Source organism: Nipponia nippon, unplaced genomic scaffold, assembly GCF_047370975.1.
Source record: "Nipponia nippon isolate SJK-2023a ecotype South Korea unplaced genomic scaffold, ASM4737097v1 scaffold_16, whole genome shotgun sequence".
In the NCBI taxonomy this organism is placed as follows: domain Eukaryota; kingdom Metazoa; phylum Chordata; class Aves; order Pelecaniformes; family Threskiornithidae; genus Nipponia; species Nipponia nippon.
The window spans coordinates 9,458,387-9,519,334 of NW_028262332.1; the positions used below are offsets into that span (position 1 = coordinate 9,458,387).

A 60,948-nucleotide genomic window follows, 5' to 3' on the forward strand; every position below is an offset into this window, starting at 1 on the left:
CTGATGGAGAAGAAGATTTGGGCCAGGGCTCTGGATACAAAAACCTTTCTTCCTCTCCAGGGCACCTTCGAGTCTGGACAGGGGCTCGGGAGCCGGAGCCTCAGCTGTACAGACCAGCCGAGGCTCCCAGCGGCAGGTATCAGCCGGCATGCTTGGCCCCGGCTCCCCTGCCGCCAGGCACGGCTCGGCGCAGAGCCGGGCTCTGCCTTGGCAGGCAGTGATGCGGCATGTTCCTCGGCTGGCTGCCTGGGGAGTGCTGGGGAGCCGGGCTGGTGACACCTCTTGGCTGTCGCAAGAGGCTGGGATGTCCTGGATGAATTTTTAAAATGTGGGGGAGGAAATCAAACAGCTACTGTTGGCTCAGGTCCTCTTCAGTGCCTGCACACCACTGAAGCCCTGGGGACATTCAGCCAAGGCTTGCACTGTCATCGTCACCGAAGTCACCAACCAGGGGCACACGCAGCCACCGGCACCCGGTGCCATGGATGCCAACGCTTGCGGGCTGGTGCATCCCCAGCACCCAGCCCACATCCGTGGGTCTGATGAAACATGACAGCAAATGTAAAATTAGTCTTTGGGGAACCAAATGGGGGTTTTGAAGCAAAGAGCCATGAATCAGCCTCCTTGTTCGGAGCTATCAGTGTCTCACTTGCCCTACCTTCAGATACCCCGTGCTGCATTTCACGGCAGGAAACACGTCGTATGTGCATTACTAAACCAAAGGGGCCACAAGCACATTAATAAATAAGCAGCTATCCAGTCCCCCCACCTGGCTTATGTCTCAAAAAGGAGTTGGGTTTGCAGGGCTGGGATGTGTAATAGAAATCAGTTCACCACGTCCTTCGCCCAGGAGGAGGGGACAGACCCGGGCAGCTGCGACAGGGGGAGAGGCAGCAGCTTCCCGGTCCCCGCTGCCGGGGCGGGGGTCCTGCAGCACCGTCCCAGCTGTCCCACCCGCCTGCACACTGCCACCGCTGCCGGTGACACATTCCTGCAAATGCACCACCATTTATTAGATAAGTGCATTGGGGCAGCAGCAAAGCAATAGCGCATCTGAGGCGCTGCTGAAGCTAATCACCTGATTCTTTCCAATTTCTCAACGAGAGGAGTCTTGGCCCTGCTGGGGACAGTGCTGTGGCTCTGTCCTCCTGCCGCACAGCCCGGGGTGGGCACTGAGGCCACGGTGATGGGCGCAGCGCTGCAGGGAAAGGGGAGAGGTCTCCTGTGCCGGGGAGGATGGAGAGGCCGTTTCTGGGTAGCGCAGGTTGGGGCATCCCATGCTCCACATTTGGTAAGAGGTTAATTTATCTGAAATGCAGGAAAAATGTAAGATGCTCTCTTCTTTTTAGCAAACAAATTTCAAAGGGGAAATGTTTTACTGTAAGATAAAAAACACCCCCATTGCCTTGCCAGCACGGTGCCCGGGGACCGCCGGCTGCCCACACCTCCAAGGACCGTCCTTCGCCGCAGCAGCATCTGATGCGCGGGGGGGACAAATCCCAGCTTCGCCAAGCAGCTGGCTCTGCTCAATGCTGATATTAAAAAGAGAATGAGAAGGGAAATGAAGAGAGCCCTGAGAAGCCTGAAAGGTAATTAAGGTAAAACTCGTTAATATTTCAAGCCAGTCTTGTGCCTATTACAGCAAAAGGCCTGGCTGAAGCCCGGGAAGTGACGGGAAAGAGCTTGTCTTGTTGCATAACGGCACATTACGGGATCAAAGCAATAAAACTTAAGAAACCTGCTGAAAGCCCTTGCAGGGCGAGGGGGGACGGCGCCTCTGGAAAAGCCTGGGAGAGCAGAAAATAAAAAAGCTGCCAGTTCTTGTTAGACATGAATAATCACGGAGAAAAATTCCCCGCGATCCTCTTAGCACTTTGTTAAGTCTCCTCCAGCTGAGAGGAGCCGGTATGGGGAAGAAGGCTGCTGCTCCTGGGCTGCCACGGTTTTGGGGGCCGTCAGGAAGGAGCTTGGCCCTGGCTGGTGCAGGGGGAGCCCCGGGGGTGGGCAGAGCCAGGGAAATTGGCCAGCGGCTCCCCGGGACCCTCTGTGCCCCCCAGCATCCCCCCCAGACAAGGAGCTGCTGGGGCAGCCCAGCCCTGAGCAGGGTTGGAGGGGCTCAGCTATACACCAAGGTTGGAGGGGCCCAGCTAATTATTGGGGTTGAAAGGGCTCAGTTAATTATTGGGGTTGGAGGGGCTCTGTTAATTATTGGGGTTGAAGGGGTTCAATTCATTATCAGGGTTGGAGGAGCTCAACTAATTATCTCTCGCAGTCATTGCTATTCCAGCAGCGGTGGTGAGGTCAGCTCAGCTCCCCGGAGCAGCTCAATCTCCATTTTAATCTCCACAAGAAGGGGAGGGGAAACGTGGCTTTTCCTCTGCTTTAAAATTTTCCAGCAATCTCCTGGTCACTGCTGTCAGCGCAGGCTGCTCGGCTCCTCTGCCATCCCCGGGAGGGGAGATGGCAGCAGGTCCCGGGGGTCCCCAGCCCCTGGTCAGTGCCTGTTCCCAGGACTGAGCCCACCCCGTCCCTCCCCAGGGAAAGCCCCCTCCTTTGCAGAGAAGCAGAAAAGCCCACAAAGGCCCAGTGCCCTGCGCTTCCCGGAGCCACTGCAGAAGGTCCCGTTGAAGGGTTGGGGCTGGCAGCGGAGCCCAGCATCTCCTGGGACAGGGCCACCCCACAGGCTGTCCCGAAACTCAGTCTCAGCCTCCTCTGCGATGCTTTCATTGTGGGCTGTCTTCCAAATATTGGATTAGCAGATATGAGAACGGGGACTTGCCGAGGTGTGGAGTGGATTACAGGCACTCCAGTGCTCTGGTACCCAGTAATTAATGTCCTAGACTTGCCAAGAATACATCAGCAAACATTTGCCTCTTAAGTAAACAAACTAAATAAATATTAATTCCCCATTTCACATGTCTCTGTGCAAGGGTCCCACCACGGATGGGCCGGGGGTGAGGGATGCCCGCATCCATCCCGTGCCACACAATGTGCTATGCAGAGCTGTGAAATTCCCAACTTGTCATGATTTACTGATGCCAGAGATTTCCACTCTCCTCCTCTGCAGTTTCCCTGATTCCCAAATCAAATTGCAGCATTTTCTACAGCACCCGCTCCTCTGAATACACAAGGCGCGCGGGTTAGGCGAGGAAAATAACACAATCACGGCAGAGAAATTACAGGATGGGTTCTTTATTTGTGCTTCAAAACAAGGAGCTGGTCTCTCCCAGCTCGTGAAAGCTGCACGGTGCTACGCAGATCAGCGCTGCCAGCCACGGGGAAAGAAATTCAGGAAGAAACCAGGCAGGCTTGGAAGGGGCTGCGGATGGGGGATTTTCTTTAGTCTTTAGGAATGAAGAGAAATTTAAAATACATTGAAAACATAGAATATAAGCTTTAAGGGCTGGCAAAACGTTGTGAAGGGATTAAGTGACGGCTGGGAGCCAGCAGCTGGCCAGGAGGAGAAGCCCCCGTATTAGGGGTCTCCTCCCAACCCCAGCCGGGCCAAACAGGGTGAAGGATCCGGCCTCGCTGGCCCTCCCCATGTTAGGCGAGGAAAGCAGGGAGCTCATTTTCCTGCTGTGCCGGAGATGATACCCAGAATATTCTACTTGGATCCTTCCAGCCTCTGTGAAAACCAATTTCCCTTGCACCAGCAAAAGCGGGTTTTATTAACAGCAATTTGAGCTCTCCGATAAATCTCAGCAAGGCATAATTTCTCCGCAAATGGCATGTCCACATTGTTACTACCTCTGCTGCTCCTCACTCTGAACCATTTAGGACAATACTTGCTTGATGGAGTCTATTAAGTGAGATATTTTGGGATGTGCAACAATTGCTGTCATTAAGACTTCTCAGGGCTGCTCATTTACCGGGCAATGGCCCCGCGCTCCAGTAGCCGGCAGAGAGGATGCTCACCCATCCACCTCGGGTGAAACCACCTCGTTTGCAGGCCAGATGCTGCTACCACCGTGTCCTCATGTCCTGATCTCAGGAAAACGTAGTAAAACAGGAGCTGAGTTTAGTGGCGAGCAGCTGGGGTGGAAGCCAGCGAGGCGGGCGTTGCGGTGAGCATCACCGGGACCTCGCGGCACCATGAGCATCAGGTGGGCAGGAGGATGTGGAAAAAGCTCCTGGGTGATCTGGGACCCACCACCAAGGGTGCTGCAAACAGAGGAGAACCTAGGCTGCTGCAAAAGTGAAGATTTCCACCTGTTCATTTGCAAGCCAGAGGTTTAGGGCAGGGGTTGACTGCACAGACAGCACGGCAGGAGAGCCGCTGCCTTGTGAAAGGGGGGAATGCAACCAGGGCAGGATCCTGCAAACCTCCGCTCTGCAGCCGGACGGTTCCCCCTTCCCTTCCCTGGGCAGGCGTGCAGCCCCCCGGATCAGCCCAAGCTCATGGGAGGCGACTGCTGCTGCTCAGCCTTTCCCCAGCAAAGCCAGGGCTTTCAGGAAAACATGCGGGCTGCTCCAGCAGCACCCATATATCTTTTTTTAATTTGAAGAACGAACAGTTTCCAGGAACTGCTCTGAAGTTAGAAACAATATGATGCTGCTGGTGAATAAGTCATGAGGGCTGGAGCCTGAATCTACATATTTATGTGCGCACTCCCTCATCCAGGGGGATGATTTATATAATTTATACAAGTGAGAATACTCTGATGCCAAACTGCAGTCGTCAGAGCTGCTCTGCCAGGGGTCCCGCTCGCCTCCAGGCTGGGCTGCGCCCCACGAAAGCCAAGCTGCCACCCCGGGGTCCCGCTGCAAGGCTGGCACCGACCCCCTGCCTTCGACCTGCCGCCCGGGTGGCTCCCTGCGAGCTCTGCCCTCCGGTCGGCGGTTTCCACCTCCCAGTGCTGCCAAAGCCACCAACTGGAGCTCTCTTATTAGAGAAATTTAGAATATTGCCAGCTGATGATATGTCTGAGCGGGGAAGTCAGCAGAGATCTATTTTCATATACTTTCCATATCAACAGTTATTATTTTTCCTTTTTCTTTTTTTAATTATTGAAACTTTCTGCTCCAAGAAGCTCTCCCGTTCTCAAGGAAAAAAAAAAATTAAAAGGGCCTTTTGCTAATCTCTGCCTTTTAATGTGTGGCAGTTGTGCAGTTATCCTTGGGAAAGCTGACTGCAGAGCACGCTGCCACCTCCCCCCTGTTTTCAGCAGCATCAGAAAGTCCTGTGCCTTCGGGGTTTGCCTGCCACGCTCCCCGCTATGAGAGAAAGCGAACCTAATTAAATCGCAAAATTGCAACTGGCACTTTTCCTTTATTTTCCCTTTTTTCACTCAGCGCTCGGCTGTGCCTTTAATTACCACCTTCAATTATTTGTCACTTCAAGGCCCAAGTCCCACTTTTGAAAACCCTTTCACTTCAGTCAAGGGAAAAAACTGTGGAAAGCATCAGAGGGCGGGGGGAGGCCGGCTCGGGTGCGGACCCCCCGGGCACCAGCTTAACTTAAGCACGTGCGCAAGGGCTGTGCAGCGTGGGGATGTGACGGCTCATCCCGGAGGGCTTTGCGAGGCTCAGAGCATCTCCGTGCCTCCATTTCTCCCAACCATCCAGAGCAGGCTCTGCCCTTTCCTCTAGGACTGGAGCCACTAGCATCATCACTGCCCTGCGAGGCCACGGGCATCCCCTCTCACTGCCTTGGGAGGCACAAGCACCTGGGACCCGGGCTGGGGGGCACACAGAGCCCCCCAGCCCCTCCTGCCCTCCCGGCAGAGCTGGAGCCGGTGGCAGCCGCCTCTGCCCTCACACCCTGGTGCCAGCAGCAGAAATGCCCCCACGGACTTTTTCCCCCTCCAAGTGCTCCCCAGGACCCTGCTGCGAAGGGCAGCCTGCAAGAGGGAAGTTTAAAGCCAGCAGTGAAGGGTTGCTCCTGGAGAAGGTTTTCCCGAGTGGGCGGCTTCACAAGCGCCCCAGGCAGGAGAGGTCTCTCCGTGATCACAAAAACATCGAGGACTTGGTTGGAGATCAAACGCCTTCCCAGTCTGCTTTCAAAGACCGCTGGGGTAGCGCTAAGAGCCTGGGCTTTCTCTCCCAGCAAGCGTCCTCCTCTCCTCTGTCCTTCTGAAGTGCCTCCACGCTTTCATGTACCCATCAGTGCCCCTTCCCTGCGCTAGCGGGACTGGCCAGAAAAATCCAAAACCAGAACTAAAACCTCTCTGAGACACTTGCGCACTCTCGAGCCAAGCCCTGGCAGCTGCCAGACCTGCCCGCAGGCTGCCTGCCCCTGCACGGCAGAGGGAGGGATGGGGAAGAGCAGCCCGGTGGCACATTTGGGGTAGCCCTTGCTGCTACTGCGTGAGGAGCAGCCGGTGCCGATCCCCTTGCTGGCCTGTGCTGGGGAGCGGGGCTGAGCACAGCCGGTGCCCACAGGGAAGCATCTGCCCCTGATGCCCCCGATGTGGGTGCTTGATGTGCTGAGCCCCGAGGGGTGCCAGCACAGCCCACCCGCTCAGCAGCGAGCGGTGCCTCCGGGCTCGGCTCCAGCCTCTGCCGCAGTGGGAGACGGGCTCTCCATCCCGACCGCCTTCCTGTGCTTCCTCCAGAAAGCCAAACCCCCCTGACCTAACTCCCTGCCTTTGGGCCCTGCGGGTGGGCAGCTACCTGCTCTGTCTCTTTCTGTAAGGTCTGGGGGAAAAAAGAAGGAAAAAAAAGCTTGTGCAAGGAGCGGAGAGGAGGATGCATTTCCTGGTAATGAGTCCTTTGCATCAAGTGAGGAAGGGGAACTATGAAGGATTAGCACAGACATGAAAATTAAGAGTCAGAAGTAATTAGAAGAGCCTGGATCACCGCTTAGCCCCAGAGGAACCCCTGATAACGGTGTGGGTGCTCATTAAAGAGATATAATTAGGAATCTGAAGACACTGATGAGCCACTCTGCATCCCCAGCACTGCAGTCTCCGCGCAGGCAGCTCCCACTCCCCCCTCTCCTCTCGCAGGACTCTTCACTCCGCGGAGCTGGGGCACACGGCAAATCCCTCCACAGCTGGAATCCTGTGAAAGCCTCATCAGAAGTGATTGGAAATGAGGAGCAAACCTGAAACATCAGCATGGCGGGCCATCTCCCTGCCTGCTCTGCCCCACACGGCTGCAGGCAGCCAGCACCGAGGGGGCACTGCCTCCATTTCCATTTTGCTTTTTGCAATGAGATGCCAACAGCCACGCGAGGGGATTTTTGCCTGGGGTAGGCACAGTGAGTTGTGAATTATTCCTCAGCGTATTTGCTGCCAAATTGCACTCAGCTGCAGCAGAGCAGGGCCCAGCTCATCTGCTCAGGCAGGATGCGACCCCAGCTTGCATCGGGTAAGGGACCGCTGGAGCCAGCCTCCATGATGCCAACAGGGCACTGTGTGGGTCATAAATCCCATAAAGCTGAAATATGGAAAAGTGGAGCTATTTTGGTACTTGCCAAGAGGTTCGGGTGAGGCTGCGTGGCCTCGTGGGGCTGCTGTGCCGTGGGTTCAGCTCGTGCAGCTTTGAGATGCTTTCTGATGAAGCTCTAAGGACAGAGCATTAACCCTGAGGGCAGCCCGAGCCCTGGCAGGAGCAGGCAACATGTGGCAGAAATAATTGAACGGGCCCCACTCACACCCCAGCTGGACGCGACCCTTGGGCTGCCGAAAACCAGCGACGCAAAGATGCGATGAATTGTTTGAACACATGATGAAAACCCTTGAGTGAGCTTGAACTCAACAGGGTGTTGTGAGGCTTAATTAATTTATGTCCAAAAGCACTTTGAGGGTGTCAGATGAAAGAGGTTATTATAGGAGTGCAAAGAGATCCTTTATCCCGCAAGATGGAAGCAGGAACAGCCCCGGCCACGCTCCCTCTTTAAAGAGCATGGGCTATTAGCACAAAGGCCAGTGGTGAATAGGAGCTATTTTATTTTTCTATCTTCTGGAAATGATCCCGCAGCTTCTCGTGATGACACATCATCCTGGCACAAGAGGGCATGGAAGGGGGAGAAGCTCCTGGTGAAAAACAGAGCGCTAATTATTTCTTCCTAAAAGCCTCCAATGAGCAAATGTTAGAGTTTGGACCAAAATTCCCCTTCTCCACAATGCCCCCAGGAGCGCTCACCTCTGCTCTGGCATCCCGCTGAGCCGAGTTAGGGCATCCCGGGGGTCCCCCACCACCGCCAGCACTTTGAAGGTGGAGAAAAGGATCCCTGGGAAGGCGATGGGGAGGTTGGTGGGGCTCTGCCTCGCCACCACCAGGCAGCCCAAGGGAGCCAGGCTCGTGTCTCGCCCTGCGGCATCCCGGGGTCCCCTGAGCTCCCGCAGTCCCTCACTGCCACATGATCCGCTGAGACCCCCCCATCCCCATCTCCTCCTTTGTGGTTTCGAGGCAGAGAGCCATTTTGGGTACCCTGGGCTGGGGACAGTGGGTGCCACCGCTCCGGAGGTGCCAGTAGGCATTTGCTGGGAGACTGTGAACAGTCAGAAATTGGGGCTTTCCTGCTGGGATGGGCAAAATAGGTTAGAAATCAGCCCTGGTCCCGCGTGCAGGGTTGTTCTTCCTCTATCTCCTCCCTCAAGCTGGTGGCTCTCTGGTTGCCGGGGCAGGATCAGGCCCTTTTACATCTTATTTTTCATGGCTGTAGATCCAGGGAATTGCAACCTGCAGGACAGATTCCTTCCCAGTCGCTCTCAGAAAACCCCCTGGGGAATTAAAAACTACCCCCCACAGCAGCCCGAAGCACGCACAGCCCCCTGTGCAAGCCCTTGCACGGCTCGGAGGGGTCAGCAGCACCTGTCCTGCCCCGGGCGAGGAGGAGCGGGAGCTCGGGGTACAGGGGAGCTGGCACAGGGACAAGGACGGGGACAGGAGGCATGGCAGGGCAGGAGCTGCACAGGTTTCTGGTTACACTGCTGTTGCAGCGGAGGCATGTTTAATTGCAGCTCCACAGCAGATAATTTGTAGGTATGAATGTTGTTCTCATGGGTGTTAATTTTCGTCGGCTGTTTATGTGAACGGGGTGAGCTTCCGCTCCCAGGTTGATGCTTCCCAGCTGCCGAGACGCCGTGGCGAAGGCCCACGTCCAGCTGGGAACACCTCGCCTTCACCTGGGGGAGACCACCCCAGCCACCCCTGCGCCGCGGAGCCCACCGAGGCAGCAGTACCTGGCATCTCAGGGGTGGATCCTCCTGCTTCTGCTACATCGGTGCGAAAAGTTCCCCCAAGGGCAGGTCTTTCTGATGCTCCGACCACTTATATTTGTAGGGCAGGCACTTGGCAGGGAGCGGGTCCTGCTCGGAGCTGAGCTGGGCGCAGTGTGGCCCTCCAGCACCCCTGCACAGCATGCATCCATGGGTAGGGAGGTCTCATGGATGCAGTTGCCATGGAAAAATAAAACCCCTCATCAAGATTCAGAGGAAACTAATGAAGTAATTAACAAGTAGCAAAAATGAAAGAGGAGGATCGTTGCAGTGCTTCTGCTCTGTTGCCCAGGGTGGCCAGCTGTGGAGGGGAATTGACCCTGAAAGCAAAGCAATAGAAAAAGCAGGGAAATAAATCCCACCTAAAACTGAGCTGGACCATCTTCTCACTGGGATTGAGGTTTTCTGAATTTTGTTTCGCTTTCTGCCCAAAAAACAGAAGTGATAACTCCAGGAGAAACTGTCTCCACACAACAGAGAAAGCAACAGCCCAGCCCTCCTCTGACCCAGGCTTGCAGTCGGGTGGTGAGGGATGCTGGCCTGGGATGGGCAGCCCTCACTCCCCCACCAGGCCCATGGGACAGAGGATCCACGTGGCTCTGTGGGACCTTCAGCCACGGCTGGGACAGGGCATCTGCGAGGGTCCGTGCAGCTGAGAGCCGGGGGGGACACTGGGAGGACCCCCCAGTTGCATTTGTCTGAGGAGACTGGGCACTGTCTCGGAAGGACCACTTTTTAGAAATTATGAACATCCTGATGGCAAAAGGCATCAATGGGAACACAAATGCTCTGCCTCTCTGAGGGCTCAGTGCCAGCCTCGAGCAGGGCGCTGGCTGGACACACCTCCTCCTCCGTTAGCCGAAGGCTTCTTTCCGTCCCGCTATGAAATACGGCATCAGATATATCTCCGCTCCAATTTATGCAGCATTGCAATGTGCTCCTTCCATCTCCTCTAGACACCATTTGGCAGATCTGTGCTGTGAATGTCACAGCAGTCTTTCATAATAACTTCTCCCACCATCCCGTCAAGTGCGATGAGACGGGTATACCATCTGCTGGGAGCCGTGCCGCCATGTGCAGAGCCGCATCCCTCCCGCACTAGAGAAACCCTGAAACCCTTTCCTGGGCCCACTCAGCCTGTCTCGGGGTGAAACAGGTCTGCACTTAGGCAGTCCTTGTATTTCTCCTTGGGGGGACAAGCGGCTCCTTTTTGTCCCCCCTGTAGATGCCCTTCATGCCTGCAGTGATGGCCCCGTGGGTGACCAGGTCTGTGGCTAAAGCTGTGTCTTTAGCACTCAGCTCTAACATCATCTTCCAGGGTAAAACATCAATAGGATCGTCTCCATCTACAAGACTCCTTCCCTAAAACAAGTAAGTGGCAGCACTTTAAGCCATCATGGATAAAAGACACTGTAATCTGATTTTCTCGGGCAGCAGCATGTCAGTCACTAGGGAGAAAGATTTGATCAACTTTGCTGAGACGGGCGCTCTGCACAGAGTGAGGAACCTCCGCAAAAGGGGAGCTACAAACCTGGCAGTGCCAGGGAGAGGGCGGCTCGCCTGGAGACAAGCTCAGCCCCGAGCCCATCGCCGCTCCAGGCTGCTCCTGGGGCCAGCCGCGGCCGCCTCTGCCAGCCCCCGTCACCACCGAGGCCGACATCCCCAGGGACCAGCGGCGGGAAGAGGAAGGGTTTGAACCATCAGTGGCTGAGGGTTTATCCCAGCTTTGAAAGGCAGGGAGCAGTGAGAGGACCCGGGCATCTGCAGCTGTTGATACAAAGGAAACCAGGTTCCCAAATGCTTTTCAAAGCTGATTAAAAAGTGGTCCTCGAAGAAAGCACCTAAACAAGAGAGCAGCTCCTTGCAGGAGTGCTGGGCATCACCGGGGCAGCCTCCTTTTGCTTGGGCAACAGCAGCAAGGTGATTTATACCTGTGTTTGCACTGGAGGTGGGAAGAGTCTGGGCTGGAAAGGCAATTAGTGCAGGAGAGAAAAATCTCAGGGCAGTTTAATACAATTTTGTTGTTGATGTTGTTGCGCTCAGCGAGAGCTGGGAAAGGCCAGCGTGGTCCTTGCCCCTGAGGAGCACATGGTTTCAGCAGCTTGGATAAAGAGAAAAAGTGTTTTCTGAGAGAAAAGAAATGAAATGCTTTTTTCTTGTGAAGCACTCGCTTTCTTTAAGCTGCCTGCAACATTTTTCATAATTAAAATACATCTATAACATCATCCAGTGCTTTTTGATACTTGCTCTCTCTAGCAGTATGATTTGGATCAATGAAAATGTCCTAGGAGCTTGTGGTAACAACCTTGCTCAGCATTTTTTTCACTTGAAAGAAACCCGAGAGGAAGAAAGGTTCGTGGTTGTGCAAGAAGAAGGATTTTCCAAAAGGGCTATTCCCCACCCTGGAAAAAAGAGCCATAATACCCTCACTCTGCGGTTTCCCATCAAGGCCGATTCGCATAATTAACACCAAAATTAGTCTTTATTCTGTTGTAACGATTAGGACAGCCTGCAAAGGGAGCCTGGCGAGAGCAGAGCATCGTGCGAGGCAAACCGGGTCCCCACAGGGGACGTCCCCAGGCCCCCGCCGCGGAGCCACGGGTCCCTGGCAGAGCCAGGACCGACTTCAGGCCTTGCGTTCACCATCCCCAAGCGCAGCCAAAGCCTGGTGTGCCCAGGCACTAGCGCAGCGCCAAGAGCAACGATAACAGCAGTTAGATTTGATTTTGCCTTGAAAATACACTTTAATCAAATCTTATTGGATTAGCATTGAAATCTGAGCATTGCTGGAACGAAGAGCTGCTGCTTCTCCATCGCAAAGTCCTCCTGGCTTTTAGCTGGGTTCTGTTTTAAACATGCCTCCCACCCGCAGCAATTGTGCTTGGAGCTGAATAATTATGAAAAGGGACTTTGGTGCCAAAGCAAGAAAAAAAAAATACAACTCAGCCCCAGCCCCCAAACCTGCGAAAACTTAGCCACACTCGCGCTCCAGCGCGCTTGGCATCACGAGGATTTTATTTTTTTTCCCCCCTCTCAACAAAATGTCAAAAATGTACTTAATGAGAAGTTCTCCTCTTACAAATGAAGCAGTAATCTGTCAGAAGGGAAAATCTGCTGTAAACTTAGTCAGAGCTCATCCCCTGACTCCTTGCCAGCACGCATTCCAGCTCGCCGGCAGCTGGGCAGGCGGCGGGGCCGGAGTGCCATCTACAGCGGCCGGGGGGAACTAAGAAATCCCAAATCCCGCTGCAGCTCCAGGCCCTTCCTTCCCTCTGCTCATCCTTCCCGCTGGAAGCATGCTCCCTGACCTCGCTGGGGACAGAAAAGGCCTGGATGGGTTTTGGGGTGCTTCCGAAAAAACAGGGTGAGGCTGCAGGTGGCAGAGCTGTGGGAATCGTGGCAGGGATGTGGGGCAGGTGCCCAGCAAGTTCCTCAGCTCTCCGGCAGAAACACCCTCACCCTTAATAAAAGTTTATTTTGCAACCCATGCTCACAGCAGAGACTGCAAGAAACACGCCAGTGCCGATGCCGTGGGGCACGGGGAGTCCCGCACGCGGCTTCACCAGTGCGAGGAGGAGTCGTGGCACAGGGCTCTGCTCCGGCTGCGGCACCGTGGGCGGCACGGCAAAACACACCCAGGCGAGCTGACGGCGCGGGGAGGAGATCCAGTCGAGAGCCACGCTATAGCAGCTACCAGAAAGATCCGCGGGAGAACATATGGTGTGTTTTTCAATGCACCCATAACATTTATTTAAAATACAGGCTCTAAAGCTTGCCAGCAAAGCTTAATAGGAGGAAACCTTTCTTTATGCTGGAATCTCTCCTATTGTTTCACTCAAATCATTAAGCTTGTATTTATTTGTTTTTAGCCTAAACAAATGGGGAGTATTGCAGGGAGAACTGCCTAGGATTCCCCTTGCACCTGCAGGGTCCCGGGTCCAATCTGCTCGGCTCGGCGGTGCCTGGCCTCACCTGCTCACGGGGGCTGGCAGACCCAGCTGAGCTCACTCTGCCCTGATGCAAGCCCTAAGCCATAAATGCCCTGCTGCTGCAAGGAGCTGACTTTCCTACAGTGGTGGCCTTGGAGGAGAAGAGCATCTGTGTGTGTGTCCTTCTTGCTGCCATTCGATGGGTGGAGAGGCTGAATCTCCAGGTGGGACGGTGTGGTTCAGCGTGTACCAGCCTCAAGCTGCCCGTTGCAGGGGCCTTTCTCCTGCCCAGCCCTGCAGGTTTGGCAGCAGCATCTCTTCTCGCCTGGAGATGAGTCAGGGTATGGCAGGCGAGCAGGGTGTCTAACAAAAGACTATGATGGCATCACAGCTCCTCCGGCCGGCCCGCTCCGCACCCGGCGTGAACGGAAACAGCCTGACTGCCGCAAGGCACGGGGTCACCCCAGGATCTGTCTCCTCTCCTCCGCCTTCCGCTGTGCTCTGTCAGCATCTCCCCCAGGCACTGCCAGGACATGCTCTGCCAAGGACAGAGAAGCCAGGAATAGCAGGAGATGAATTTCTCATCCCCTCGGTTCCACGCAGCCCCGTGCCCGTGGTCGGCAGAGTGACGATGCTCCACAGGTACCTGGCGCAGGCCCTTGGGTGGGTGATGCGTGCGGGGCAATGCCCCCCAACACCCGTCCTGCCAGCGGGAGAGACCTGGAAGGGGTCGTGGGGAGCTGGGGGCAGACCCCAGGGCTGGCTGCACCCCACATTCTGCTGCAGGGGCTGGGGTCTGGCTGCATCTCAGTGCCTCGTTGGTGTTTAATGGCAGTTGCACCATCTAGAGGATAAACGGGTACCGGTCCCAGAGCAGAGGCCGAATCTAGGCAGGCAGAGGAGTATATAAGAAAAGGATGAGCAGAGCAGTCTGGCCATGAGTGAGATGCAAATCCTTCGGCGAGGCACGGTGTGAGCGATTTCAGGGTCCCGTGGATGAGCCCAGATAGCCCATCTTTCCCAGAGAATGGGAACAGGGGGAATAGGATTCAAAGATGCCGGCAGTGCTTGCTTAACATGTGACTGATCTCTGCTGGCTGCAAGGAACAGGGCAAGGGAGAGGGGAAAAATAATAAATTAAAAATCCCAGCCTGCAGTCAAGCTGACTGCGCACCCCCGAGCTGGGAATCAACAGCTCTGAAAGCAATTTCGTCGCTCAGCTGGACCTGTATTACTTCTCTCTCTGAACAGATGTGCCAGTGGCACTCGTATGAATTACCACAGTGGAGATGTGAGGGGGTGAGGATAAGCCCCATCCTCATGCCCTGGCAGCAGCGCTGCTCCTCTCTGCACTCCCGGCTCCCCTTTCTGCAGGGTGCTGAGGCCAGGCCGCTGCGCAGCGCTCCAAACAAGCAGAGGTTTCTGCCGACAGCAGCTTTTCCCTCGTGCTGATGATCTTCCCCGGAGAGAGATTTGGGGACCGAACCATCAGGGCCATACCCGCAGGTATCCAGAGGAAAAGGAGGCTGCACACCACGGGTTGGCTGTGCTGGCAGCACCCGCCAGCTGTGCACACACCAGCTCCCAGGACCGGGGGGCTGCCCGCTGCCACCCACCAGCTCGCCCACCTCCTGCCCAGTGGCAGCCAGATGAGCCCATGCTCTGACTGCCATTGCCCTTGCACGGGGTGTGAGGGCTTCACCCTCCTTCGCAGCCTCCTGCAGCATAAGGAGATGTAGGAGCTCCATTCCCACTGATTTTTATTTTTTTTGGTACCACTCAGGCCCCTGCAGATTGTGCAAGTCACAAGGAAACGTTGATCATATCCCAAATACAACCACTAACACATCTCAGCTCTCAATCTGCCTCATTTGCTGACACCCAGTTTTCTCCTTCTCCTCCCACGAGCTCCTCGCAGCCGGTTCCTTCCTCCTGGTTTGCGGCACGTACGTCTGCAAGCTGCTCCGGCTTTCCCGTCCCACGCACGGCTGCGTGCACAGCTTGCCCGAGGCGGTGCCGGGAGCCCGGGGCGCTGCCTCCGCTCCTTCCCTTCCATGCTCGTGGGTTTTCTGAGCCTCAGCCAAGCTGGGTGGCGAGGAGAGAAGCTTGCCCAAGGGTCAAATCCAGCCCTTACCCTGCGCTGTGTAGGGTTCAGTAAGGAGCAAGAAAAACACAAAGCACACCAGGTAACTGGCGCTTTATTTTTTTCTCTGATTCTCCCAGGCCAGTCAGGGCAGCGCCAGGTATCGGTGCATCATTGGACCTTCTCCATGAGACACATTTTGGGTGAAGGTCTGTAGCCCCATGCTGTCATCTCAGCTCGGCAGCCTCCAGGTGCCGTGGAGCCAGGGGTGCTGGACGGATCGGAGATGGTTTGGGTCATTCTCCAAGGGGCTCAGACCATTGCCAGGGGATTCAAGACCAGGATGAGGGAAGACTTCCAAAGGACTGTCCATTAATGCCAGCAGCACAAGCCCCATCCAGGAGAAAGTGCCTCTCTAAATACCATGTTTTTCTTAACGCTTACCAGAAGGACAGGATTTGATCTCCTCCTCTGTTTCCAAAGCTGTTATGGATCTGTTGCACTGAAGGCATTTGCGGTGCCCAGTCAATACTCCTCCATCCCTGACAGCTCTGCAGAATGGGAGGGTGAATCTGACACAGCACTTAGTCCAAAATTACCATCCCTGGATGGATGCCACAGCCCTAAAAGCCCTGTGTAAATCAGGAGTGCACGTGGGTGTGGATGCGGAGTGTGTGCAGCTGCAGCTAGCACAAAGCAAGGGTGGTCAGGGCCCCTGCCCTCTGCCTCTCTTGGCTGGAGCACTGGGAGGTGACTTTGGCCCACAGGGAGAGCAGAATGAGGACTGGGGAAAAATAAATACTTAAAATAACTATTAGCATGTTTGCCAAATGCTGCTTCAACCAGCCTGAAACTGCTCCTGGGAGGTCCCTTCACCCTGCAGAGTGGCAGGCAGGCTTTCACTCCGTATGGCTGCTCTGCTGAGAGTGATTTGCTCTGTGCTGGTTTGCTGGAGAAGAACCCAAGTCAAAGGATTGCACAAACTCTCTGGCCCAGCATGTTTTTTCGGTTTGATGAAAATTCAAAACAGTGGTGATCTTTGGTTTGATCCAAAACTCGCTTAAGGAAGCATTTTAACCACTGAACCAAACAGCAGTTGTTTGCAAATCCTTAATCAAAGCCTGCTCGTGCAAAGTGCGTTTTGCAAATTCAAAGGCATCGGTGAATGAGACCCAGTGTGCACCGCAGCCCTGGCCCCTGCCCGCCCCAGCATCACCGGGTAGGCAGCATCCCGTGGTGGCAGCATGGGCTCAACCTGCTCCACGGGGACCTCGGGGACAAGTCGCTCCCTTTGTGCCACGCTTCAGTCGGAGACTTTGAACACCTGCCAGTTGCCCTGTTGTGAATTCACCGCAGAGAGGTTTCGCTTGTTTGCAGCCAAAAGAGTCCACGGATGCTAAAAATAGAGTACTCCTTGAAGGTGATCTGAAAAGCTTTCCTACATGTGAGGATGCCTTTTAAAAACACAGGCTCAGAGCTAATGGGGGCTGGGATGATGCTCAGGATGGCTCTGCCGGGAATCAGGAGTTGCTCCACAGAAGCCGCCCGGCAGCCCCCTGCCTCACGGGTGGCTGCAGGGGTGCTCTGGAGCAAGCAGCGGTCAGCAAAGGTGCTCTCTAAATGCAAGACATGATAATTGCAGGCAGACAAGTCCACGGCTGTGCTGGGACTTCTCAGCAGAAGAGTCAGAGAAGCAGTAATGAGGGGACCTGGAGTGCAGTGTTTTCTTTTCCTCCCCCAGCCCCCTTAAAGCTCTCAGCAATTGCAGCACAAAGTCAAAGCAGAACAGTTTCCTTTTGAAATATATAGCGAGCGCAGCATCTCAGTTTCATCCTGGCTTTTCTTCGTGCAGTGGGGAAGGGATCTATCCCACTGTGCATCTTTGATCTTGCCCTTTGAATAGGCCATTTTGAAGCTCACAGACCCCTTTTCATCACCTTCTGCCTTGGTTGCCATAAGGCACCTTTCTGTCTCTGAATGACGAATGTGTCCGTCAGCGCTCCCAAGCCGTGAGATGCAGGAAACATCCGAGCTGTCCCAACACCTTGAACTCACTCTGCTGGCATGGCTTGGCACCAACCTTCAACGTTTAACTTCAACTGCTCATCCCCAACGGGACGATGGACGAGGCGGAAAGAGACCCATCACCACTCTGGCAGCGCCTCAGTGGCCCTCAGAGCACAGCAGAGCTGAGAGCAGAAGGAAGGAGCTATTGCAATATGAAGAGCTGACCTGAGGAATGCAATTACGCGTGATCTAAAATATAAACGCACTGCAAAACCCATGCAGTACTGGGGCAGGAGTTGCTGCCTGTGAATGCTCAGCCTGCAGCCCCAGGATCAGCTGGCAGTGGCTCTGGAGGAAACACAGCCAGTAAAGCGTGGGCCAAGGCCAGCAGAAAGTCCCTATTTGGTGGCCCAGTGAGCACCACACCACCCAGTCTGCCCTTTCTGGGTAGGACCCATAGGTGAGCGTGCAGCCAGCACCCTCAACAAGCTGTGACAGCTCCTGGCTTCTCATGCTCTTCTCTGCGAAGCCCAGAAATTGGAGGAGACTGCGCCGATAACAGTCTGACACCTAATGGGCACGAGCAGAATTGTGACAAGAACAGGAGCCGGCTGGAAATGTCCTCATGGAATACAGACAGCGTTGCCTCAGAGCAAAGCCCATGGAGCTGGACGGGAAGAGTCCAGAAAGAAGAAAACTCTTAAGAGCCCCTACAGCACATTTCCATGATTGTAAACATTAAAAATTTATAATTTAACCTAGATAGGAATGAGTTGTATGAAAACTATTAAAAGGTTCTAGGTACAGAATGTGAGAGAGGTGCCATGATTGCCTTTGAAATTTTAGAGGTCTCTGCCATATGATAGCAAGGAAAGGTCAGGGTTGCAATCAAACCTCTTGGCACTAAATTGTATTTCTCAGGTTGTATTCTTATGCCAGATACGCTGGGAGTTACTGCTGAAAAGGGACATCTTCAAAAGCCATCAGTTGTGCCCCACAGGGACCTTCAGCTACGTTTTCTATAATGGTCAGTAATGAATGGGAAGTTCATCAGATTTGACTCAAAAACATTAAATGTATTCTGTAACCATGCCTCTGTGCTATACTTTCCACCTGATGTGTTTCATGGAGCCGGTGGGTCTCTTTTCTTAAAAAAATCTGGCATCCAAAGGCAATTTACAGCAATGGTGTCTTCTAAGGCAAGACAGGGCACAGCTTTCTGAGACCGAGCTCCACCAAGAACTGCTCGCGGACCTCCTCCTGCCCCAGATGCTGCTTCCCCAGGCAGCATCCAGCCCTGCTGTACGGAAGCTCCCACCACCTCTGCTCCATTCAGTGGGTAAATAGAAATGTTCAATATCCAGCGCTGTTTGCTGGCAGCTTTCACAGGCATCTCTGTTCCTTTTTTTTCTAAATTAGATCTTTCTATTATAACTTGAAGGCCTCATGAGTCTCCTTGGCGTTTATTAAATAACAACTAAAGCCTTCAATTTACCATGTTACTACATGATCCAGTTGTACTCCATCTAATACGCCATCCGCGATCAGACTGGAGATGCTGAACGGGGCAGGAGGACGGAGGAGCAGGGCCACCACCACGACCAGCTGCTCCAAGAGAGCTGCTCCAAGGAGCTGCTGCCGCCCGGGATGGGCCCAGCCCTCGCTGCAGCTCGTAGCACCAGCAAATTCCTGCAAGAGGGAAACAAGTGCTCAAGCTACATCTGCACCCCGTTTTGAACCAGAGGTAAGAAGCCTGCTTGATTGATTTTAAAGCCAATGCTGGCACTACTTTTTCCAGAACAGTTTTGAGCCTCCCGAAGCTCAGTGGAGCCCCATGATACACAGACCTCGAATACTGACTGAGCTCAAGGTTCAGACTGGATTCCATCCACCTCCCTTCCCCGCTGCTTCTTCCATCAAAAACTCAATAGCCACAGTGGGATTTCACTTTTGTGGATTGGTTTTGCCCCCAAACCCAAAGACGTGCTTGGGGAATGCAAAACCACCGTGTTTGCAGAACCTGAGGCTCTCGACGTCCCTCGTGTCCTAGACACGCTGTGCCCTCAGCCGGGTATGACTCACATTCCCAATGAAACAGCAGCACGGCAGAAATGCCTGGTGTTTTAACTCAGCTCCATGTGAGAACCGTAATTGGCCACGAAGCCACAGGTTACCTGACAACAGGAAGATCTGCGAGGTGAGTCCTTTTATTCTTACTATTTTGTTTTTAATCTTGTCCTTTTTCTTGCTGGAAAAAATAAAAGCCATCACCTGAGCTCTGGTTTCAGCCTCTGATAACCCACAGCAGCTTTTGCCTCTAATGTATCCAGAGCCACCTATAATGAGCGCCTGTTCCTACCCCCTGCAATAAGCTGCAAATGGGATGAGCAGATCCTGAGGTCGGGGAAGGTGTTTCATTTTGAAAACATGAATGTTTCCCTGCCACTCCAGCCATCCTAACAAGGGGTCCAATTAGTGCTCGTGACTTTGTCATCCATCCAGCGGGGACGCAGGGACAGGGACCGCTGCTCTCATTTCCGCAAAGATCATGGATCAGGAAGACAAATCATCCCTAATGGGACCTCGGGGAGAGGCTCTGCTCTTCTTTCAAGTCAAAGGCTGCGCATGGAGGCAACCTGCTCTGCGGAGCCATAAAATGCCACCTCCGCTGGTAGCAGCAGTGCTCTCCAGCAGCAGCCAGCCTCCCCCTTCCAAGCAACTGCATGTGCACAAGGACATTTATAACTCTTCTGGCCATGGCTTTGACTTTCATTTTATTTTTAAAGTGCATTCACATGTAAATTGACTTGGCCCAAGAGGATACATGAATACAAGAGCCCTTTCTTTCCTCTGGAGTAGCATTAGGAGGAATATGGTGAAAGGAGCAAAGTTTCCTCACCTCCGGGCTGCAATTCTGCAGCTAAGGAAAAGCAAGTTCATTGTTTCCTTCTGCACACAGATGCTGGCTGTGCTGTTTTCAGCAGTCTTGTTCAAGCGAGCCATTTCTGAATATAAAAGCATATTACATATCCCAGGGACAAGAACACAGAGGCAAATGTCTTATCGGCTCTGTTTTACCTATTGTAAGAGCAGGAGATGAATTAATATGAGTCTATAACTGTGTCTGATGGTTTGAAGCATGCTCCTGCCCCAAATCCCTGGGGTCAGACCTGGTTTGGTACGTAGCGGACTCCTAGGAAAAGAAAAAATTAGAACATGAGGTTGGAGTCCAGGAAAGGGCACAATTCCTCAGGGCAGGAAAACACACGTGCTCTCCAAAACAAGCACCTTTGGGGTGAAAGATGGAAATCCGTTCCACAGCACTCAGCACACATCAGCCCCACGTCTTGCAATGCATTGCCACAGGGTGAGCACAAAAACGTCTGAAGAGCCTTGCAGCTCAGAGCCGCAGCATCCGGCACCCACCCTGCACCAACACCAGCGACAGGGCAACTTCAGTCTAGCTGCGTTGCCAGCTCCAGCAGCGTCTTCTCTTTCTGCAAGGACAGAATGAATTCACCTTGGAGCCTGGCTCTGGTGTTCAACACTGCTTTGGGAAACTGCCCTCTGAGTTAAACTTCTTCCGAGCTGTGCTGTGGTGCTGCGACGTCCTGTCAAAGCTGTGGCAGAAATGGCAGCACCAGTCAAGCAAAGTGTCTGGAACGTTGAATGAAGAGTGACACAGAAAATGATTAATTGTATGCGATATACTTATTAAGGATAATGGGCCTGATTCCGACATCCACCACATTCTTGTGCACTGGGAATAATTCCCCTTATGGCAGAGGAGCCCAGTGGGGTGTAAGCACGGTGCCTCATCTGCACTGCCACGAGCTGTCACCCCGTTTTCAGCCTGGCACCCTTCCTACCTGCTGTTCCCTGCTGCTGTTCACTTGGTGTTCCCTGACCTGAGCATTTTCCCTGTGATTTTGGCAACACCCAGCCAAAAGACGCTGGTTTCCTCTGTAGCATCACAGGTGTTCGAGCACCATGGGAAAAAAAAAATACACTGGCAAAGTGAAAATAGGCAGCACTTTATGTTAAGGCACCAGGTTTTCATTTGCCAGAAACTAGGAATGGAAATGCTTGTGAAGATTTACAAACCGAGAGTTATGACTCACTCGGTGTTTTTTAGTGAATGAGCAGGTTGAAACGGGTGTCCCGAAAGGAAGGATCCTGCAGCTTGGCTCTGCTCCGGGAGCACGGGGCCGGTAGGACGCGGCTGGCAGCGCATCCCCGCGGAAAGCCTCCCTGCCAGCGAAACAAAGAAGAAAGTGCGCACTAAAACTTTGCTGTTTCTTTACGTGAAAGCAACAACACCCTGATAACTCCAGGAGCCAAAGCACCGACTGCTTCATTTTCTGAAAAAAAAAAATGGTCCTCAGCTCTCTTAACCCCAGTTCTAGTTTTGCATCCCCAAACTTAGGGTTTGGGACGGCCACTGGTGTGTTTTGTGGATGTTTTGAGTTTTCCCCACCTTTGGCAGCCCCCATCGCACCCCAAAGGGAGCACGACGAATTATTCTCCTCCTCTGCGCTGTACTCGACTCTCGTCTCAAAAGTAAATGGTGCAAACGCCCGGTACGCCTGTTGGCAAAGTCCCCGCCGGGCCAGAGCCGGTCAGCATTCGCAGGACCGGGGGTCTGGGGCCCAAATCTTGCCCTGGGTCTGCAGGAGGCCCCAGCTCCGCAGGGCCGGCGGGATCCTCGCCTTCCTCCCCGCCGGACCTTCTACTCTCAACCCTTAACCGGGCTCCAGCCTCGCTCCGCGCCGGGCCCCGGGGCGGCCGCGCCTGCCTTTGTGCCCCGGCGCCGGGGCCGCCCGGCCCGGCCCGGCCCGGCCCGGCCCGGCCCCTCCCCGCCCCGCCGCTCCCGCGGGCAGAGCCGGCGGCCGCCGAGGGCCGGGCGGTCGCCCCCGCCTCCCCGGCGGAGCCCTGCGGCGCATGCCTCCCGCTCCCCGGGGGCAGGGAAGGAAGCGCCGCCCGCCCCTGCACCAGCGCGGCGGGCAGCGGCCGCGGCGGAGCGGAGCCCGGCGGAGCGGAGCGGTGCGGAGCGGGGAGCGCGGGCCGGGCGCCGCCACCACCGCCACCCCTCTCGGCCTCCCCCCGCGGCGGCGGCAGGTGAGCGGCGGGCGGGAGGCGCGGCGGGGCCCCGCCGAGGCCGAGGCTGAGGCCGAGGCCCGGCTCCGGGCCCGGCGCGGCCGGCCGAGGGCGGCGGAAGGCGGGAAGGGGGAGCCATGGCGGCGCGGGCAGGGCCCGGCCGGCCGCGGGCAGCGGGCGGGGCGCCCCGCGGCGGTGGCCCCGCGTACGCCGCCTCCGGGCGTCCCTCCCGGGCGGGCGTCCCCTCACAGCCCCTCGGCGGGTGCCCCCCGGGCGGGCGTCCCCTCCTGTCCCCTCACACCCTCTGTACGTGTCCCCTGGGTGCGTTGTCCCCTCAGGCAGCCCCTGTGGATGCTCCCCTGGCGAGTCTCCCTTCGCGTCCCCTCACGCGGCCCCCGTGGGTGCCCCCTCACGTCCCCTCACACCCTCCGTGGGTGCCCCCTGGTTCGTGTCCCCTCACACAGCCTCCAGGTGCCCCTGGGCCCTCCGTGGGTGCCGCCGGGTGGGTGCCCCCTCGCAGCCCCGCACCCCTGGGTGGGTGCCCCGGCCTGAAGCGGCGCTGGGGCAGGAGAGTTCATCCCGGTCCTGTGCAATTCTTGCTGTGCGACCGCAGTCCCCGCGCGGGGTAACGAAGGCACCTGCCCCTTCCCTGGAACCTGTGGAAATAGGTTAATAGGAAGTAAGTTTTGTTTTTTTTTTTTTAATGAACCGGGGAGCTTAAGTGTGTTAATTGCATTTCTTCAAGATAATTAGGTATTCTGATTTCTGTCTTTTTGATCCTTAGCTGCTTATTACAAGGAAAAACGTTTCTGATTTCTGTTGGCCCTCGTGAATGTGTTGGAGGCGACTTCAGAAATTGTGCGTTCATTCGCGTGTTTCTGCCCCGCGGCGCGGCAGGCTGCTTGCGAGATCCTTCCCCCGTTAGTTCGCAGCCGAATACACGAACGGTCGGGAGCGCCGGGCTCTATCGGCACGCGTAGAGCAGAAGTCGGTCTAAACTATCGTCATTCGGCTAAAAGGTGGAAGTTAAAACAGCGCGTGTTGGGTTGCCCCAGGTTCCATCCCAGGAGGGATGTTCTCGATCGCTACACTTAAAACTTTAATTCTGCAGGAACGGTGTTTTGAAAGTAATTACCACTGAGGATAAGAAAATCAGAAATGGATGTCCAGAGCTTGGGTTAAAATGTATTTTGCTAAGACGTTCTGCAGCAGAGAACTAGCAAAAGAAGCGGCAAAAGCAGGATTAGTGGTGTGTTCAGAGCTAACCGCTCTGCAGACATCGTGTAAGGCGTGTGCAGGGGGACTCTGCCTTGGTCAGTAAGATTTCCTAGTCTGCTAACGAGATGGCAATAAAACTGCTCCCTGAGCACAGGTCCCAGAATAATTTTGACAAAAGCATTTGTCACGTTAAGTAGAACATTCTTCGTTGGAGCACTGTGCTCTTTTTAAAAGTGATGAAGAATTGTCTTCCCTACTTGTCTGTTACCTTACTCTCAGTAGCAAATAAATATACTTAGAAGTTTTCAAGAGTTTAGAATCATTAATTCCTTAGAATATCTATTGCCACTGATTAATTTGAAACCAGAACTAGAGAAAAATTGACAAGAGCAAGGTTGGAGAGGATTCAGAGGCAGAAGCACGTCTCTGTAGGCCGGTAGGGTCCAGTGCCGCGCTGCAGCTGGGGCTCGCTGGGTTTGTGTCAGAGACTGCGAATTGGGCTTGAAGACCCGCTCTGCTGCTGTGGCTTTTTGTTGGGGTTGCTCCGTGCCTTGTGCCGACCAGGTACTGTTTCGGTCCCACCAAGTGATGCTGCACCTTCGGCCCTCATGGGATCGCGTGGAAGTTGTGAACTCTTTGGGGTGTTATCTGGTGTTTTCCGGATGGCTTTTTTCCCTTTTCAATGAAACAGGCCTTCATTCTCTTTGGGGTTTCTACTAAAATAGGAAGAATAGTTCTTAATCTTCATCCTGCTTTTGCAAACTCCCAAAGATTTGTGTTTACCAAGAGCTTTTAGCCTGCAGTGAGGCCGGAATGACTGATGTCTCTGGGTTATTGCTGCATACTATGTTTCAGGAAGAAATAAGCTCTCTTTCCTTCTCTTTGAGCTGCCCCAAGTCCCTCAGTTGTGTGTGCTTAATGCCAAGCCAGAACAAGCAAAAGCTGTCTCAGGCCAGCGTGTGAGTTCAGGCATCACGCTAACATAGTTACTCTGCTCTTTGAATAAGAGTTGGTTTGTGTTCCACCGTCTCAGATCATGGGCAAGCTTGCTTCACATCCGCCCGTTATGTGCCATGGGGACATAACCAACATTGTTTTTGTTGTAAAACTGGAAAGCTGAGCTATGTATGGCGGGAGTTCTTTAAAAAGGGCAGTTGTGCCAAAGGAAACACGGGGAGCAGCATATTTTGCAGGGTTCTCCGCTCCCACCAATTCTACTTTTTTATGAAAGACTCCCTTAAAATTGTTCTTTCTCTCTTGCCACAAAGTTCATGGCAAAAATATTAAGCCAACGTTAGCGCAGAAGGGGGTCGCACACGCCTGCGCACTGAAGTATCATCAGAGTGGTTCTTCATGAGTCTTGACAATACGTGGTTATTTAGGAGAGTGCGCGAAAGAGAGTGCAACCTTCGTTGAAAAGTGCAGGAAGAGTTTCGGAAGTGAAGATAATTAGCTGAATTGGATTATGGTTGGGCCGGAAAATACTGAAAACCACAAATGATGAGTGCTCTGTCTTATCCTTAATGGCAGTAGTGACTGATTTACCCTTTAAAGTGATGTTGAGGAGTAACTCTTGTGATTATCTGGCACAATAAGTCTGAGCGTTGGTAATTTACAATTTATGTTACCAGTATTATTATTACATGGAACTTCTGGAGGGTAGATGCATAATAAAAAATATTTTTCTTTTTCTTTATTGTAGGATGGAAGAGAGACCAGTCTGAAAAACTGTTCCGTTGTGGACTTTGCTGTTGTCTGCTAGAATGTTCCTTATGAATGCTTCTCCTTTGGTAGCTCTTCAGACAAAATGGGAGTCCTTTGGACCAGCAAGGAATTGTAGGTATCCCGTTTGCTTCTCTGAATCCGAAGGGGACATCACTAGAACCTCTGTAAGTGCAAAAGTTCAGATGATCATAAACAACCTGCAAAGTCAAGAGTCTCCCCTGGGTATGAACAATGAGTATGATTGTATTATGCAGAAGAAACAAAAGGGAGAAAAGGGCACTAGTAACAGAGTCGCATCTAGCACCACGCTGCTACGGAAGCATCCTCAGTATACCAAGCACGGTTGCCCTGCTGATTCAGACGACACTGAAGTGGAAGAGAACGTGGGGTTTGGGGCTTCCTTGCTCGATTCTGACAGCGATGATTCTGTTGACCGAGGTATAGAGGAAGCCATTCAAGAGTACCTGAAAGCAAAAAGCAAAAGTGACCAGTTGTTGCAAAGGAATGCAGAGTGTTCTGAGAATATAAGCAGAGACAAAAGGTTTAAGAGAGAATTCTCCCAGAACAAAATGGCTAGTAACCTTCTCCCTGTGACATTTAAAGCCGAGATGCTCTCCGAAGAGTACCTGTCTGACCACCTGGGAATTGGTAAAAGGCTACAGCCTGCTTCCCCTCAGAGCAACAGTAGCGATGACTCTTTTGAACAGAGCATACAAGCTGAAATTGTGCAGTTCTTGAATGAGAAGAAGCAGCAAGAAATTAGTAAGTGTGTAATCGGGGAGGATAAAAAAGATTCCCGTGTGAGATCTGTCCTAAAATGCAACAAAGAAACGACTAACAAAACAAACTGTGGTGCTATGAAGCGAGGTTGTAATGCGCTCCTCTTGAGGCACCATCCCAAGCTACAGAAAACCAGCACGCAGTCCAAGTGTTTGCAGTCTAAAATGCAAGAAGAGCCTAGTGATTTCAGCCAAGTGAACCAAGCCTATCTAGAAATGGCCACTGCCAGCCAGCCCTGGTTAGTGGAGCAAAATGAAGAAAGTGGAGCCAATTACTGGGAGACGAGGGGAGCACTTATCAACGAGAGCATGCACACGTCTGACTCCAGTAGTGATGATGGCATTGAAGAAGCCATTCAGCTTTATCAGCTGGAGAAAATCAGGAAAGAGGCAGGTCATGCAACAGACTGTGTCCCTTTGCAGAGGGAACAATTTGATACAAAGGGTATGGCGGACATTTCTGCAAGCCTGACGATTAGCTCAACAAAAAGTGCCTCACCAGAAATCCATAAAAGCCCTATAAGCAACAAGAGAAAAGAAATTAATTCAAAGTCAACAGAATTAGAAAGCACCAGCAAAGAATTTAACAAGCTGTTTAAACCACTGAAAAAAGCCAGACATTTTGCACCTCCGGAAAACAAGATTGCTGCTTGTGAGCTCACATTGCAGGCCTCTTGCAGAGCAGACACATCTGCAGAACTCATGTGTGCGGAAGCTATCCTTGATATTTCCAAAACAATCATGCCATCCCAAATGGGAAGTGACAACAAATCACTCACTGCAGACTCCTTCTTTTCTCCCCAGCTTCTTTCGTCCTCCCATTGTGAAAGTGACAGCAGCCTTGTGGACAGCGATGATAGTATAGAGCAGGAAATCAGGGCTTTTTTGGCTCTGAAAGCACAGTCAGAAAGCCTTGGAACAAAGCCTCCCAGCCTGTCACACTCCATCCAGATGCCTTTGCCTTCTGATCAAAACAGCCTCACCGGTACCCTTGAGCCTTCTCTTCCCAAAACACTGAAGCTATCACTGAGTCGTAAAAGGAGACTTAAAAGGGAAGGCAGAATAGCGAAACAGGGTGCATCAAAAGCACCTGAACAGCTGGAGACAGGACTTTTCCAGCCAGGTAACTATTCAAAATTTCCTGTACTCCAAGAGGGGTGTGCCCTGAGCAGCCCCGCAGAACTCTGTGATGCTCAAAGGCTCGGCAGCAAAGAGACTAGGCAGCAGCAGCTGATGTCTTCCGAATTATCCGGATCTCTTGGCAGATGTGTGGCCTTGGACTCTGTAAACCCTTTTATGCAGGTTCAGAGTAGCGCAAGAAAGCTTATGAAAAATACCATCCAAACTCAAGAGAGGGATGGTTCGGACGATGAGAGCAGTTCTCTCGATAGTGATGAGGACCTTGATAGTGCTATCAAGGACCTTTTACGGTCTAAAAGAAAATTAAAGAAGAAGTCCAAGGACCAGAAATCTCAGTGCAAGAAGAGAGTCAGATTTAGCGAGACAGAAACTCAGCTGCTCGATGAATTTAGTAGCCTCCAACAAAATGAGTGGAAATGTAAAAATCCTGTGCTACTGAAAAGCTGCCTCTCAAAATCCAGAAAGGCTGTGAAAGAGAATGCAATCAGAAATCCTCCAGACAACATAAATGTCAAACTTACCAGTGAAAAAACCGAAACCATGAAGAACTTAGAGTTTAACTTACAGCTTAAAAAAGGATATAAACCTAAACCAGTTTCAAACCAGAATAACCTGCGGGTAGCTAAAAATAAAAAATGTACTTTCACAGCTGCGTCAGACGCTGATGACAGCAGTTCAGTGGACAGCGATGACAGCATTGAACAAGAAATTAGGAAGTTTTTGGCAGAAAAGGCTAAAGACTCTGCAAGCAATTCAGAGATACAAAAAGATGATGCAACTCTGGACCTACTGAGAGTGACCAAACAAACTGCTAATAAAGGAAAAGCAAAGCAACAGCCGGTTGAAAATGAGATTGACCTCATGCTGGGTCAGAGTAAAAAGACTGAGGTATCTCAGCAAACTGATGAGTTGAAGAACTCTCAGAGAACGGAAGGGAAAAGTGCAATGTTACATGGCAGTGGGAAATCCGCTTCCTCTGCAGAGAATGTTAATCTTCATACTACTGGTCAGTCAAAAGCTAAGCAAGGTGCGGTGGGGGTTAAAGGTGTGGCTGGTGGTGAGTTATCTGGAAACACAACAGGTAAAAAGGGTGTCCCTAGTTCGGAGCCTGTGCAGAAAACGCTTCCACCTAAAACCAGCAAAAATGAAGGTTGTAAAGTACGGAAGGTCATTAATGCAAGGTCTAGATCTAAAAGAAAGAATACCTTTCACCTAAAAATTTCGAGTAAATTTATTGCAGGTCTAAAATATGCTCGGGACAGGAAGAAATCCATGCTTTTGAACAAAAGGCAGAAAGCAGAGTGTTTGCTCGCCCAGAGCAGTGCGTTAGGAGCGGAGGTAGCTTCCCAGGATACAGACGTACTTAACCAGGGAAGAGGAGCCCCCTCGCCAAACGGCGAATTCAGTGGGGAGTGTACGACAGCAATAAAAGAATCCAGTTCTTCTCAGAAGCTCGCTGTGGAAGTGTCAAGTTCCCATGTAGCAGAAGCCTGTGAAAGACTGGAGGCTGCTCCTTTGTATATCAAAGAGGAAGCAGAGGGTTGCGGAAAGGCCAGTGCTTCAGGAGACCAGTCGGGTTCACGCTGCGGTCTCCCCTTGCAGGAGCGGAGTGTGGCAGCAGTAAAGGCAGATAAGGTTTGCAGAGGAACATCCAAAGCTGAGAACGCACAGGTGTGGATCGAGGAAGGAGATATCCACAAAGACAGCTGGGCCGATTCAAATTTACATCCTCCACACCCTGAACACAGTACGGCAGTGGTAAAAGCAGATAAAGTTAGTAGAGACACATCTCAGCAGAGTGTACATGTGTGCAGTAAGGGAGAGAATAACCAGCAGGACAAGAGGCCAGATCCAAATTTAGGTTGCCCACTGCAGGAACTAAATGTGACAGCAGTAGAAGGGGATAAAACTAGTGGAGGAGCATGTACAAATAACAGTATGCAGATGTGCATTAAGAAAGAAAAAGTTATCTGCCGGGACAGTGACAGGCAGGAAGAAATTCAGGTATCCAGCTCCAATTTGGAAGGACAAATACCTGTCCTGCAGAATAGGGAAACTGCTTGTGAAGTGGACCAAGGGCAGGAAGTTTTAGACAAAACCTGTGCAAAATTTACTGACCTACCTGCAGGGGACTGCCCAGATTCCCTCTTGAAAAGAAAGGTTTCAAATATGTAAGTACACTTCTTTTTAGAGTAACAGTCTTTTTAGAAAATAACTATCATTGTAATTACCTTGGTAAAACTTGAGACATGAACGGAGAGACAGCGGGAGATGCTGATATCTGTATATCATATACACACTAATGTGAAAAATGCTTCTATTTAACAGGGGTATCATGGATAAACATACATAGTTTTTGTAGAATTTTGTAAATTATTTAAAGTGCTCTAAGGAAATATTTTTTATAATGATTTTTAGGGCTTGCATTACTACAGGATGCTGTAGTTACTGTAGATGAGATACTGGCTAATCACGCTTTAAATTATGATGCCTCTAATCATATATCAAAAGGAAACCTGTTTGCGCGCAGAATATATTTGGCAATCTGTTAAGAGATCCTAGGAAAACACAGCATTTGATAGTAATGTTACGCTTTTGAAGCAGATTATCTGACGTCTGTTCGTACTCGAGCTGCCTTAGGACAATCCTATGTAGTGGTTTTATGCTGGGGTCTCAGTTCTCCCACCCCGAGGACTCTTGGGCGAGTTCACTAAGCAGAACTCCAGTGAATTCAGCGCAGCTGTAGGTGTGGAGATCCATTCTTGAAGATACAAGTGCAAATCCAGGTAAATAAAGTGGATCGGTCTGTCGGCGCGTCCTGCGTAAAGCGATCTCGGCCGCTGCTGAAGGTACCTTTTGAATGGCGGAAACCTCCCGCTAGCAGGGGACGCAAAGCACAACTGCAGTTCGAGAAGAGCGAAGGAGCGTGTCTGTTCAGACAACGTGATTTCTGTGGATTTTGCTAGATTTACATACTGTTGGGCCTGCAAGGCTGAAACAATTCCTCGTTATTCTCAAGTCTAATTTCGATGCCCTGCAGTTACCCAGAGATGGCTTTTGGTTTCCTGAATGAACTTTCTTGAATTGAGTGCCCTTACTTTCCTTTTTCAAAAGTGTTTTCTAAAATGTTACATTTCTGTGAACTTTTCTTTTCATTTACGATTTTTGTGCAATAGAACAAAGCTAGATTTGCTGTAGGAAGTCCCTAATGTAAACGCCAAGGATATTTTCAGCACTGTTCTTTCATACTGGTAGTGCTTTCTCTGCCTCCGTTTCCAGCAGCCAGAATAAAGCAACTTTTCACTACTATCTTTTTATTTGTACTAACTTTAAATGGGATTGAAGTAGCACGTTCATATCACAAAAAAAAGAGCCCCCCCGCACTGGTTTCACTGAAAAATCTAAAAGGTGTGAATTTAAGCTGTTGGCTGGTTCTTTCCTCTTCATTTGTGTGTAGTGAAGTCCTTTGAGTAGTTTGTTCTTACATCTTGTCCCTGTGAATTGATCCAATATTCTCTTTAGCGAGTCTTCTACAGAACTTCTCTCAGCCAAACTACCACTCAGCATCGCCTTGTTTCTCGGTCACTTCAGCAGTCTTCCCGGAGGCTGGCCTTAATGTCAAAGAATGGGACAAAAGCAGTCAGGAACGGATCCGGTGTCACACAGTATCGCCCGGTGGGAGCGCGTTTGCAGAGTATTGGCACGGTGTAGCATAGAGTAGAACAAGTAACTGTGGCATGTAGAGAAATAAGCAACATCCTTTGTGTGTTTATACTGTTGTGCAGTTACGTTTTAAACATGTTTATAGTGGTCACTTGACATTTCTTACTGTCCGGCCACCTTTTTGTAGTCCTTGGGTTGGTTGGTTTGTTTAAAAGATCCCTATGCTAGATCATCTCATTTTTGTGGTAGGATACCTTGGAAAAGTGTTTTTTACTGAGCTCACGTGCCTGCTGTCCGTCTACGCAGGCATATGTTTTTGTCTGCCTTGATTCAGTTGCAGGATTTGGGCCTTTTGTTTGGAATAGGTAAATAGGCTGGTATTTTAAAATAGAAGTTTTCAGAGTACCTTGCTTTAAAAGGATTAAACTGTATACTTAATTTTAATAGAGATGATGGAAGCACTATGTACTGTTTGTATAAAATAAGCTGAATGTTTCTCATCAAAGTTTTCAGTAAATCAACATTAAGACTTAAAAGGTGTCTTGTGCCCCTCTCGATGTGTCTGTGTTCTCAATACTATTCACTTTCAGTTAAGATGCAATTCCGATTACCTTGTGCTTTAAATAAAACCTAATTTCAAGCAGCACTTTTTAAAATTGATAAACTTGATTTGTATATAGGAAATGGTGTACATTGATAAGTTTATAATGTTTAATAAATGGGGTTCTGACCATGGACCGTGAAACCAGAGTGCTCCTATGATTTGTGTCATCGTCTTTAGTGAGCGGTATTTCTGTGGGGTGGTTTTTTTTCTCTCCTGACTGTAGTCGGGAGATGTAATTAGCTTGTGCCAGTCAGGTTTGTGAGCAAAGGATGTCAGCCTTTCAGACGATCACAGTGTTTGTGTTGGCCAAACCTGGGAACAGGATCTCATTTCATCTGCTGCTCTTGCTTCTTGCCTCCTGTTGTCTTCAGCCACTCGCTGCCTGACGCCGTAATCCCCTGTCTGACAATAGCGTGCGAGTTCCTTGTGACTGGGAAGCAGAACCCAGATCTTTAAAGATGTGTCCATTTAAGGGAATATTGTTCTTAATAACAAAAAATGAAGAAGAAGAATCTACAAAGTGCATAGACAAAAAAAGTTGCTGGTATTCTGGGAGGCGAGAAGGGTTTTCGCAGTTTTAGCAAAACCCTAGCAGCAGTTTTCTTTCCTGGTGTTTGTGGTCAAGAAGTGGAGTCTTTCCTTGTGCTTGCCCCTCTCTGTTAGTGGCATGAGGATTAGCAAAAGGGGTTCCTTGGTTTTGAGGCAGAGTTCAGCAGGCGACAGCTGTCGTTCAGTCGGAAAGCACGCCGCGTGTCTCTAAATGGCATCCTCTGCAGCACCCAGGATTTGCACGTGATCCTTTCTGCCCCGCTAGCCGGGACTGGTGGTAGCGAGGCTGGGAGCCCTTGATGGTGTGGAGATGGGATGAACACGCTTTCTTGCTCATGAGTGACGTTGCGACACCCAGCCCTGAGGTTCTCCTAGAAGGCATGGAGATGCTGAGCTAGTCATCAGGGTGGGAGGGAGGGAGGGAAGACTGCTGTTTTGGTATTCAGACCATCCCGTCTGCACCAATTGGTGTTTCTGCACCAATATGCTATGGGTATTCCCTTCTACCTCCACGTCCTCCCAGTCATCCTTGGTCTCTGCAAGTAATTTTTTCCAGACTTTGTCCCCTGAGAATTGCTGACTTGCCAAGGAGGAGCAAGCACCCACAGGGGATGTGGGTCAGTGAACCCATGGAACTGGTGCTGCAGCCGTAAGAGTGCCATGGCTCTGCTGGCACCATCGTCATTCTGGGTACAGTTCTTACCACTCGTTCGAAGAAGAGAAATCACTCTTACGCATTACAGATGAAAGGTTGAACTGCTGGGGAGTAGAAAGATTGTATTGAGTGAGAATAAATTCATGAGCAAGAGTCCCACGCGTGTGGTACCAAGTCAGGGACTGCAGTACAAATCTCTTGAGGTTGAACCTTGGTAGATGCAGTACCAAAAGCATTTCGTTCTTCCCGGTGACGCTGATCACAACAGGCAGCCAGCCGCAGGGTAGGCACAGCCTGTACACCCCTCCGGGCCCTTTTCAGCGCGCCAGTGATAGCTATGGTCAGTGCCCGGAACAAGCTCCTTTTTCCGTTATTTCAAGCCTCCTGAAGCATTAATTTGATCCTTTATCTATTGCAGTAGATGTGGAACCATGGACTCAGGGCTACTCAAACATGTAAAGAAGTTACCTTTTTTTTTTTTAATGAGTGCTGGTTTATATTGTTAAAAAATGCACAACGATTTTTTTTTTTTTCAGTCAGAGCACAAAACCTGCTAATTTGCATGTTAAGTTATTAAACTACTCAGTATATTTTATTATGGCTCCTGGTAGTTACAGCATCCTGACTGCAATACCAGAGTTCTCAGATAAATCTGTGCTCGCTCGGGACTTTGAAAATAGGTACATTGGTTTATTTTCATCGCAGTGTCTATTTTTCTGTGCTTCAGGAAGGGCAATCTTCAAGGATCCTCAGGGGACCACAAGGACTACCTTACATTTTTATAAACAGTTCTTTGCTGCTATTTTAGGAACATGTGTTTTGATGTGTAGCTTCTTTTTATACAAAGAAGGAACACACCATCTCTGCTGCCGTTTCTTTTATTAATGTATATGCTTTTAATTTTTTAGACCTTTAAGAACTGCAGTTTGTCTTGGTTTGATAGTGCAGCCTTACGTAGTTCTATCTGCAAATGTCGCTTTCAAAATCCAGAGCAGAAAGAGACTGTTTCAGGTAGATTCTCTGCAGTAAAACGTGTCATCTTTAGGATGATATTTTGAATTTGTACAGGTATTTCTTAAAAATAAAAAAAAAAAAAGTGTATTGGGTCTCCAACAAAATAGGGAAATGCAGGAAAGGGAACACAAGGAAAATATGTCTTTGACCTAAGTAAGGTAAACAAGCTGACATGAGGACACAGGACATTTCAGAGGAACAGAGTGCGCGGGAGGGATGCGGAGGAACTGCAAACCTCTGTAGTCTTGAGCAACTCAGCGTGTAGAGGCACGTCTCCTGGGGCTGGCTGCAGCTGAAGCTCGCGTGTTGCTCCCTTCTGAGCGGAGGAGAATTGGATAACCTTACCCCCGCGTATGGCAGGGTACGGTCTGTATGAGGGTGACGTAAGGCACGCTGCATGCAAAACCGTTCAAAGGAACTGGTTTCAGTTCAAGAATAAAACAAAAAGGGAAGAAACAAAGGCAAGGAAGAAAAGAAGTGGGTGTTTTTAGATGAAGTATGAAAACAGGTGGAAAATTGTGACAAAAGCCACTAAGTTTATATTTTTAAGAGGCAGTCTTATCCCTAAATTATTCCACCTGCAGAAAAACCTGTGGATAAAAATATATGTAAAATTGTCACAACTGTTTGTATTAATTCCACGTTTTATGTTATTTTTCATTTCAGGAGAAGAAAGGGAAGTTATGAGAAGCTCAAGGTGTTGTCTAGAGTCTAATAGAAGAATAGCAGTGAATGATAGAGGGTTGCTTATTTATTTTCACATGTTAAATATTTTTAAAGTTAACTTTTCAGGCCCATTTCTGCTTAGTATATTTACTTGTTCCAGTGTATTGGTGTGTTTTCAGCAAAGGTGAATTTAACCGGCTGTTCTTCTGTTGGAGATAACCAAAGGCATTGGAGTGAAAACTGGAATTGTTGGGTAGGCGTGATTGAAATCTTGCGGGGGGGCCAGAACATGTAGCTACGCTGGGGTTTGAATGTTTAAAAAAAGCCCAAGTGCAGGCCTGACACACTGTGCAGTTTTGGACTGCAGGTTTTTGCGTAGTGATAGGATTAACTAACCAGAATACCTCTACCTTGCAAGTATGTTTAAATATATCGTTGTCATGCTTCCTGTGCAGTTTGTAAGACGATATAAAAATGACACAAACAGGGAATATTTCTCACGTGAAGAATATAATTTGCAGTGGTACTTGGACATATTATTACACTCAGTTTTTTATATTTTTTTTTTTTTTAGCAAACAGCTAGAATAATATTATGCTCATTTTTAATCCATACTATCAGTATGTTCTACCTGTAAGGTAGGACCGTTCCTCATCCATAACCAGGCAGGCCAGTTTCTCTTCAAGACCACTTTTTAAGGCAGGCATGCAAAGGTGCTCTTTTTAGTGCAGTTACTGTCTAAACGACGCAGTTTCGCTGGCTATGTAACTGCAGTGGTTACAATAAAGCGTAAGAAAACATTTTCTTTTTGAGTAGTTGTCTTTATTTGAATAGTTTCTTAAAACGTTGTAGTTTTGAGAGGTAAGATGAACATGCTTTCTACAAGAAATCCAAGGGCTTAATGAATACCTCTGGAAAACAGGCAGTTTGGTTATTCATTAAGTAGTACAGAAACAGTTTAAAAATCTTAATTTGTAATCATATGTGGTACTTGAGCCAAGAGTTTAAGGGATCATTAGTGACAGAGAAAAGGTTAAGGGAATAAAATGTATATATGTAATGTATATTGTTCTAGTATTTATAACCATATGCTGCCTATAAATTAAGTAAAATGGTTCATATGAGCTAATTAACTGACATTTAATCACATTAAATCTCTATAAATTAAGTTATTATTCCTAATAACATCCATTTGGTAAATTAGTTACTTTCATCTAGTACCAAAGTGGCTGTATGTGCTCTTCCCAACAAATTACTGAGCTGGGTTTTGGTAACACAGATTTAAACTGCTTTTCCCCCAAAGCTAAATTTGTGACCTTAACTAAGTAGGAGTCCTGCTAAAAAAAAATAAAAATACAACAGTTTGGGTCGGGGAGGTTGTTTTTAGCAATGTACTGCTACCTTTAACCTGCTAATTTGCAGCTATTTGTCACACTGTAATGGAAGTCTCACATTACCAAGCTGAAAGATTTTTTTTTTTCCTGTTTTCAGGAGAAAAATTCATTCCATCCTGATTTAGGTGGTTAATAGTGCGTTAATAGCACGTGTGTTAATCTGCTGCTGCTTAGTGTGCCATATGAATTGTTTTCCTGACGGTCTGTACAGCTTCGCTCTCCCCGGTGATGACAACCGTGACATCCCAGGTCTGTGTTCAGGGGAGGCAGCCTGAAGCCAAGTGCTCTAACAGGAGCGCACGGGGCACGACGGTAGCAGAAACCTGCCTTGTTCTGGATGAAACAGCCTGCAACCTCCATCAGCAGCTACAGCGCAAGGGCGTACTGCCTCCTGTCACGCTTTCGATGAGGCTTAGCCCCAGATTTAGGATAAGGTCGGTGGTGGTGTTTGCTTGCTCGTGGGTTTTTTTGGGTTTTGTTTTTTTATCTAGGCAGCCAGCAGTAAATTGAAGCAGCTTCGCATTGTCGTCATGGATCTAGCAGTGCGACGGGCCGCTTGGGTTGTAGCTGGGGTGGAAGTTGAGGTGGTCGTGGGCGGTGATGAAGTTGTCTGGGCCGGTGACGTGGCTCTTCTCCAGGGAGGTGTTGAGCCCGTTATCTCTGTACATGCCACACTGCGCCAGGGTATTCGAAAAGGCGTGCGAGGTGACGTGGAAGGAGGTCTGCGAGAAAAGGGAAGGGAGGAAGGAGATGTCCGCAATGCCGCCATCAACCGCACCCGCAAGGCGCGGAAGCTTGGATGCGATGAGGGCGCTTTATCTTCACGCGTTTCAGGGCGCGCGTTGCCGGGGGATGTTGCAGAGGCCAAAGCTCCCAGGCGCTGCCTCCGAAAGCCCCGGCTGCAGCCCGGGGGTGCCCCCCGCACCCCTGCCTACCGGCACTTCGTGCACCGTGGGGGCTGTGCTGCCGTAGGCCTGGTTGCTGGTCCGGTACCGGGGGTGAGGCTCCGGCTTCCTGCGGGGGGAAAGGCACGGGTGGGAGCGGGGGTGCCGGGGGGCTCGGCGGGACGGGGGCCGCCACCGGCCGCGGCCCGGCAGCGGGGGCCGCGCTCACCCGTAGCCGCGGAAGCAGTCGGGCTGCTGGAAGCGGGCGGGCAGGCCGGGGCTGGTGCGGTACCAGTCGCTGGTGCGGGGACCGGGGCTGCCCGCGGCCGCCGGGCGGGACATGGGGGCCGGGAGGGGGCCGAGGGGGCCGAGGGGGGCCGGGAGGGGGGCGAGGGGGCCGAGGGGGGCCGGGAGCGGGCCGAGGGGGGACGGGAGCGGGCCGAGGGGGGCCGGGAGCGGGCCGAGGGGGCTGGCAGCGGGCCGGGGCCAAGCGTTGCCCGGCGACGGGACGCTGAGGGCGGGCAGCGATCGCTCCGCGCACCGGGCCCGGCCCCCGCCCCGCAGGAAGCGGAAGGCGCCGCCTGACCTTCCTCCTCCTCGCCCTTCTCCTCCTCCTGCTCCTCCGGCTCCTCCTCGCCCTGCGGCCGCCGGGCACGGAGCATGGCGGTGCCGCGGCTCCTGCGGGCAGGTGAGCGGGTCGTGCCCGGCCCGGCCCGGCCCGGCCCAGCCCGGCCCGCCTGTGTGACCCCCCTCGTTTCTCTCCCCGCAGCAGCCCCGCGGCTCTACAGCAGCGCCTCGGCCCCGGCCCCGGCCCCGGCGGCCCGGCCCCGCGGTGAGTGCTGCCGCGCACCGGCCCCTTCCCCGGGGAACGGGGGGGTCCCCCGAGCCGGGCCCCTGGCCCCTGGGGCCAGGCGATGAGCAGCGTCCTGGGGTCGCCGGGCCCTTGTTGCGCTCGGGTGGCCAGGGGGGCATCAGGGCCCTTTCTCCCGTCCTGGCTCATCCCCTGCGAACACAGCAAGAGGGAGCAGTGATGTTTGTTTTTTTTTTCCCTTCTCTCAGCCGAGGATGCCAAGCTGCTCTCCGAGCCTCTCAGCCACCCCGACTTCTTCAATGTGAAGGAGCTCTTCTCCCTGAAAGATCTCTTTGACGCCCGGGTGCACTTGGGGCACAAAAAGGGATGTCGGCATAGGTGAGTGACCCTGTTTTGTGATCCAACACTTGTTGACATCAGGAGTGTTTCCCTAGGCCCCATCAGCCTTTGGGGGCTGCACCAGACCAGTCGGGGGCTGGAGCTGCCCACGCAGACCCGCGTTTCTGCCTGGGCATGGTTACTGCCCTGCAAAAGTACAGGGACCCCACTCAGCGTGGACACTGAGCCGGGTGTCAGCCCTGCAGCCCCCCGAGCCCGGCTGGGACAGGCGCTGAGCACAGGGGCTCTCTGCAGAGAGCTCCTCTGGTACCATCTGGGAGCTGAGGGGTGAGAAGGTTTCTGTGTTCAGAAACACTGCTCGACGCCCCCCCGTCCCCGCATCCCCTTGTGTCGCCCTCCCTCCGTCCCTGCAGGTTCATGGAGCCCTACATCTTTGGCTGCCGCCTGGATCAGGACATCATCGACTTGGACCAGACGATGCAGCACCTCCAGCTGGCCCTCAACTTCACCGCCCACATCGCCTACCGCAAAGGCATCATCCTCTTCATCAGCCGCAAGCGCCAGTTCTGCCACCTGGTCGAGAGCACGGCGCGGGAGTGCGGGGAGTATGCCCACACCCGCTACTGGCAGGGCGGCCTGTTCACCAACGCCCACATCCAGTTCGGGTCCGGCGTCCGCCTGCCCGACCTCATCATCTTCCTCAGCAGCCTCAACAACGTCTTTGAGCCCCACGTGGCCATCCGGGATGCCGCCAAGATGAACATCCCCACGGTGGGGGTGGTGGACACGAACTGCAACCCCTGCTTGATCACCTACCCCATCCCCGGGAACGATGACAGTCCCACCGCCATGGAGCTCTACTGCAAGCTCTTCAAGATGACCATCATCCGCGCCAAGGACAAGAGGCGGCAGAGCGAGATCTTCGACGAGCTGCGGAGCAAAGCGGAGGGCAATTAGAGCCCTAGGGACAGGCTCGGCCGTGCCCAGCAGCGTGGTGATGGGCCGCCCTGCTCTGCTCGCGCGGGCGCTGCGGGACTGACCCTGCACCCAGAGCACCCACCAGCTTTCGGCAAAGCTGGGCTGGTTGTGGGAGGCTCTGCCCCAGCGCAGAGAGCCCGCGGCGGTCACAGCTGCGATGGGTCTCTAGCTCAAAAAAAAATTGTCCGGGCGATGCAAGGGGAGACAGAGCCAGGCCAGACCCAGCTCCTGTCCTGGCGTTTGTCCCTGTGCGAGGAGGCACCTCTGTCCTGTGGCCTTCCTATTCCCGAGCTTGTCATCTCACCTGAAACCACTTTTATCTCGCGCCTCTTCCTGACAGGACAAATAAAGGGCCCTGCGATCCTTTTTCTGTCTTTCCTTGTGAAATGGGAAGGTACGGGGGTGTCTCTGGCAAACACTGGTGTTCACGGGGTGAGGGGTGAAGGGTGTTCCCAGCCTGGGGACCCGCAGGGCATTGCAGGCTGGGAGCAGGAGGGGTGTGAGCCTGGCCGGTGCATGGCAGGGTTGGAGGGTCTCCGCTTTGTCCCGGTGTCCGACCTCTGCCACGGGGAGCGGGTGACTCCAGGGCGCAGCCGAGAAAAGGGAAATCCAGTTTCTAACGTGCCTCGTGTCTCTGTGGGAGGGCGTAGGGCAGTCCTGCAGCGCTGGGGGTCAGGCCCAGCGTGGGGACGAGGCTGGGCCGGGGGTCCCCGACCCTGTCCCTGTCCCTGTCCCCTGTCCTGGCCCCGCGTCCTCGGCCCTGGCCCCGCCCGCTCCCTGCTCTGCGTCCTCCCGCCCAGCAGAGGGCGCCCGCGGGAGGGAACGTGCTACGCGTATTGACCCCGCGCAGCTTCCGTCCGCCCGCCCTATATAAGCGGAAGGCGGGAGCTCCGCCGCCTTTTCGGCGGGGCGCTCGGCCGGGTGAGCGGCGGCCGCGGGCGGGTCCCCCTGCGGGGAGCGGGGCCGGCCTCTCCCTCGGTCCCGCTCCGTCCCGGCGGGGTGGAGGGAGGGTGTCTGGTCCCTCGCGGCGGGGGGCACTGTTCCCCCGGGCGGGCGAGGCCGCAGCCGCCCGGAGGGTGCGTGGGGTGGGGGGGAGCCTTCGCCCCCTCAGGCGGGGAGGCCGGTGCCGGCCGAGGAGGGGCTTCCTGCGCCCTCGGTCGGGCCCCGCGCCGCACTGACGGCCGGCTGCTCTCCCCAGGTGCCCCTTCCCGCGCCATGCTGCAGCGAAGCTTCTTCAGGGCCGGCCCTGAGGGCGGCTGTTGGGCGGCGGGGGCCGCTTCGGCTTCTGCTCTTCTCCCCCGTCGCTGAAGAAGGGAAGGCCGCGGCGTGAGGACATGGCTGCGGACCGGCAGGCCCCCCCGGGCAGGAGGAGGAGGGTGTGACCGGAGGTACGGGCGGTTCCTGTGTCCAGCCGGGCTGTCTGCCTGTGAGGTGCTGGTCTTACCGGTCTGGGTGACCCCCAGGAAAATCAGGCTTAGTCCCCTGTCTTGCCTGCTCCCCCTCCCCAAGTTTCTGGGCCTTAGATGAACAAAATAGGCCCTGCTCAGCCACATGGCCGGGCACGGCCAGGGAGAGACCCGCAGGTCCCCTGGGCCCCTTCGGGTGCTCTGTGTGCTCCAGGCGCTGCTGTGCTCAGTGGAGGTGGGGTGCATTATAAACCGATGTATAGGAAGGTACTGGGATTAAGGTAAATACAGCTGTGCTCCCATTGAAGGAGGGGAGAAAATTGAGGGCTGTCACCTTTTCAGGTTTTGAGGGAAATGTTTTTAACGATTTGAGTAACTAAAGTGAATTTATTCAGCAAACGATTTTTTTAAAATTATGTTTTAATCTTCTGGTTTTCGTTAAGTGGTGCAGTTCACAGAGAAAGTTGTTTGGCAGTCAGCTGAACACTTGTTTGTTATTAACTGCATTCTTCTCCCTTTCTTTTTATTTGTCTTTTTTCAGCCTGGCAGAAGACAGAGGGCGAAGTGAAAAAGATTGCACCACTTGAAAAACCAAGGGTAAGTGGTGCTTACCACAAAGGCTGTCCAAGTAAGCTTCAGCCATCTTCTCGAAGTGGTGTGTTATATTTAGTATCTACACGTGCACCAAATACCTTTGTAATACTACTTTTGAGTAGGTGATATAATCCTGTTCTTGTAAATACCTGTAACTATCACCTTTTTCAGTCTTTGTGGTTTTTTTTTTTTCCAACCTGCCACAGGCGTTGCAAAGGTGGCTGGTGTGGCATCTTTGTGTCAAAAAGTGGCAGAGAGAGACAGGCTATGTTCTACGCTCGTTTGTTCTGAAACCCGTGAGCACTCAGAGTGATTGATAGCCTGACATTCTTTATAAATTGGCTGGTTAATGGGAGACTCTTGAGAAACTAAGCCTTTCCTATTTTTTTAATTGCCTTAAATGAGAGATTTGTATGTAATAGAATAGAAAAGTGCTCTGTTTGACCTGTAGTGAATGTCCAGCAGAAAGGCTGTGCATGGCTTTCAGATTATTAGCCTTGAAAACGGTAGGATCCTGTTGGTACGGAGACTTGTATTACAGAAGACTGAGTTGAAGTGATCCATCTAAAGCCACGTGGCAAGTTGGTGAGAGTACGGGGAGCACGTCCTGGCAGTCGCGTGCTGGCAGCCCCGGCCCTATTCCTATCTGAAAGTAAAAATACGCCTGTACTACGCATTTATTTCTTTAGCTTCCATTTCTGACTGGGCCTTTCAAATTTCTGTCATCAGTGAAACAGTAACCATATAACCAGACTTTGAAGCGTGTCTAAATACATAAAATAAATGCTGTATATATTTTCCGCTTTTTCAGAGAAAGCCATGTGATGCAGCAGACGCAGGAGGCTGCCTCGAAGACCTGAGGTGAGCAGCAGTGGATGCAAGTTCCCCTGTCGCACGGCTCCATGCCCCAGCTCGTGTTGCAGATGTGGCTGTAGTGCCACGTTTGTGTCATTAGGTGGCAGAGAGGAAAAGGCCATGTCTTTGCTAGTGCTCTGAGACCTGTGAGCACTCGGGAATGATGAGTGACCTGACAATTATTGCTTGTTTTCCCTTTTTTTTTACTCTCATGTTACTCTTAAATCGTGAAGGATGGACAGCTGTGGAGGGACAGGGTACAGAAGCTAGCCCTGTCCTTCAGTGTGGCAGACAGCCATCCTCTTAATGAATACCTTGTTTATGTGACAGGGAAGAGATAGAACTGATTTTTCTGCTATCAAGTTTTATGTTTTAGAAGTGAAACTGCTGTGTTTTACTTACGTGCTAACTGTGCTAAAAGCTGATTCAGGTTTCTTGTATATCATATCTTTTATTGTTGTGGAGGAATGGAAACTCCAGTATTCTTTATTTTATAATAGTGCTGAGTCCTTGGAGGTTCTCTCTCCTGACATGTTAATATCATTAGGGGGTGGAGATGAAGGGGCTTCCTGTCCCTGAAACTTGTAACTGCTCAGAGATTAGTAGCTTGACATTGTTTCCATCTGTACCTCTTTCTCCAGAGAATCAGCGGAAGATGGAGCAAAATTCCTTTGAAAAGCGGTTAAAATGATGCCAATTTTAACTGCATCAGGGGAAGGTCCTTCCTTTTTTTTTTTTTTTTCTTGCAAGGACAAACAGAAGTGACAGCTCTATTCTTGAATTCTGTTTTTGCCTGCAGCAATCCTTTGTGGCCTGCAAGACATCCTTGCTTGCTGCCTGTTGTGTCTGTGAAAGGGCACCTCTAGAGTTGTGCAGGGCTTAGCATGATGAGATATCAAGAACTGCACCTGGGAGTGGAGGAGATGAGGGAAACAGGCACTTAAGTTTGTTGTTTCCAAAGTATTGGCATGATCTAGAAACAGCTGGGTGTGGATTTAGCAGATGGAGAAAACTGCACCCTGTTCCCAGCATTAATAAAACACTCAGCCAACGACATGTTGACTTCCGAGGGTGCTGAGTGAGTTTGACCAGAAAGTGCAGTCAGCAGCCTTCTGAAATGCAGCTTTATAATCATGCTTGCTTTTTTGAGGGGGGGGGGGCGAACAAAACAAAAAAAAACCCAAACTCAAGATCTTTTTCCTTCTTACAGTTACTTCTGAGAACGGGACTGAGTTCTGGAACTTGCTTCACATGTTGAAGGTAGGCGTTTAGGTCATTTCTTGGAAGCGTACTAAACCTCAGTGCGTTACCACAACAGTCCGTGTCTGGGTAGAAGCCCTTGGGTTGGTACATCTTGTCCTTCTGACTTTTTGTGGGACATGGACAAATTAAAAAAAAATGTAAAAGGCTACTAGTGCATACTCGCAGAAAGAACTTAAATGCAGTATTTTTTCATCTTTTTTCCTGACAAACCTCTACTTCAGGTGGAGCACTTTCAGGTTCCTCTGTTCTGCTACTGCAGTAAGTTTTGTAAGCAATATTAAACACTTCTGATTAATTTTTTTATTTCATTTCCTCAGACTGCTTTTCTCAGCTCCCAGAGTGCATCCTTCTAAGGACAGCTGTCAGAACAAGACACTTCTGTTGAGAGCTTACGCTTTTATGTATACTAGAGTGTCTGAGATTATCAAAACAGGCTCTGGTTCTTCTGCAGTCTGACACAAAACACTACTAAAAAAATGCTTGTGTCACAGATGGGCAGGATAATGAGATTGTGTCTTAGGCGTAATGAAGAAAGAAATAAAAAGATTGATTTCAATAATCCAAGCAAAAAATTAATGCTAAAACCTGAAGTGTTCTTGAAGTCCTTCTAAACTAACTTTCAGTAACTGCAGCAGTGGAATGCTTTGCCCTGCTTGCCAAGACAAGATCTGGCTTCCTTGTGCCTCATGTTCTAGCTGGTAACACAGCAGACAAAAAGCAAAAATAAACTTGAGCACAATGTGACTTTTTTAACTGGTTTCTGCTGTGTTTGTGTGCTAGCGTGGTGGCAAAGGAACTTGACCTGCAAGGCGGTGAGCTGCTAGGGAGCGCAGGTACCGATATATCCCAACAGCTCTGTGTGTCACTGTCCTTTCTTGGGTGATGTGGTGCCCACGACCCTCTCCAGTGCCGGTGTTCTTAAAACAAGCGATGAGAGAAGCTGTGGCTACACGTAGACAGTATTGTGAAACTCTTTCTGAGGCTTTGCAGTGACTAATAGCTTGACAAAATCTGGCAGTGCTAAATGGTGGAAAATGTCCTCATTAAATGGGCATTATGAGGGCCAAAGGTGCCATTAACCAAGCGGATAGCTGCTGGCTGCAAAATGAGCCATTTAATTGGGAAAAGTCACTGCCTACCAGCAGTGGCTTTGGAAAAGAATGCTAATAAGCTTGTTGGGGATCTGGTTATGGAAAGAGATGTGACTCTCCTATTTAAATTTCCTGACTTCTTTTAACCCCGAAGTACATATTTGAGTTTTTTCTTCAGACTTTACTCACATGAAGGGTCCTGTAGGGGTAGTGAGTGCCTAACGAGTCTCCCTTTACAACTTTACTGTGTGAGGCGTAGGATAGCTCTTAAAATTTTCCTACTAGCATTTGCTGCTAACCATCTTCCCAAGACTGAGCAGCGATCCCAGGCTATGCATATTGCTTTACTGAAAGAATTGCCTGGCTTTCAGCTGTGGAAAAGATTAATACTTTGTATTAAAGTGGAGTGGTTTTGAGAGAAATTAAAAGTCTTTCTGCACATTATCTTAGCCCTTCACCATTTAGAACTGGTTTATGTTCTGGCTTTGAACGCTGGAATAAGCCCAGCTTTTCTTGCTTTGCACTATGAATAGCTTGCCTGTGCATTGAGGTTGGCAAACTCACCTTTGATTTTCAGGGAGCCTAAGCGTGAAAGAGTAACCAAGAGCAGGCTCCAGCTATCCTGCTGTTAAATTATCCCTTTCCCAGACTCGCCAGAGTGCACTGTGCCTAGCTGGAAGATTTTTTTTTTTTTCCCCCAAAACCTTTCTGATCTAGTGGCAAAGAACCTCTCCTAAATTAGTCTGAATTTATTAGTGCCGTCTGCCTCCTGTCACTGCTGTAGGTCCTGATCCACACAAGTTTGCAGGCACTCGGCTTCCACTGACGGCAGTGAGTACAGCCAGCATGAGTTAAGGTGTTCCTGTGGTTCCGGACTGAAGTAAATTGCTTTCTGAAGTTTCCCTGGGAATCACGATAACCAAGGCCAGCTAACGACTTCCTTAAAATTTGGTTTCATTTTACGAAGCTTTTTTATTTCCTCTGGGATGTGAAAAGTCTTTGGACATTCCCAAGACAAACCTGATGTAATTCATCAATTAGCTGAAAATGTCGCCTCTGAAATTAAAAGCAATTCTCTGTCCCAACTAGCTGCAGCGCCTTGGCTCGGATACTGTGCTGTAGTGAACAGCAGGAGTCTGGGTGGCAGGGATTAATTAGCTGCTTGGTACTGGCAGTTATTGCTAACTGGTGCTGGCTGGATTTGAAGTTGTCTAACATCCTGGGCCTCTTTTTATTTGCAGATCATGCCTTGAGTTTTAGAATTTCTGGCAAACCTGGCTACAGCAAAAGAAATGGTTAGCAGCGTCTGCGTTTGAAGATCCCTCAAAGTTCATCTTTTCTCAGACGTGGGTTCAAGCACGCCACAGCCAGTGAAAGGGCATGCGATGCTGCCTGGGGTTCTGAATGTTTGCTGCAACCTGTGTGCGCCAGTGTCGGTTTAAAAAAAAAAAAAAATCACAGTTCTGCTCCAGGTGTCCTTTCTGCTTTTGCTGTCCGCCTGTTGAAGAACCATAAGAGTTGTAATCGTGCCCTTCTCCTGGTCATCGCTGTTTTCACAGCCGTATTCTAAAGCACTGCTGTTTCAATCAGTGTTTTCTCTACCTGGTTAAGAAGGATTTAAAAAAAAAAAAAAAAACTAAATAAAGATGCCACCTATAAGAAGTCTGAAATGATTATGCTTGTGTATTTGTAGCACCCCAAGCAATATTAATTTTTAACCATTCTAGGATTTAAGACTTTTATTTGTGGATATGAGAACTGGGATGGTTTTTTACTTTAAACAATGAAAGGTAGAAGTCTTGCTGCTTGCCTCCATCCCCTTGTAGCACAAATCTACTGTGCTGCTAAAGCAGCAGCATCTGGTGAGACCAGGCTGTCAGTCGTAGTGTTCTGGCTCTTCGTCTTTTTCCAGCTAATGTGGGAAATCTGGAGAAGGCATTATGAGCATAAAATAGCTTTGCCTTTAGTCCTGTTTCTCCCATATTGTAGCGTAGCTCATAAACTGTAAGCACGTGTCTGAAAACACTTGTGCTTTTTATTAGTGATGAACAAAACGTGGCGCTCCTGGGGCGCGCGAGCCCCAAGCGATCCCTGGAGTGTCCCCTGCCGTTACCGGGCCGCGCCGATCGGGACGTGGTAAGGTGGCCGTTCGTGTCAGAAGGGTCTGTACTTGAACAAAGCTGCCTTGGCTGCTTCTCTGCAGTACAGGGGCTGTCCTTGAGCTTCCTCTTTCATCGTAAATGCTTAAAGAGATTCTGATATTTCAGATTATGGGGATAAGCAAGGACCGTGGTTGTTTTCCTCTACTTTTCTAGGTGCTTAACTGCTGCTTTATCTAATGCTGCTTTTGGGGAAGGAGTGGTGGGGATTAAGTGTAGTGGGAATGCTGCTTATCTGGACAAAATTTACTCATAGATTTTAAACACAGAGGGGAGGGTGAAAAATGGCTTTCCTGAAAATCTGAGAGGATTTGGCGTGGTTGTTAGGTTCCTTTTTCTAATAGCAGAAGAAAATTAATTTGTCAGTGGAGCTGGTTGCCATGGGAATGCAGGACGATAGCCGAGGCGCTGGGCTGCCTGCGTGGAGCCTCGTTACTGGATTCCAGTCCTCGCCTTCGCCCTCCTCCAAAGGCTCCCGTGCGGGTGAACCTGCGCCCACCAGCCCAGTGCCTGGGGCCCTGCCCATCTTTGCAGCCTTTGTGCTGAATTAAGGGTGGCTCCGACGGGCTGAGGAACTTGCCGCCCTTCAAACACAGAGGCCTTACAAGTGCTCAGCCTTATGCCGGGTGAATTATGTTGGGAAGCCAGCTCCTGGGCGGGCAGTGAGCTACGCTGGCTCCGCGCTAGATTTAGAGCACTGTTGACACCAAAACGTTTCCTCCATCAATAATAGTGAGAGGTAACGATGATCCTATAGAACTAATAGAGGGAAACACTGATATCTCTCCTCCAAAGGGCTCATAAGTTTGCAGCCATGACGCTACCGATTGCCTTCACAGGCTATATATACCGTCAGATGTGGTTTTTTCTTGGCGATTGTACTTCACATATACGCTCCACTTCACTAAGCAATTGTTGGCAAGGGCAGCGGCATGCAGTCCGTCAGCAGGGGCAGGATTGTGCTGGGAAGAGAGCAAGCTCGGGGGAGTTTACAGAAACTCTTCCTCTTTACCCGTAGTTTTAAAAGGTTGCTATAATTGAGCACTTAAAGGAAACAGCCTGTAGTTAAGAGACCTGGTAGTATTTACACAGCCAAACAAATGTCTTGAAACCTGCTGAAAGCTTGCCTGGAAATTCATCTTAATAATGGGAGAAGCACTGGATTATTCTGGTATTAATCTTTAACCTCTGCAGTGCAAGCCCAGCTTGGTTTTAGGAGAATTAAACCGAGAGGTTGGCTTATCCCTGCACTGAGTATTGTGGGAAGTAACAGACAGAGCACGTACGTTAACTGGTCACGATTGTTCGTGTTGTAGCCCTTTTCCTTTAAGCTGTTCTTGGCCTCAGATGCTTCCGAAGCCAACACGTGAGAGGGAATGGCCTGTGCTGCCAATTCCAGACTGCGGGCAGGAGCAGCCGGGTGGGAGCCTCGCACAAGCCATCGCATCGCTGTCTGGGGTCAGGCACTTAAAAAAAGGAAGGAAAAATTGCCAGGACTCTGCTGTGGAAAAGACAGCTTATCTGCTTCCTAAGTTACAGCTGGATCTGATGGCAGATGACTCAGACACTTAAGGAGAGACTTTTGAATAGGGAAATCTACCTTTTTCTCCTTTTTAGATCACAAGCAAGCTGGTACTTAAAAGGCTGCTGTTGCGCTATTGATGTACGGGTGTGATTCACGTAAAAGCTATTTATTTACATCAGAGACGTTCATCAAAAGAAGACGTGACAAGTACAGCATGAATGATTCATTCTCATCTCGCTGCGCTGCCTTCCTGTTAACCAAGGAACAGTTAGGTACGTCCAGCTGGGCTCTGCTTCCTTATCGCTTGCCGTGTCATCTTCTTCCCCCAAGCCTGCTCAGCCCGGCTCCTGGTGTCCCAGCTCCGCAGCATGCTCTTGCCGACCGTATCGATGATCCTGCTGGGCGGTGGAAGTCATGATGCTTGGTTTTCCATGAAGGAGAAGGGGCCGCAGCTATGCTGAACTCCCTGGGTAGGGTGTATTTTTCCTGTGGGGGAGAGGATGGAGAAACAGGCCTTCAACCCTTGGACTTTACTCCAAGATTGCAGATTCTAAACTCCAGGGCCATGCTTCCCCCGTTAGGAATATTTGGTGTTTGAAATCTTCTTCCAGAGCAAGGTCTTGAGGTTGTTCAGGATGAGGGAGTGGTGCACTTCCATCTGGCTGGCCAGGCCACTGAGGGTCATGCAAGTTCGGAGCTGTTTCTGCAGCTCTTCTTTCAGCTCCAGTGGTGCTCCGTACAGCAAGTAGTCCTGCAGCAACCCGCAGACCTTCGCCAGGTTGGGCTGCACCATGTCGCTTTTGCACTGCTTCATGAGTTTGTCGCACGTAGCCATACAGTCCTTCCCGTAGGTGCAGTCCACGTTCTGCTCACAGTGACGTCCCTTGAGGAAACCTCTGATTGTCATCTCCGTTGCCACCTTCCTCAGTTTGACCATTTTGAAGTCGTATTTGTCGTTGTAGCCCACGTTCTTAAAGCTGGTCTCGCAGATGTAGAAGTTCCCGTAGGTCCCGTGGAATATCTCCTCCACGAACTCCAGAAGGCCGATGGCGATCTTTGCCCGCCGGGGCCACGGTGGTGCAAACCACTGGTGGATGATTTGGTGGACGACTGAAGGCAGCAGCGACTGGAGGAAGGGGGGGACATCCACTCCGTAGAGGGAGGTGTGGGGGATCTTCTCAGTGACGTAGAGGTCCCCGCAGTGCCCCAGCAGCTTGGAAGTGTGCTCTTTCTCGTGCAAGGAGAGCATGAGAAGGAACTCATTGAGCTGAAGTAGCGCCCAGATGGATTTGGCCTCTGCTAAAGACACCTTCCCATCCCGGTTCACATCTGCCATGGTGATGATCCGGCTCACCAAGGCTGCAAGAGAAGGCTGGTCTCCCAGGTTGGACTGCGAACAGAACAAGAAGTGGCATCAGACCCTCGCAGCTCCCTGGGTTCAGGTTTCGTATGGCAAAACTGAACTGGGGAAGCAAAGAACCGAGCACGGGAGAGGAGGAAACACCCACAAATTTGGTACCATGCCATAGCGTACGGTTTGACAGATTCAGCTCCAGCAGAATTTTCCCAGCCTCAGGGCTGCTCTAGACCCAGAGGGGAGCAAGCTTTGGAGAGCAAAGGCTGGGCAGCGCTGCCGTCCCACCGCTGCAGCAGAAGCCCTGCGCAGGGGTAACGGCTGCAGCAGTGCCGGCACTGCCTGGGCTGCCCGTGGGCTTGAATAAGCTCTGCCCAGCACAGATGCCGCCCGCAGCCACGGCACAGCGGTCTCCAGGGTCACTGCTATTAAAATCTTGCAAATAAGAATTCCTGTGCGAGAATGGAGGGTTTTCTTGGCTAATCCAGCACTTGCTCTGCAGTACGTGGTCAGGAGCCCTGCCCGGCGCCCAGCAGCTGATGGGGGAGCGTGGGCCACAGGAGCTCTCGTTGAAGGGGAAGGAAAGAGGTGTTTAGTCTTTTCTGAATGGCAAGCGGCAGCCCAGGCCCACGAGATCGCGGAGGGACCCTCCGCACTGACCTTTAGGAAGTTCAGGAGCATTTCTTTGAATTCGTCCATCGATGTCCCTCGTGTCGGTTTGTCAAAGAGGACCACGTCCCTCCTGGGCACGGAGTCTGGGTGGCTGTCTGCCTTCAAGGCTTCTTCGATGCCGCATTTGATGATCACCTCCCTCTCCCTCCAGAGCCCACTGTAAACCTACAGCAAAGGAGAGGGGACACAGCGGAGACGGGAGGAAAACAACAGCGAGTGCAGAGAACTGGTTTCTGGCTCGGTTTGGGATGGGTACCAGGGATGGGGCGAGGAGCAGACGTGCGGGTGGGTGGAGGAGGACATCTCCCGGGTTTGATGCTCGCACCCATCCCCTGCCGCACGGTGGTTTCCCCGGAGGGCAGAGACCTACCTGCTGGGTGGGAGAGGAGGAGAGGCAGTGCTGGAAGAGGAGGCTGCGCTCCTCACACAGGTCTTTGCACGTGGAGCCAGAAATGATTCCTTTCTTGTACTGGTCGCACTGGGGAGGGGAAGGCAGAGAGAGGAGCTCAGCAGGGGCAGCTCCCTGTTTGCCCCAAGAAGTCTGACGGATTCGGGCTCGGTCCCACAGCCTGTGACCCCGGACACCCCAAGCACACGAGCTGGGGGTGTGCGAGCCCCCCCGGCCTCCTGCGCTGCCGCCAGCCCTGCGCCCGAGCTCCTCACCCCCCGTTCCTGCAGCAGGGCTGGGGCCAGCACTTTGGTTTTTCAATTGACCATGTGTACCTGCCACCATCACCGATGCCATCGCGTCCCTGGTGAGCCCCATTTCCTCTGAGTCTCTTATACAAGAGGAAAAACACCCCTTAAAAGAGGCACATCTGATTGCAAAGCCACGCAGGCTGTTTGGAGGCAAGAACAGTTTCTCCAATTGCCGACAATTTCTTTCCTGGAATTTTGAGGTTCTTGAGCACAGAGGGGCTGCTCGGGGTCACCACTGCACCATCACTTCGGCCTTGCGTTTGGCAGCCTGTGAGGTGCCACCAGCCACGGGGGACCCCAGCCAGGTGGCTTTGGGTGATGTCTGCATCTTGGCAGCCTTTTTCGGCCAGTTCAGGGTTGCTGGGAGGGAGGGGAATGCCTTGTGCTCAGATTTCCATCAGGGAGATGTAGTGCCAGTTGCTCGGAGTCCAGCCCCTTCCAGCACCCCCAAACTCCCCGCTCTCTGTCTTCCAAAGAAATCGCAGCCCAAAATCTTCTCTGCTGTAAGACCCAAAGATTTCTACTGGCCCCAGAGCAAAGACTTTAATGGGAGAGACACGGGGAGAGGAGTGTGGAGGCACACCTGGGGCTGAGCCCTGGCCAAAGGGGCAGCAGCTGTGGGCAGAGCTCCTGGCTGCAGGCAGGGCCCTTGGGATGGCTCTGTGCCCTGGGCAAGGTGGGGCTGGGCTGGCGGGGACCCCCCGTGCTGCTGGAGGGACCGCAGGGGATTTGCTCCCGGGGGCTCCTGCTGCAAGTCCAGGGGGTGAGGGGTGCTTCCAGGGCTGGGGGAGAGGACAGCGTGGGGCTGGGCGAGGATGAGGATGCATGGGCTCAGGCTGCTCAGCAGAGCGGCAGCCCCTGCTATGAAATGGGCTGGCCCTGGTCCAGGTGCGGGGACAGGGACAGACGGTGGCTCTCATCTGCAAGGTGGCTCTCATCTGCAAGCGGGGCGGCTGGGTCGGGAGCTGGAGGCATCCCTGGGCAGGAGAGGCTGCAGCTCTGCAGCTTCTCAGCCAGGGCACAACAGCCTCAGGGCTGCAAACAGGAGCTGCAGAAATTCACTGCATCTTTTCCGTCTTTTTTTTTCCCCGACGTGGATGGGAATTAACCCTTAGACCTGTTCACAGGGGACACGGCCAGGCGCAGCGTCTTAAACCCCAAGCTCAGAGCAGGAATTAGCGCCGAGACCCCATGGTCAGAGTCATGCAGAAAATCAAATTAAACGATCGTCACTGTTGTTATGGCAATTCCTGCCTCCCTGCTCTGCTGAAGGACTGATGAACGAGGCGTTTTCAGCCAGAGCCTGGCATCCCGCTCCTCACCTGGGCTGGGCGGGCGACCTGCTCCCTGCCTTGGGGCACCCGCAGCACTCCCGGGGGGGCCCCGCTTGGCTGCCGGCCCCGGGGATGCTGTGGTGAGCAGGCTGCACCCCACTGCAAACCCCAGGCAGGGGCAAAACACACCAAGCCAAGCTCCCATGAGAGGCCTGATCTTCATGCAGGCTGGTGCTTGCTTTAGGGCATGTCAGCGGGTACAGAGAGGTACCCGTGAACTGGCTGCTCCCCTTTTTTCTCTGGCTCTGCGGAGCTCGGGGGGGCTGGCGCAATGCTCTCCCTGCCCGCAGATCCTACTCTGACATTGCAACTTCATCTCCACAGATGTTAATCTGCCCACGTCTGCCTGGCCTGCCCTGCCCTGCTTCCCTCCGACATCTCATTAAATTGTTTCGCCATCGCCCTGGCGGGATAAGGTCACCTCTCCCGCTCCGAGCTCCGCCTGACGCCGGGGACGGTGCCAGGGAAGCGGCTGCCAGGAGGGCTCCTTGGCCCAGCTCTTGTGCAGGATGCTGCTCCAGCGCTGCCCGCCCGGCTGCAAAGCACCGCACAGGGCCTGGGGGGCTGGAAATGGGGCTCCCGCAGCCCCGCTCACCCCGGCACCCCGAACCGGGACCAGCGTGGCCGCAGGGGCTGCTGGCCACCACTCACGATTATCATCCGGCAGACGTGGCCGCGGCAGAGCTCGGAGTAGGACGAGTAATGCATGTATGCCACCCAGCTGCCCACGAAGATGCCGAGCCACACCACCAGCAGGTATTTCACCTTGATGCCCGGGAGGCGACTCTGGAAGGAAAAGAAAACGCTGGTGAAGGCCGGGGGCTCTGCACCAGTCGGCAGTGGCTGGACAAGGATGACTTCTTCTATACAGACCAACGTGAGCATTGGTGAAACCTTCAGCCTTTTTTATATATATTCACCCGTCTATTATGCAACTCCTGCTGCAAGTAGGTCACTTAAAATTCCCTAAAAGCAGGGAGATTACAGCGCTGGGCTGTGAAGAGCTGGCTGCCAGGCATCGCCGTGCCCGGGAGCCGCAGCCGCGTACGCCCGCTCTCCTGCCAGCGCCAGGGCAGAGCCCGCCGCCCTCTGCAACCCCGGGTTCACCCTCAGGGCTGCGAGAGGCTCTGCTCCTGCCTGGGGGGACCCTTCGCAGCAGACCCCCCCTTGCAAACTCCACGGGCACGGGAGGCTGCCGCTGCCAGCTCCCGCGGGGGAGCGGGCGAGTGACAAACCTGGAAGCGCGTGGATACTACTCTGTGCAAACACCTCGGAGGCTCGCAGCATGGTTTTCTTTCCCTGGCTTCATTTCTTCCCCTCTGCCCCTGTAACAGCAGCGCCGCTGCCATCTGGCCTCCCCGCAATCTAAGTTGTTTACCTGACCCGTGTAACACAGCGCAGATCCCCGGTGGTTCCTAAGGGCAGGGAATTAATCCTTGTGTCAAACACTCTGTTCCCTCCGGTTTCTATAGATAATTCCTGCTTCACGCCAGGCCAAGAGAGCCCTTGGCCAGTGGCCACCTCCAAACCCTCCTCTCTCAGCTGGGAAACCACGACCTGCTGCTGGGATGAGGCTGGAGCTGAGCGGATGCGGCACCGTTACAACCTGCCAGGGATCCTCGCTTGGGTCTTGTAGCCCAAAACCGCTCCCACCTCCAAAATGCCTCCTCCCTGGCCCCTCACCGAGCGCTGTAAGGGCTCTGCCCCGCAGCAGTAACCGGAGGCGGTGCAGCCTCCTGCCCTCCTGCTGCACCGGCTGCAGCCAGCGGCTCGGCTCACCCCGTCCCCGACGAACGGGCTTCACAGGAACGGGCAGGCGAGGGTGAGAGCAGGCAGGTCTGCCTCGAGATCACGATGTCTTGCATGTTAATTGGAAATGCTGAAGTGTGAAGTGGGCTGCAATGCCCGGTTTGCCCGTCCAGCAACGGCACCGCTCATGAGCGCCTGTTAAAGAGAACTCGACCACGGCAAAGGCTTGGCAAAGACAGAGGATGGGCGGCTGCTCCTGTGAGCTGAAAAACAGCTCAAGTCCCTGAAGTCAGACACCACTGCAACCCGTGAGATCCTCCCCAGTGCAGCAGCCCCCGAAAGCTGCCCAGAGGTGGGTATGCGACCTCAGCAGAGGGGCCCTTGCCATGGACTTCCCACTAGAGACACATCTTGGGGCGGCAAAGCCCTGGCATGGCCAAAATGTCCCTTTTTGCTTATTCAGACCTAGAATCCATCATGCTCCCAGGGCAGAAGCGGGTCAGGACTGCGACCTGAGCATGGCATGGGGAGCGCTGGCTTCATCATCCCCTAAATGGTGGAAAGAAACGTGGAGGTGGGGCATGCATTGCAACGAGAGGTTCCACTGGTAGTATTTTGGATTCACAGCTGGTGCTAAGGTTTCCTCGGGGGGCTCAGTCTCAAGGCACAGGGGCTGCCTTCCCTGCCTGCTGCCTTCCCTGCCTGCTGCCTTGGCTGGCAGCCTGCGCCAAAGGGGGTTACCCTTCGTTTGTGTTAGTTTTAGGGCGACTCTGGGGGACTTGGAGGTGACTTTGGGCCGGAGCTGACTTCAAAGGCAAAATGGACGCAGCGTGACAAAATCCTGCTCCATCCCCGCTGCTCCCCTGCAGCGCCCGGGGAACGCGGGGGTTGTTTCAGGGTGGGTGCCAGCGGTGGGTGCTCCCAGGGGCAGCTCGGCGTGGCTGTCACCTCCCCTCCGTGGGGTACCCGCACAGGCGATCCCGGTGCAAGGGCTACCCCCGGCTCCCACCCACCCCCGCTCTGCACCCGGCTTTGCCCTCCCTGCCAGACCCGCTCCCCTGCCCCTGCCCACCAGCCTGGCCCCACGCAGCCGCTCCTCAGGCCTTTTGTCTTGGAAGAGGACAGCCTGCGCGGGCGGCTCAGCCGCCCAAGGCCCATCTCCCCTGGGAGCGGAGCCACAGCACCCATCCAGCTCTCGGCCGTCCTGGGGACCCGCACAGCCACCCCTCTGAACGCTCCCCTCAGCCGCGCAGCCCTTCCCACGCCCGGTGAGCCCAGGGCTTTGCCCCAGCACCCACCTCCCGCCAGCACCCTCTGTCCACCAGTTACCCTCTCCCGTGTCCCCCCTTCTCCCCTCCAGCGGGATAACCCCTGTGGTCCAGGACCTCCACCAGAGTCAGGGTTTCTCATGCCATGGACGCAGAGAAAACACCCAGGCCAGCATCCCCGGCGCTGAGAAGGTCCCCAGCCCCCCCGCTCCCCCCCGGCAGCTCAGGGATGGGGGGGGGGGGGGGGGGGGGGAAGAGAAGAAAGAAAGAGAGGGAAGGAAGGAAGGAGTCAGCCCTGCCCTGCCCTGCCCTGCTGCATCGGCTTCTTCATTCACCGATGCGGGCTGCCGAATGGGCTGCCCTGCTGCTTCACGGCCGGTGCGGCTCCCCCGGCACCGCGGAGTGCAGCGCGGTTTATGCAACCGCCAGCGGCTCCCGGTACCCGTCCAGGTCCTCCCGGTACCCATCCCCGACCCCCCCACCCCCTCGCACCGGCCGGCGGGGGGCCCGCGGCAGAGCATCCCTTTGTGCACGGCCGGTGCCGGGATGCGGAGATGAGCATCACCGAGGCCCCCCGCCCCGGCCAGGACCATCCCCCGGCCCGCTGCATCCTGCCCCCCGCCCCGGTACCTGCAGGCCCTTGGAGAGGGGACAGAACAGCACCAGATGCACCAGCCGCCGGATCCTCCGCATGCTGCGGGTACCCCGCGGCCGCGGGCCTCAGGCTCCGGGGGGCATGGCCAGGGCGGCCGCGGCCCCCGCCTCGCCGCCGGGGAGGGGGCCGGGGGGGCCGAGCCGAGCCGAGCCGAGCCGAGCCGCCCGTTCTCAGCGCCGCAGCGCGCCCGGCCCGGCCCGGCGGGGCTCAGCGCGGCTCCGCCCGGTTCGGCGAGGGGCGGCGCACGCAGCTCCGCCGCAGCCCGGGGAGGCGGGGGGGGCGGGGGGGGCTGGGGGTGGGGGGCTGCCGACCGGCTACGGCCCCACAGCATCAGCACCAACGCAACTGCAGGGCTTCCCATCTGGGCATCCCACCCCGGGGGTCCCAGCCCACAGCCCCCACGGGACCCCCGGGCTGTGGGCTGGGACCCCCGGGGGGGATTCCCAGATCACACCCCCAGGCTCACCCCACCACCCGGGGGTCCCACACAGCCCGGGGGTCCCACACAGCCGACCGATGACCCAGGCGGAGGGGGCTTCATGGAGATGCTGAATCCCCTGGCCCCCAGCAGCTCAGGTTTTATTCAAAGCTATTTCAGCCTGGAAGAGCCCCCCCGCCGCCCCAGGTCTGCAGTGGGTAACCCACAAGCACGGCCCGGGGGCTGCATCCCCCCCCGCAGGGCTGAGACCGGCCATCGCCGCTGCTCGTTGGCCTCCTCACTGTCTTCCATCCGAACCTTAAAGCCAAGCGGTGGTAGCGGTGCTCGTCCTCCCTGTTTGCATTGCGTCTGGGCAGGGAAACCTCAAGGCAAGACAGGGGCTGCTTTGTGTCAGGCAGCGAGCAGACAGGCCAGGGACAGCCTCTCATCCAGGGGGGCTGCAGCATCCACAGGCGAGCTCCAGCAAGGGGTAAGAGAGGCCCAAATGGGATGGAAAACGATCTGGGAGAGTCAGTCACGAGGCCATTGTTAGGATAATTCCTCGCTTGCTATTAGTAACTCTTCAGATTATCCATTTGTCCCCTTTTCATGGTTCAAATTGCTTCATTCCATTTGAATTTGGCTCAAAATGACCTCTGAAAACAACCTGGTCACTTCATACCGAGCGGTTCCGACTCGGTGTCAAGCACTGTGTGCCCAGGGACTAACTCGCAAAAGCCTGTGCTGGCCTAATCTGATCAGCGGTGATAAATAATGAGCATCACAACAAAACCGAACCAAAACACCCCAAATCCTGCGGCTTGTTTGCTGCCTTCTTTTAACATCGAGGAGATCCCCGCTGCTCTCACGCTGTGCAAAGCCAGCGCAGCAGCGTGACCTCCGCGCTCGCCTCGGAGCGAGCAGACATCGCCCGCGGCATTGCTTCAGTAACGGGGCCAGGTTAACGTTGCCTCGACTGCCTGCAGCTCTTGTTCGTGCAGGTTTTTATGTCCTGCTGAAGCAAGGATGGTTCTCTGGAGCTTACACAGCTTATTTTTAGTTTTAATTAGCCCAGTAAAAGAAAGAGCCTCTGTGATTTTTACGGTGGGGTTGGTAATTTGGAAAACTGTGGGGACAGGAAGATGCATTGCTGGGTGCCCAGTAGCTGAGCCAACTGGGAGGATGAGGAGGGTCCTGGGGGTCCCAGTGCTGCAACATGCTGCTTTCCTTCGCAGCTACAGGGAAGCAGCTCTTCTACTCAAGCACCAGTGAATTCCTTATTGCCCTCCCAGCCTGAAGATGGTTATTTTCATGCCCGCCTGTCTCCCACCACCCTTGGTGCCATCTCGGGAGGCTGAGCAGCAGCAGGCAGCTTTCCCGCCCTGCCCGCCCCAGGCTCCTCACCTCCACCCCGACTCCTGCCTGCTGAGACTCAACAGGATCAAGCAGAGAGATGCCTTTTGGTATTTGTCCTGCCAGGGCGGCTGCCTGCAGTGAAGTCCCCTCTGTGCCCGTGGCATGAAGTCACTCCCGCTGCCTGGGCTCAGCAGCACCCCACGCTGCCCACGAGCGCTCCCCGCCTCACCCTCCTGCTGCAGCCCTGATTTCGGGGGCCGAGCACGGTGCACGCAGGCAGAATGAAACCCTCGTCGGAGATGGGAAATGACACGCCTGGGCCAAAGCTGAGAGAGGCTTGAAATGCCACGGATCTCTGCTGCGGGGCTCTGCAACGTTCAGGGGTGGATTGTCCAGAGAATCTAATTAGGAACGAGCAGACCTTCCCAAGCTGTAATACGCCAAGTAATTAAGTGATTAGTATTGATCGTTGGAATGCCTAATGAGCAGTTATCACTGAATGATTAATTAATCCAATCAAAAGAGTAATAAAAATTCTGCAGGTGTGATTATATCTTGCATTCAATGCACAAGGGCAGCGGGATCTCTCCCCATGGTGCCCATCTCCCGTTTATATCTCAGGCACGTGGAGGACCTGGCACCGGAGATGCCCGTTTTGCCGCCCCGCTCCCACAGCCTGGGCTGCCCCTGTCCAAGGGGTCTCTCCTCTCCCCAAACATCCCCCGGCACTGCCAGGCCGGGCTGCCGGCAGCGGGCAGGCATCCGGAGCTGCTCCATGTGGCGTGGAGGTGGGGAAGGTGGTCCCCCCGGAGCTGTCAGCATCCAGAAGATGCCGAAAGCAGTCGATGCTGATCTCCTCCCTGGGAATCTTTCCCTCGCTCCCTTGATTAAGCTGCTTCGGTTTCTCCCGAGTCGCTCAGCCCACAAAAGCCCTGCTAATCTCTACTAAACCCGCAGCATGCAGTGCGCTCGCCTCTGACCACTTCCCAGCTGTGCGGTGGCTCTGCAGGCACGTCCCCAAGAGCACTGCGCCCTCGGGACATGGGAGCTCCAGGGCACCCACAGCCCTCTAACGGTCATTTGCTGGCCCATAATATTTACCTAATTACATGATACTGTTATTCAATACTGAAGAAATTATCTCACCAGCTAGTGCTAACAGCAAAGTACAGAGCAGCCCTGACTTGTGAGCAAGGACCTCCACACACCCGTCCCCTCGTCCCCTCCAGAGCACCCTCTGCCTCCCACCTTCCTTGGGGTGGGATGTCAGCGGCGGGTGACAGCCAGGGACAGCGCGGCCCGATGCCATCGCCCGCGGTGCCCAGAGCCGCTGCTTGGCAGGGGGGTGCAGGACCCAGAACCGCAAGAGGGGCACATGCTCACCCCCTGCCCACCCTCTCCCCTCTCCAAGCAGCGCCCGTCAGGATCAGCCCCGTGGCCACCAACCAGAGGGATTTCTGCCCCGGGGGCTGTGATGGCGCCCAGCATTCCCAGGCGCTGCCGCAGCTCAGGAGATGACGGATCCGGGCTTTAATGCTCTTTTCCATGCATCCTTTCAGGATTTGAGGCGGATCGCCCGTGCTTCCTGCATGGCATCCACAGCTGGCTCCGCACAAGGCCGTCAGCTGCCTCTGCCTGCCTGACGGGCCCTGATGGGGCTGAGCGCAGCGGTTATAATTAGAAATGCTAATCAGCTCTTGTGTTTCTGGCTTGACAGCCCTGCCACCCCCAGCACAATCTTCCCTCCAATCTGTCCTATGCTCGCCCCCTCTGCTTCCTCTCCAAATCCCTGCTACTTGTAATTAAGCACTACAGAATTAGGGGGAGTCGAAAGCTGGGGCTGCTGGGGCTCTTTGCATGCTTTGGGCCCGGCGTGCAGCCCCCGCAGCGCTTGCTGTGGATGGTTTGGGGGTCTCGCCCTCCATTCACCATCAGCGCCCTGGGCTGGGGACACCCCAGGGACACCCCTGCCCCTCGCCAAAAGCCCCGGCACTGAACCGTGGGGTGGAAGAGGGGCAGCCCAAGGGCTCTGCTGCAGGCAGCGCTGGGGTTAAAGGCAAAGGGTGGTGGCTGTGGCCGGAGCCGTGGGGCTCTGCCAGCACAGCGGCTCTGGAAGGAGAGCTGCTCTCATTAGGATTTCTGTCATGTGCCAGCCACGGGCTCTTCCCAGCCGAGGAGGAAAAGGAGCTTGCAAAGGAGCACGGACAAGGAGGCTGAGCAAGCAGATCCCTGCCCAGGCTTAGCTGGTTACAGAGTTATTCATCATCACGGCTTGCGCTAGGAGACACAACCCAGGGGCTTCCTCCCTTGCCGGTGCCCACAGACAGCCCCTGCCAGCCCCCAGCCCCTCCGCACAGCTCCCCACCCTGAGCCAGAGCACTCCTGCTGCTGCAAGAGCCAGGACACGGCTTTCTCCCCGGGCATTTAGCTCCCAAAGTCAGGCTTGGCCGGGGAGCCATTCCTTGGAAGCAGGCACAGGGCTCAGCTGGCCACAGAGGAGGGAGAGGTGTGCGGGCAGGACGAGCACCCTGGCCGCAGCGTGCGGACACACAGAGACCACTATGCTCAGAGAGGGACGGCATCCAAACGCATGCTGGCACCTCTCCCTGGCAAACAAGAGCCAGTGCGGCACAGGCCAGGCAAAGGCTGGCAGTCCCTCACCCCACAAGTGCCGTTTGGATGCTCAGACACCCCTGCAGCCTCCTGGGGCCATGCCCAGTGTGCTGATGTGTTAACAAGGGGTCGGGGTCTCCCAGCCAATGTCAGAACCGCACTGAGTAACCCACGGCATTGGTACAACACAGCTGCACCAACGTGGAACAGGGAACAAACTGTATCTGGAGCAGCAGCCTGGACTTGCCCGCCCGAGCCGTGAAATATCACAGCAATCTCTAAGTGTGCTAGGAGAAAACACACACAGCTCTTGGGTTTTTAAGTCAGCCTTCATCTTCCAGGTGCTCCCTGTTTATTAACCTCAGGTGGCTGCAGGGAGAGTCTCCAGTCTGGAGGCTCAATGTGCAAAAGGGTAAGGGTTTTCAAGAAGGCAGCGGCTGCCTGAGCAAAGGTGACCCCCTCTCACCTCCTCTGCCCAGGGCCCCCACGCGTGGCCGGGGCCCCCACGCACGGCCACGCTTCGCCTGGGACACACGCCCGCTTGCCACGGCATCTTACGGCACGGGCTGGTGGTGGGCACGCAGGAAGCAGCAAAGGGCTTCCCCCTCCTCCCCACACACCGAGCACCGCCGTTTCTGGAGAAAGGGAAATAGGAGAAACAAGGACGTATCACAAAAAAGGTGCTGGGAGGGACAGGGCACGGTGGCTCTGGTGGGAATGGGCTCGTGAAACACAGGCAGCTGACTGGGAAACCCCCGGGGACAAGTCGGATTGGATCTGTCATGACTAATTGACTCCCTCCAGTGCTGCAGTACAGGTTTCACGCGTCGCGTGAGCGGGGTCCCGAGCATCCAGGAATTAATGAGGGTCTGACCCTGTCTGCGCAGCCACTTGAGCTTTTCCAATGCAGACAGCTGGCTTAAGAGGCCCCTTTATTCTTTACATATCAGATCAATCGGGATAGTTATAATCTAGTCCTTGTGAAAGCTTGGAGCAGCCTTCGCTGCCCAGCCAGCTCAAGGGGAAAAAAAGCAAGCAAGAGGGAGAGGTCATGATGAACTATTGATTGAGCAGGCGGCGGTGCTGCTCCCAGAGATGGCTTTTGCAGAGAACTCGCTCGGGACAGTTTGCCTCTATATCTCTCGCTAATGCTGCTCCATTGATCTTCCGTGACAGGCAGCAACTACAAGGTTTTTTTTAGTTGGAGTCATTAAGAGGCATTAATCAATAAC

At 53.3% G+C, this 60,948-nt stretch overlaps 4 protein-coding genes, 1 long non-coding RNA gene and 2 other non-coding genes across 11 annotated transcripts; 5 read left to right on the forward strand and 2 right to left on the reverse strand.

Moving 5' to 3' along the window:
• The first annotated feature begins 22,121 nt into the window (after nucleotides 1-22,121).
• On the forward strand, nucleotides 22,122-31,559 carry PPP1R26 (protein phosphatase 1 regulatory subunit 26). Its single transcript, XM_087753312.1, has 3 exons — nucleotides 22,122-22,307; nucleotides 25,207-29,319; nucleotides 29,804-31,559. Exons 2-3 carry the CDS (start codon nucleotides 25,268-25,270, stop codon nucleotides 29,892-29,894), a joined length of 4,143 nt encoding a protein of 1,380 aa, XP_087609438.1. The 5' UTR covers nucleotides 22,122-22,307; nucleotides 25,207-25,267; the 3' UTR covers nucleotides 29,895-31,559.
• Nucleotides 31,560-36,133: 4,574 nt separating this feature from the next.
• On the reverse strand, nucleotides 36,134-36,941 carry PIERCE1 (piercer of microtubule wall 1). The gene is made up of 3 exons (XM_087752971.1): nucleotides 36,807-36,941; nucleotides 36,629-36,707; nucleotides 36,134-36,415 (listed from the first exon to the last, which is right to left on the reverse strand). The coding sequence occupies exons 1-3, from the start codon at nucleotides 36,917-36,919 to the stop codon at nucleotides 36,230-36,232; spliced, it is 378 nt and encodes a 125-aa protein (XP_087609097.1). The 5' UTR covers nucleotides 36,920-36,941; the 3' UTR covers nucleotides 36,134-36,229.
• A 192-nt stretch (nucleotides 36,942-37,133) lies between these two features.
• On the forward strand, nucleotides 37,134-39,071 carry MRPS2 (mitochondrial ribosomal protein S2). Of its 2 annotated transcripts, XM_087752970.1 has the most exons (4): nucleotides 37,134-37,265; nucleotides 37,347-37,409; nucleotides 37,637-37,766; nucleotides 38,141-39,071. In XM_087752970.1, the coding sequence occupies exons 1-4, from the start codon at nucleotides 37,238-37,240 to the stop codon at nucleotides 38,682-38,684; spliced, it is 765 nt and encodes a 254-aa protein (XP_087609096.1). In that variant the 5' UTR covers nucleotides 37,134-37,237; the 3' UTR covers nucleotides 38,685-39,071. The 2 variants fall into 2 exon arrangements, with proteins under 2 accessions (XP_087609096.1, XP_087609095.1); XM_087752969.1 differs by having other exon boundaries at nucleotides 37,238-37,409.
• A 457-nt stretch (nucleotides 39,072-39,528) lies between these two features.
• Nucleotides 39,529-47,583, forward strand: LOC148056255 (uncharacterized). 3 transcript variants are annotated; one of them, XR_015703685.1, is made up of 6 exons: nucleotides 39,529-39,626; nucleotides 39,904-40,093; nucleotides 40,653-40,708; nucleotides 41,517-41,566; nucleotides 42,771-42,820; nucleotides 45,156-47,583. It is a non-coding gene; the product is annotated as an uncharacterized LOC148056255 (long non-coding RNA). The 3 variants fall into 3 exon arrangements; XR_015703686.1 differs by lacking the exon at nucleotides 39,529-39,626 and adding an exon at nucleotides 39,639-39,781; XR_015703684.1 differs by lacking the exon at nucleotides 39,529-39,626 and having other exon boundaries at nucleotides 39,791-40,093.
• On the forward strand, nucleotides 40,902-41,034 carry LOC148056256 (small nucleolar RNA SNORA17). Its single transcript, XR_015703810.1, has one exon. It is a non-coding gene; the product is annotated as a small nucleolar RNA SNORA17 (small nucleolar RNA).
• Nucleotides 41,607-41,740, forward strand: LOC148056257 (small nucleolar RNA SNORA17). Its single transcript, XR_015703811.1, has one exon. It is a non-coding gene; the product is annotated as a small nucleolar RNA SNORA17 (small nucleolar RNA).
• A 148-nt stretch (nucleotides 47,584-47,731) lies between the features above and the next one.
• Nucleotides 47,732-58,692, reverse strand: DIPK1B (divergent protein kinase domain 1B). 2 transcript variants are annotated; one of them, XM_087752968.1, is made up of 5 exons: nucleotides 58,550-58,692; nucleotides 52,309-52,443; nucleotides 49,995-50,102; nucleotides 49,613-49,789; nucleotides 47,732-48,988 (listed from the first exon to the last, which is right to left on the reverse strand). In XM_087752968.1, exons 1-5 carry the CDS (start codon nucleotides 58,589-58,591, stop codon nucleotides 48,176-48,178), a joined length of 1,275 nt encoding a protein of 424 aa, XP_087609094.1. In that variant the 5' UTR covers nucleotides 58,592-58,692; the 3' UTR covers nucleotides 47,732-48,175. The 2 variants fall into 2 exon arrangements, with proteins under 2 accessions (XP_087609094.1, XP_087609093.1); XM_087752967.1 differs by lacking the exon at nucleotides 58,550-58,692 and adding an exon at nucleotides 55,305-55,496.
• Nucleotides 58,693-60,948: the final 2,256 nt, after the last annotated feature.

Excerpts from the sequence above, each read along its gene's own strand:
- PPP1R26 (XM_087753312.1), top strand. The coding sequence starts at position 25,268 with ATGTTCCTTATGAATGCTTCTCCTTTGGTAGCTCTTCAGACAAAATGG. Across the intron at positions 29,320-29,803 it reads AAAAGAAAGGTTTCAAATAT|TGGTTTTATGCTGGGGTCTC; the intron begins GTAAGTACACTT and ends AATCCTATGTAG.
- PIERCE1 (XM_087752971.1), bottom strand. The coding sequence starts at position 36,919 with ATGTCCCGCCCGGCGGCCGCGGGCAGCCCCGGTCCCCGCACCAGCGAC. Across the intron at positions 36,708-36,806 it reads GACTGCTTCCGCGGCTACGG|GAAGCCGGAGCCTCACCCCC; the intron begins GTGAGCGCGGCC and ends TTCCCCCCGCAG. Across the intron at positions 36,416-36,628 it reads CCACGGTGCACGAAGTGCCG|ACCTCCTTCCACGTCACCTC; the intron begins GTAGGCAGGGGT and ends CTTTTCTCGCAG.
- MRPS2 (XM_087752969.1), top strand. The coding sequence starts at position 37,238 with ATGGCGGTGCCGCGGCTCCTGCGGGCAGGTGAGCGGGTCGTGCCCGGC. Across the intron at positions 37,410-37,636 it reads CCCGGCGGCCCGGCCCCGCG|CCGAGGATGCCAAGCTGCTC; the intron begins GTGAGTGCTGCC and ends CCCTTCTCTCAG. Across the intron at positions 37,767-38,140 it reads AAAAAGGGATGTCGGCATAG|GTTCATGGAGCCCTACATCT; the intron begins GTGAGTGACCCT and ends CCGTCCCTGCAG.
- DIPK1B (XM_087752967.1), bottom strand. The coding sequence starts at position 55,367 with ATGCGGAGGATCCGGCGGCTGGTGCATCTGGTGCTGTTCTGTCCCCTC. Across the intron at positions 50,103-52,308 it reads ACGTCTGCCGGATGATAATC|TGCGACCAGTACAAGAAAGG; the intron begins GTGAGTGGTGGC and ends TCCCCTCCCCAG. Across the intron at positions 48,989-49,612 it reads TGCTCCTGAACTTCCTAAAG|TCCAACCTGGGAGACCAGCC; the intron begins GTCAGTGCGGAG and ends TTCTGTTCGCAG.